Source organism: Argiope bruennichi, chromosome 7 (genome assembly GCF_947563725.1).
Source record: "Argiope bruennichi chromosome 7, qqArgBrue1.1, whole genome shotgun sequence".
NCBI classification, from domain to species: domain Eukaryota; kingdom Metazoa; phylum Arthropoda; class Arachnida; order Araneae; family Araneidae; genus Argiope; species Argiope bruennichi.
Genome location: NC_079157.1, coordinates 51728748 through 51794812, shown reverse-complemented (window position 1 = coordinate 51794812; position 66065 = coordinate 51728748). Strand labels below are relative to the sequence as shown.

Sequence of the window (66065 nt, the reverse complement as noted above, 5' to 3'; positions counted from 1 at the left end):
CCATGTAACCTCAAATCATCACGGAGTCACTATCATGTTTAACCGTAGGACGTAAATTTTTTGGATACAAATCAGTATTAGGCTTTCTCCATACAGTAAGGTGGTTGTCACTGCCAAAACTGTTGAGGTTTCTTTCATTACTAAATATAGATTTCTTCCAAAGGTTATTGGTCTTCAACTGATGAGTTTTTGCAAACTTCAAATGCTTTTCTGAATTCGCAAGCTGATGAACGGTTTCTCTCTAACAATGCTACCTTTATATCCAGCTTGTCTAATGGCATTCAGCACAGTTTTAGCACTTACACTTCTGCCTATGATTTGAAAAGTTTCTGCAACAAGTTGGATGAACCATATGGTAGCAGCAATCTAAAGGAAAGTGTTAAAAATTTGGGTTTAGATGGAAATTCCATTTTGAAGCAGGACAACGACCCTAAACAGAATGCACGTAACGTCAAAATATGATGTCTTTTTCATTGTAAACAACAGTTACACACACCACCACAGTACCCTGACATCAACGCCATTGAATATTCGTGGGCCATACCCGAAAAAGTGGTTCAAAAACACAAAATTAGAAACAAAACCCATTTAAAACAAGTGGTGCAAGAAGAATTGGGTAAAATATCTTCAAATACCACCAAAAATGGGTCAAATCGGTACCATGTCGTTTAGAGGCCATTATAAGAGCCAAAAGACATGCAATTTAATAGTGCCACTTCATTTTTATGCGTGATATAGCAAAAATTTCATTGGTGTATTCTCAATTTTTTGAGGCAAAATTCTGCGTATATTTATTTAAAATACTTCTGAAAATTTTCAGTTTAGAAATTTTTCGTTGATTTTTCTTTATTTTTACTCTCAATTAAACCATTTGTTATGTGTAAAAATAAAAACATGTTTGCACTTCCCTGTAATGTGTTATTTATATTGGAAGTCGGATTTATGAAGTAAAAGTAAGGTGTACTCTCAATTTTTTGAGCCACTGTATATATATATGGTAAAAGTGAATTATAGTGTACCCCCTGCTGCACCAACAATGCCAAGTCGTCAATAAAGATGGCGGACAAAATAAACAAATACTTCAGCGGAACACTTCCGGTTACTATTTCCCACCATATAATTAGGACTTTTTACTGATAAGTATTATTTTTTTCTTCCATAATGCCCGGTGCCTTCTACAGATGCCCTTTTTACAGATTTTTTTTATATGGATAAAGTGAAGAATAGTGTGCCCCCGAGTTTTACCAAAAAAACCAAAAGAATTACGAGAACTTCGAAGAATTCCATCATTGCAGCTGTCTTTTAAAGTGAGGATGCAGACGATTTTTCAAAGCGCATTCTGACAATTAAAAATTGCAAAAGAATAAATATTTTCTGTTCATATTCACATTAAAAAAATAAAGAAGAAAATAACTTTTAATTAAAGCTTAACTTTCTTTATTTAATAAAATTTTAATTATAATAAAGAACAAAATTAAAATCATTAATCGATATTTTTATTAAATATTTTTAATTTAACATTTTTCATAATATAGTTGTAGTTTATGTACAACTCAACCATTGCAAAAAATAGTAAACAAAACAGCATTAGGGTTGCTAGAAGAGCGTTCCGATGGGTTGCCAAATTGGCGATAAACTCGGGCGCACAATATTCTTCACTTTATCCATATATATATATATATATATATATATATATATATATAATTAATGTATACTGATCTTTCGTCCCAATGCTCTCACTTACCCAAACTCTCGCTTAGTACCCGCCATCTTGGATGGAAAGTTTTCTCCCAAAACTGAATTTTAGGTTTGAACGAAAATGAATTGGGTTACTACATAAGGCGTGTTATCACCGTAGAAATTTTTTTTTAAAAAGTTTGAAATACTTACTGCAGAGACACTGCATGATTTTCATTTCAACAGTGATTCGTTCATGGCCAGGAAATATCTTGAAAGTCATGAATAAGAAAACCAAAAGGGAAAACCATTTCCCATTACTTTGCATGGCCACTTTTTATAAATTTATCTACTCTACTCATTACAATTTTCATAAGATAAGCAAGTAATAAGGAACCAATAACCAAAGGTACAAGTCTATTTACCTACTATTAACAAAAGTTTATTGGGATCGTAAACATGGTACTTTTGGTAAGACCTAAAATTAGAGCCGGTTACCCACCAAGCTCGATTAAATCATGTAGTTCATGTTACGGCGAATAGCAGATTATTTCGAATTTTACGCCAATAAAAATTGTCAGATTTACCTCATTAGCGAAAAATCGCCAAAAAATTCAACTTTAGAGTTCGGATATTATTCATAAGTGAGTGAGTATTATTTACAAGTATGGAAGTGCATTCATAGCCCTCATTCAACATATGCCAAATGTTGGTTGATGATCAAATAGAGTTGATGTTGGCAGCAGGTTTTTGAGAATTACGTTTGGGTGAACCGGAGTTTAACCTCCTTCTTCGCCAAGTTCTGATAACGCGCCAAAGTTGGCAATCTTTATTATGCACTATGATTGGACATCTGCTCCCTTGCTTTCGAACATTTCGCAAGACCGTTGTTGGCGATTTTTGAAAATTGCGCCAAGCAGGGAGGTTAAACTCCGGTCGTACCTTGCGTTTTCACTTTCAACCACTTTGACTCGAATCCAAACATTGAGGAAGAAGAGTGCTCATTTCAAAACTCCTTGAAGATAACACACATGAACTAGAGCAATAGTTTGTGTTGGTTTTATTCGATTTGATTTATTTCATTAATTAATGTTGAGGAAAGGTGTTTGAGATGTCTGTTTGCCTCAAGTTGTGGACAGACCAACAGCACATTGCGAGAATCTGCCTCTTCAAAATTAACAAACAAAAGTGATATAATATAATCATGAGCATAATAACAGTTAGGATAGAAATAAGAATGAGACTTTATTTAAAAATTAAAGAAGATTTTTTTTGAAAAGAAACAGAGAGAAAGGAGAAAGAAAAGGAAGGATATGTTTAGTTTTTTAACATATTGGTTATCGACAATTTACATATCGGGTTTTCTAGCTTCTAGAAGGGCTAGGATAAAAATGTGGTGGACCTGCTTTCATCAAAATGACGTCACAGTTTAAGTTGCGTGATCCTGCAAGCGAATTTATACGTGCACGAGATATTATTATACTGCACCTGTATCTTTTTTCTTTTCTTCTTAATGTTTCCGTTAAATAAAGATGGCTATAGCTTTCGCTTACTTTGTTTTCAAAAGGACTTCTTTGTTTTTAGAAAGATGTTTTTAGCTAAATTTTATTTAATGAGCTGAAGACATCAGCTACTTCTTTTGGATTTTATACTTAGTTAGTGTTTACTATTGTTATTACTGGGGGTGTGTCATAGTAGCGATAAATTTATTTTCAGATTGTATTTCTTGAGAATATACGTAAACGAAATTTAATAAGGTTATAACTGTCGATAATCTTACAAATATGTATCAAGTATTTCATTGATTAGTTACGATAGTCAAGAACAGTTATCGAAGAGTCAATTAAATAAAATTGGAGTGATTCGCATGTTTTTCCATTCATATTTAGGGCAAGACAAAAGGATATGATCTCTTGCTCCACAATGATGGCAAGCGAATCGTAAGAAAAGTAAAGCAATGCTGCTTTGTCTGAACTATCATTTGAATCGAATATTCCTGCTCGTATACGAGCCAAGATAACAACTAATTCTCTATTTAACTAAAATAAACGATGTTTTGTTAAAAGAGAAGGAAGATGATTGAATTGTTGACTAAAAATACTTGAAGATCAATTCTTGATTATTTTTGCAAAGCGTGCTTTAGATGTAGGGAGTTAATACCATAGAGTGAAATCTGAAGTAAGGCTTAAGATTAAGGCCCGCTTTCTCACCAAGCATGACCAAATTATGCCAACATTCCAAGGCTGTGCCAAGAAATAAAGTGCAATCAGTTCGTAAAACCTGGTGTATTTATTTTAATTTGCATATCATTAAAATTTGATAAAATTATATATGTAGGACTCAGAAATCACTACTATTTTAGAACGCACATTTAATTACATTTAGGACGATTAGGACATTTAGGATATATATACATTAACGTAAAAGAATTGAACATTCAGTAGATTTCGTCGAATACGTCGCGTCTCGTCTTTCGTCCAGATCCGTCTGATCTGACACGTCTTTTCTCTCGTCCAGATCCGTCTGATCTGCCACGTCTTTTCTCTCGTCCAGATCCGTCTGATCTGACACGTCTTTTCTCTCATCCAGATCCGTCTGATCTGACACGTCTTTTCTCTCGTCCAGATCCGTCTGATCTGCCACGTCTTTTCTCTCGTCGAGATCCGTCTGATCTGCCCTCCGTCTAACCAGCGTCGACTCCGTCTAACAACCAGCAGATGGCGCTCGCCAACAGGCGCTCGTCACTACATTCGGCGATCCTGACGTCTCTTTCGTCCTCGAAAGTTATAGTAGAAAAATCTGAAAGAATAAAAAAAAAGAAAACAGTATCTGGATAAAACAATAAACATTTTTTTCTTCTTTTAGTCTGAAGACCATGCTTTCATGAAATCGGCTGCTGTGGAAGTTGTATTTGGTCCGTCATGACATCCAACTTTTTCCACGTCATAGCGATCCTTAGGTTTAACCTTAACAATCCGATATGGTCCATGAAACTTTGGTCTTAGTTTGAGTCCAGTTCCAAACTGCGTCCGTTGTATGGCCACTAATTCACCGAGTTTGTAGATGCGCGCCACTTTTCTTCGTTTGTTGAAACTTTTCCGATTCTCTTCTTGCATCTTCAAAATGTTTTCCCTTGCTTCTTCTCTCATATTATTTCGATCTTCCATCATTGCTTTTGTGTATTCTTCTTCCAATATTTCCTTTAAATGTAAATCAGTTGTATCTTTTAATTTTACACCAGTTAAAAGCTCAAACGGGGTAAACTTTGTACTCCTCGAAACAGTACTATTGATTATTTTTTGCACTGATGCAACATGTTTATACCATTTGGTAGGATCTGTTATTGAGAGTTTTGATAGAATGGGTATTAAAATTTTATGCATTATTTCAATTTGCCCATTTCCGCGAGGAATTCCAGTGCTAATTTTGAAATGTTCAATATTTTCATCCTGACAGTATGTTTCAAATTCTTTTGAGGTAAAAGCTGAACCTCTGTCTGTTATTATTCTCGTCGGATTTCCAAAAGTAGATTGTTGAAGCTTAAGTTTAGTTATTGCATCCTGAGTAGATGTTGATTTAACCGGGTACAACCAGACAAATTTTGTAAAAGCGTCGACTATTGAAAAAATATGCTGATAGTTCTTATTTGTAGAAGGCATAGGGTCAATGAAATCTATGTGATATGTACTTAAAGGCAAATTTTCTTTTGGGATGGGGTTAAGGAAACCTTCACCTTTCCCACGTTTCTTATTACAAAGAATACACTCCACGCAATTGGCAATCACACTTTCTATTTTTGACCTCAACTTTGGTATGTAAAATTCTTGCTTTAAAATTTCTTCCGTCTTAGCCACAGCGTAATGTCCTTTATTGTGAATTTCTCGAATAATTTCTCTTTGTAATGCTTCTGGGACTATGAGCAATTCTCTACCATTATCGTATTTGTATAAAACTCCATTTCTCACAATGTGTTCACCGTCTTCTTGTTTATCTATCAAAGCTTTCAATTTCTTAAGGAATTCGTCCTGATTTTGAGCATTGGCTATTTTAGTGGTCACTTCACTATATGAACGAGTAACAACAAGCACTGCGTTTCGACTAAGAGAATCTACGTGTGCCATTTGTTTTCCTGATATGTGAACAATTTGGTAATCAAATTCCTCTAATTGTAAAGCCCATCTTGCAACTTTTGGTGTAAGATCTCTTTTACTCATAGTTTGTTGAAAAGCGGAACAATCAGTCACAATTTTAAATTTAGAACCCAGTAAATAATGTCTAAATTTTTTTAACGCTTCGATTACAGCCAAAACTTCTAATTCATAGCTACTATATTTTTCTTGTTCTGGAGATGTTTTTCGACTAAAATAATGAATAGGATAAAACTTATTGTCGGTTCCCTGTTGCAGCAGCACTGCTCCGAACCCCTGACTGCTAGCATCTGTATGAAGTTCTAAAACTGATCCCTGTTGATAGAGATGCAAAATTGGCTCCTGAGTTAAAATATCTTTGAGTTTTTGAAAAGCTTCCTTTTGTTCAGATTCAAACTTAAATGCAATGTCTTTTCTTAGTAGATCACTAAGCGGTTTTGCGATTTTTGAATAGTGGGGTATGAATTTCCGAAAATAACTAGTAAGGCCTAAAAAGCTTTGTACTTGTTTAACAGTTTGTGGTTGTGGAAATTTTTGTACAGCTACCGTTTTAGATACAGAGGGTTGTATAGTTCCGTTTTGGATTCTATAGCCTAAAAATTCTATTTGTGGTTTTAAAAACTGACACTTCTTAAAATTAAACTCCAAATCGTACTCTGATGCAACCTTTAGAACACGTTGTAATTTTTCTAGCCCTTCTTCCTCGGTTTTGGATGGAATAATAATGTCATCCATATAAATCAGTACAGTTCCATCTAGCATCAAATTCCTGAATATCACATTAATGTAACGCTGAAATACACTCGGACTATTGGAAAGTCCAAATGGTACTTTAAGAAATTCCCACTGGCCATGATGTGTTACAAAAGACGTAAATTTTGTGCTATCTTTCTCTACGTCTACATGAAAAAATCCGTTTTTCAAGTCCAAAGTAGTAAATATTTTTGATTGCTCAAGTTTGTCTAGCAAATCTTCTATGAGGGGTAAAGGGTACCGATCTTTAATCATCTTTTTATTTAGCTTACGATAATCAATGCATAACCTATAACTGTCATCCTTCTTCTTGCACAAAACCACGGGTGAAGAAAAATTTGAACAACTGGGTTTTATTATCCCTTCCTGTAACCATTTATCAATCTGAGTTTCAACGAATTTTTGTTCTTTAAAAGGCAGCCTTCGAGGGTTATGACTAATCGGAATATCATCGCTCAATATTATTTTCATTTGCAAATCCGTACTTTCTGTTTTGTTTGGCGAATACTTATTTAAAAGACGATTTATTTCCTGTCTCAACGGTTTTTTTACATGACTCATGTCGATTTCATCATAGTTTATCGAATCCGTTAAATGAATGAAGTATGGGAGAGGATGTGTATTTATTTTATTGCCAGTCTCAGCAAAAATAGGTGCCTGACTGTCTCTTTTCAGCTCCGAGGAACGTAGTGATACGACCGTGACCTCGTTTCTCACCAGCCGGGTGTAATTTATTTGGGCTCTTTTTTCATGAATGATAATTTGATTTTCTTGAAATGAAAAGCTTAGATTATTTAATTAATCCATACCAATGATTATTTCGTTCGGCATTATTTCTAACACATACACATTAGTTGATATTACATATTCATCAATTAATATATCACAATAAAAAAAACCTAGAGGAGTAATGCTATCTCCACTTATACCAGCTAATTTCACATTATCAGTCATTAAATTAGGTTTACCAATTTTCAAATAAAAATCATAATTAATCATAGTAATATCACTTCCAGTATCAATTAATGCATCACAATTTACACCATTTATTTCGACATTTTTACTAAGCTTATTTACAGTTTTTGGAGAGTTACGAGTATATACTTTATTAGACAGAGACACTTTAAAATCTCTTTGCGGGCAGTTACTGGCTTTGTGGCCAAAGTTACCACATTGGAAACATTTCAATCCTTTGTTTTTAAACTTGCAATTAAATGATTTATGGCCAGTCTCATTACAATTAAAACATTTATTATTACTCTTGTTATAGTAATTATCATCAGCATAATTCTTTTGAGCACGAACGAACGGCAATGGTGAATTTTTAGCTTCTTTCGCGATATCAAATTTACTTCTGTTTTCGGAAACACGCCAATTTCTGTTTGTTTCCTTTTTAAGGTGACTTCGTGCAGCTTCATATTCGTCCAGTTTATTAACCAAATCTTCTACTTTCTTTATTTTGGACAAATCGTCGAGAAAATGATCGCGCACGTCATTTGGTATTTTACTCTTTAACTGGTCAACGACCATTAGCTGCTTTAAATCTTCAAAATCGGTTATTTCTAAACAATTTATCCATTCCTCAAAAAAGTTATTCAGTTCAAAACCGAAATCCCGCCATGATGAAGAAGAATCTCGTTTGTGAGTAAAGAACTTCTGCCTGAGTTGTTCGGAAGTTAATTTAAATCTTTTAAGCAACAGTTTTTTTAAGTAATCATAGTCATTAGCTGATGGATCAGGTTCGCGAGCAATTAAATTGACTATATCCAATGGTAATAACCCGAGTAAATAAGAAATCCAGTTTTCTTTTGCAATGTTAGCCCTACTTATTTGTTTCTCAAATAACGAAAGGTAAACACTTATGTCTCCGCTATTATCGTAATTCTTTAGCAATTTTAATATATCATACTTAGGCATATCGGATACAGTTAAAGTATTTTCTCTACTTTTTAACTCAAGTTCTAACTTTTTCAAAGTATATTCACGCTCATTCTTTTCGGCTTCGGCTTTTTCGGCATCTAACCTTTCGCGCTCCTGAGTGATAGTTAAAAGTAAATCTTTTACGAACTTTTCGTCATAGTCTTTCGACTTTGTTATCATTGTAACTAACTGTCGCACTTTGGCATCCTGTGGTGCCGTTAGTTCTAATTCGTCTACTAAAGTTAGTAAGTCGCTCTTTCGTGCTCGTGTAAGAAATGCCATACTTGAGAATAAATCAAAATTGTACTCACAATTTTATCAACGTCGATCCACACTGCGTCAGTCCACAAGGAGTTGGTATCCAAAAGGTTTATTGTAGCACGTCAAATTGCTCTACGTCAAATTTCACTCCTGTTTGGCTCTTCATTAATATCTCGGCCGAACCCCCATATTTGTAGGACTCAGAAATCACTACTATTTTAGAACGCACATTTAATTACATTTAGGACGATTAGGACATTTAGGATATATATACATTAACGTAAAAGAATTGAACATTCAGTAGATTTCGTCGAATACGTCGCGTCTCGTCTTTCGTCCAGATCCGTCTGATCTGACACGTCTTTTCTCTCGTCCAGATCCGTCTGATCTGCCACGTCTTTTCTCTCGTCCAGATCCGTCTGATCTGACACGTCTTTTCTCTCATCCAGATCCGTCTGATCTGACACGTCTTTTCTCTCGTCCAGATCCGTCTGATCTGCCACGTCTTTTCTCTCGTCGAGATCCGTCTGATCTGCCCTCCGTCTAACCAGCGTCAACTCCGTCTAACAACCAGCAGATGGCGCTCGTCACTACATATATTATTCGAAGATAAAATTATATAATATCGAAGTTTCAAAATATCGGTTAGATTTCCATGAAGCATATAATAAATTTATATTTTTCAGGGCAAATTATTTAATGGATAAAAAAAAAAACTAAATTAAGAATGGAGATTTAAAATATTATGCTTTTTATGATGCAAGTTCTTATGATGTACATGTTCTTATGAAAACTGAACTTTATAAATTTCAGAGATTTTTTGACTTGTAACTAATTAATCACTTTTTTACTCAACACATTCAAATACTTAGAATGAACCAGCGGGAGTGTTTTCCTTTTCACTTTTCTGTATCCTTAGATACTCAGATTTTTTTTTCTGCGCTCTATTTATCTTCATCTGTTTCTCCTGAATATATTGTTACGAATCTGTGATGCTGCTTCCCAGCATAGCTGGTTCCATAGGAGGTCCCAGAGCTTGGCGACAAACTTAGCGACGAATTTGGCGCCAAAATAGATTATACCCGAAACATCGAGAATTTTCCCGAGTTACGCCTCGAACGTTCCTGATTGGTTGAGAGGCTTCTAGCCCCGCCTCCTGAGACCTATAAAAGGAGCAGCCTGCAGCTGCCGGGTCGTCGTGAACCAGATCGGAGATAGTCGTGGACCAGTGGAGTCGAAGAGTAGTCGGGATCGACGGTAAGGAACTGGCCTTCCAGAGATAAGCGGAGCAGCGACGGAGTGAAGCTAGTGCTGAACTAAGCTGTGTGCTACTGTCTACAGTAGAGACTTGTTGTATGCTGCACGTCTCGGCTGAAGATAATCGTCTTCTGTGCTGTATATAGTGTTGTCCTTGTGCTGTTCTGTGTGTCTTCGTGTAAATAAACGTCGTTGTTTTATTTTCTACTGCCGCCTGCTGATTGAGCGTTCTCCACACCATATAACTCCCACTATCCAAACGAACCCGGAAATTTCGTAACAATATAGTGAAGTTGGGATAGTATAAAGAGTAAGGCAGCAATCCTCGAAGGTTATGGCAATCCTTAAATGTGAATTCTTCTCGGCTCTTTCCTGACTTCCATGTGTAGGGATGCAGTATGGCACATTTTGTGCTTCATATTATATTGCAGAAATATGAGTATGCATTTTAGATGCTTACCTTTCCACCGATTAAACGCAACATACTATTCTGGCTGATGCAGCGCATATTAAATTCTATTTAAATAAATCGTGTTTTTGAGTTATTGCGCTCACATATACGAGGATATTGTTACAAAATTTTTCTTCTGCTACAAATACCGTCAATTAGTCTTAATGACGCAGCTCATTTAATTGCTGTAGTTCAGCAGCTTTCTTGCTGTCTATTCCTCCAGTTTCTCTACGTGTCGGCGACTCCGACTCCTCTCACACCACTTGTGACGATACACACGACGACTCGGACGATCCACACAACAACAACAACGTAGCTTCTGAGTGCCCGTCTTTTATAGTTCCGGGAGGCGGGGCTAGAGTCTTCAGACCAATCAGGGCGTACCTGGCTGTATCTCGGATCTTAGTGGATGGATCGTGAAAGTTCTCGAACTTTCTGGTATTATCCATTTAGTCGCCAAACTCGCCAAATTTATCGCCAAGCCGCCAAATGCTCCCCAAGTCTGTCGCCAAGCTCTAAGTTCATTGATCTCAGCACGTACAGGACCGATCGTACAACGGTCTTTCTTGCGATGACTCTATTCGTGCCGGGTAGCAATATTATAGGTTCGTAACATTATGAAGATTAGCAAATGGCTCAACTTTAACAGTGATTGTAACAAAACAGATTTCTAATAGCATTTAATATTGATCTACGATTCTGATGATAAATCTGTGAACAAATTTCATCTATATAGCTCTTTGCATTTTTGAGTAATTACATTGACATGTATACAGAGAGACAAATTTTCTTCGATATGTTTAGCTCAAATTTTCATACATATCTATGAATTTAGGGTTAAGATTTCATACGAAATTTCCTCGCTCTAGCTCAACGTTTGTTTTTAAGTTGTCTTGTTCTTTGAAAGACAGGTATAATACTAAAAATGTGTTTTTTGAACTCGGAAGGTTTGAGAGTACAAATTCGCCAAAATCTCAAGGACTAGTTTTTCGACGATTATAATACTTTCTCTTTTTATATTTCGTATGAGAGAAAGTAAAAATTAATTATTTGATTTCGTATCACAATTCATGATAGTTTCAAGGTCAATTACACTATTATTAACAAAATAAATTTTTAAAAATCCGGTTGTAAAATCAACGAATTCACAAAAATAAGTGAGATAAATCCTATACCAATTTATTGAGCATTTTGGTAATTCTGTGTAGATTTCAATGGTTTTTTTAATATTTGCACTCGACATTTTTAAAAAATACATCATACAAATAAAAAAATTATTGGTGCATGCGTATTATAACGATCCCACATTCAATTACTAATCCAACAGAGATTCAACTACTAATCCAATAGCAACCGCCAAGATTGCTGCATTATGTATAATGGAGCTTGGCAAAAGGCGTAATCTTACGATCACCAAGTAAACCCGGAAGGAGTTCTAATATGTAAGTACCAAATTATTTCAATCAACAAAATAGCAGCAAATATATGAAAATATAATAATTATGAAAAATAACTTCACTTGCAGCAATGATAACAAAGATATATCGCGTAATGGCATCAACAAAATAAAAAAAAAACTCTTTTTAATTCATTAACTGCTTGTTAATTGCATTATAGTTTTACTTCAACATCAGCTTAAGGGTAATTGTAATACAGAACGTTCTTCTTTTCTCCAGCTTCGCTTGTATTTATTTTTGTTATTTGTGATATTTTGATGTATTTAATGTTTTTTGTCAATTGATTAAAATAAATATTTTTTAGTTAATACGACGGAAACGCAATTTTCTTAAACAAGCTTCTCATTATGGACTAAATTTTAATTATTAGTTGCTGCAGGATATAAATTTAGGCTTATGTCGATTCTTGCCATTCCTAATTGGGCACATGGTACTTTTCAGCTAACAAAATTCCAAATGTCGCCAAATTGATTAGTTTTGTTAGCGTTGTACTAACATTTATCACAAAAAAAAGCTATCCTTAAGATTCGGCGTTTCTTTGCATGAAGTTTGTTAACGGAAATGTACCGGAAAAATTATACAATATACCAACAAACAACGGAATTCACATTCTGAGATACAACTATCTTCTCAAAGTTAAAAAAAAAAATCTAATGCTGCTTTTTTTCCAGAATTAATTATTGCATTATAAGTAATATCTCGCACTACTGATCACAGCTAATTCGATTTTGAGGATAAATTGGTACTTATTAATTAACGACGAAAGAGCCAAAATTCGCCAAATGTAGCAGCGAAATCAAATTGGCATTGTAATCTTATGAGCGGGCTTCGAACTGGCTCGTTATTTGCTTGCTTTCGCCAACGAATCGCCAATTCTTCACCGTTTATTAATAAGTACCTACAAATTGTATACACTTAAAGTCACTTTTTAACAGAAAATTCATAAAATTATACTTGGCATCTCACTGTATAATTGCGTACATTTAAATATTAACGTTTTGAATTCTAAATATTATAATCCCTAATTAATTTATTTTCAATTTAATTTGTTACAAATGTCAACAAGATACGTAACAAGTAACAAAGTTTGGCTGCTCAGAAAAAAATTTCATTATATTTATCAACAAATACAGTGTAATTAGCCTACAATAGGGCCAGGACAAATCCAGCCACCGAATTCTCTCTCTAATTCTCTCGCTACTGCCATGTTCAAATGATCATTCCTCAGTCCTGCGATTACTTGGACTCCGACCGGCAATCCATTATCGTCCAGGCCAACAGGGCAACTTGTAGCTGGTAGTCCAAGAACATTGAACACTGCAACATACCCACAATTCTGGGCACGCAAGATATTGGCGTAATGAAAGGCTGCAGGCTCTGGCATGGTTGGCATAATGAAGACACAATCATCCTGAAGAAGATTCTGGAAGTCTTTCTCCATTTGTCTTTGAATGCGAATGAAGGGTTCAGCAACGGATTTATCCTTTGGAGCCAAGTACTTTTCAACAATAACGGTTACCACGACAGGGAAGGAGTAATCAGACCAGCCAAAGAGACTGAAAAACAATTCTTTCCAAACATTGACGTTGGGATCGTCGCCAAACACTCTAGATTCCACTGTGGCGACATTGGCAACTTTGGCGGATACGGCGTGAGCCCACACTTTGAAGCCATGCTTGAGACCATGTATTTGTACTCTTTGTGGAGGGACATCGCATATTTTGCGGAAATGAGAAACCACCTGAAATTGAAAATCATCATATGAAAAAGGCTGTTTATTCGTAAATTATCTTACCAAATAAATGGTTAACTTGTTCAAGATTGATTTGTATTCTGTTCTAGAGCAGAAAGTATTGTTTGAATCTTTTCTTCTTTTAGACTGTAAACAGGAAACAACATATTCTCTTTTCAGAACTATTATTTTAATTAAATATAGATTATATTGATATTCCTCTTTTATTTGACGTTGATCTATTTTAGATGAGGTAGGTAAAATACTCGTGACACAAGGATTATTTTGAGGAAGGCAGTATAATTTTGAACTGTTTTCAAACAAAGGTGACGAAGACGAGACTGGATTCTGCTCTTAATAATACGTACCAATGACTCTTCGAATGGTTCCACACCAATAAGAGAGCATTTAATACCTTAAATATTGCCGGCTTGTGTATACACCCAGAAGAATTTTATTTCAAATTCTTTAAAAAGTATGAATTTGATAGCTTATTTATTTAAAGTTGTTCACAATGTATTAATCTGCCAACAATCTAGCTAAAATTCCCTGTTCATTCTTTCATTTTTCACAGAAAACACAGGGGAAAAACTGTATAGTTACGGTATATATAAAAACTTTTGGATGGAGTGCAGTTTTATTGAATCATAATCTCATTTGGTTGTGTATGCACAGTAGTAATGGCTATTGGAAAGGGAAGATCTAGCAAATAAAATTTATAATAACCTTAATAAATGTTTTATCACAGTTGAAAAAATTTTTTCTCAAACACAAATTTTACAAATAACTAATTATTAATTAATTAATTTTATATAAACTACTCTGCTATGAAATATTTCTTGTAAATAAATACAGGTTTAATTTCCTTATATGCGTATTTATTTTACCATTACACTGCATAATTTTTTTGTACTATTGTGTGTATTGTTACAAATTTTTTTTCTTCTACAACAAATACCGCTAATCAATTGAAATAGCGCAGCACATTTAATTGCTATAGTTCAGCAGCTTTCTTGCTGTCTAATCCTCCAAGACCTCTACGTGTCGGCGGCTCCGACTCTCTCACACACAACTTCCGCCGATACACACACTCCTTCTGACGATATACACGACAACTCGGACGATCCACACAACAACAACAACTACGTAGCTTGATGGTTGGGTTGACGGGGCGCCTAGCCCCGGCAGGGGCTTATCCCCGGTAAGGAGAGACTTCACAGTGCTTTGCTGTCTATACTTTGCCGTGGCCGTCTTCGATGAAATTTGGAGATGACGAGTGTCAGGACTCATTGTGATTGTCTGATATTAGGGTGAGGGTGGGGGTGGGGGGTACGCTGCCGTTGGGCTTAGTAAGTTTTTACTGCTTGTGAGCTAGAATTGGCTATTGAGATACAGTATAATTTGAGTTTGAAAAAATATAAGTTAGGAAGAAAAACTAAGGGGCTGAGATAAATTAAAGTAGTATATTACGGGGTCTTCTAGAGTTTGTAGATGGTTTATATTTAGGGATTTTAGCTATTGCTTCATTTTCATTCTTATCCATGTTTTTAAAGAAGTTAGTGGCTAGATTTTTAATGAATTTTTTAAGAGGGGGATAGTCTAGGCATAAGTACATATTTGTATTGGGCATGTAGTATTTCATATTGCAGAAATTTCTAATTAAGTTATTTTGCTGGCGTTCAATAAGTCTAAGATTAGTCTTGGCAGCATATCCCCACACAGGGCAGGCATAAGTTAATACTGGACGCAAGTAGGCAGAGTAAATAAGCATTTTATTTTGTCTACTCATTTTGGAGTTTCGAGAAATTAAGGGATAAAATTTACGAGTTAGGTCTCGAAACTTTTTAGCTGTGTAAATAAAGTGGGGTTTCCAAGTTAATTTACTATCTAGAATAACACCTAAATATTTGCATTCCTTAGACCACGGGACAGTTTGATTTTTAATTTTAACTGGGGAGAAATTCTTTTTACAGTTATTTTTATTAAAAACTATAGCTTCTGTTTTACTAGCATTCATTTCAATTTTCCATTCGACGAACCAGTCCTCAAGAGATTTAATATGTCGGTTTAAAGCTATGGTAATGAAATTTTGATTTTTGTTTCTAGCTAGTATTGCAGTGTCATCAGCGTACATGCACAACATAGTGTTAAATTGCTTGGGGATATCATTAATAAACAAGGAAAATAAAATTGGCCCTAGTTTAGATCCTTGAGGTACACCTGCAAGAATAGGTTTTACTTCCGAAAATTCATTGTTTATCTTGATTTTAAAGGATCTGTAACTGAGGTAAGAAATTATAATTTTGATAAGGTGTGGGGGTATGTTGTAATTAATTAGCTTGTATATAAGACCATCTTGCCAAACTCTGTCAAAAGCTTTCTGAATGTCAAGGAAAACCGTTGCAGTTTTTTGTTTATTTTCAAAACCTTCCTCAATGAATTCTACTGCTCTAATTAATTGGTGGGTTGTAGATAGGTTACGGCGAAATCCAAATTGTTCAGGTGTTAGGATATTATGTTCTTCTAGGTAATTATTTAATCTATTGAGAATTATCTGTTCAGCAATTTTGCTGACAGAAGAGAGTAGGGATATGGGTCTATAACTGCAGGGATCAGTTGGGTCTTTTCCTGGTAACAACTACGTAGCTTCTGAGTGCCCGTCTTTTATAGTTCCGGGAGGCGGGGATAGAATCTTCTGACCAATCAGGGCGTACCTGGCTGCATCTCGGTTGTTAGTGGATGGATCTTGAAAGTTCTCGAACTTTCCGGTACTATCCATTTAGTCGCCAAACTCGCCAAATTTATCGCCAAGCCGCCAAATGCTCGCCAAGTCTGTCGCCAAGCTCTAAGTTCATTGATCTCAGCACGTACAGGACCGATCGTACAACGGTCTTTCTTACGATGGCTCTATTCGTGCCGGGTAGCAATATTATAGGTTCGTAACAGTATCAAGGCTTTTTTTTTGAACTGAAAATCTGTTTATCTTCATAACCAAAAATAATAAATTCAATTAAAATAACCAAAAACATATAAATGAAATTTCCGATTAAAATCAATAAAAAATTAACAATTGCTTAGATCAGGGGGCGGCAACCTGCGGCTCTTTTGATGTAAAGTTGCGGCTCTCCAGTTCCATACGAAAAATTAATAATTTATTATTAAAGCCCTTAAAAAATAAGAAAATATATTTTTAAGTACCTAATCTCTCAACAGCTTCTATCAACATAATCGTTAATTACAAACCGCATCGCTTAACATGAACCTAATGAGATAAATTTGAACTATTGTTTTGTTCTTAGAGATGAGACTCTATGGCCATGTTTATCTTTCAGCCAATTGCATTTCATTTCTGTCTCACCTAAACAGCCACCGTCAAGAGTCTAGACAACATGTCTAGACTCTAGACGTGTTGTTAGTCAGTTGTTCTCGGATAACGCGGTCGACCTTACATTACATGTGTGTTAATTTAATCGCCATATTTAAATATTTTTGGTTCCCATTCTACGCCTTGCTTAAAGAAGTAGTTTGTTCCGACAAAAAACTTGCTTCTTTTTGTTGAAGACATGGAGAGCAGCAAATTACTAAATTTTAAAAATTTGAAGCAATATCGCGATGAGACCAATGCAACTATTGACACGAATTACTTCAGCATAACTTTAAAAAAAACATGAAGGATCGATTCGCTGAGAGATTCGAACAATTCAAAACAAACAAAAGTACTCTCGCGTTCATAGTAAATCCTCTCAACACAAATACAAATGAGATCAACATTGAGCCATTTGGAATTGATGCTGGATTTGCTAGATTTGAAAACCAAAGACTTGTGGTGTGGCAAGTTCACAGAACTCAAGAGCAAGTTGGAAGATTGGAGGTCTAGAAATGCATGCACATCGCGCAGCAGAAGCGGTTAACTTCCAGAATTCTACAGTGAGGGGAAGAAGTTGGCATATGGAGTGCTGACGATCTTCGGGTCGACATATTCGTGTGAGCAAGCGTTCTCTTGTATGGTTATAGTAAAAAGTAAATTTAAAAGTCACTAACAAATAAAAATCTAAAGTCATGCTTGAAACTTAAAACAACAAGCTATAAGCCAGATTTAATCAAACTTTCAAAAGGCTTGCAAAGCCAATGCTCCCATTTTTGTAACTATCTATATTTGTGTTTTTATATGAATAAAGATTATTCCGTATTTAAAGCCGTTTATTTTAAATCAAATATATATAAGCAAATACTATAATATTAAATCGAAAATTTTTAGTGGCTCTTTAAAAACTGGAAAATCTTGTAAATTGTTGCTTTTGGCTTTTCTGTTTCAATAGGTTGCCGACCCCTGGCTTAGACGAAATTTCTTTGTTAAAATTTACCTACAATAAGTAAAAATATCTATTCATTAATTTTTTAATAAATAATTATCAAAGTAATGAAAAATGACAATAATTAACTCATTTTTAAAGCATCACTGCGCACTGATACTACATCACATCTGCGGAGTATAGTATAAAAGATACAGTAATGCATTCATTATTGATGAGAACATACAACCCGTCACTGCCCTCGAATGGAAGTAGTTAGTACCGATATAATTACAATTGCTACACTTACGAAAGTTAGAAATTTCTATCGAAAACATATAACAGAAAGTCATAATATTTTTGTAATAAATTCAAAGATAGATCATATTTGCTTTTAGAATATGCTATTAAAATCCATTAAAATGTATCTTTTATCTATACTTATAATAAAGCTCAATGTGTGTGTGTGTGTGTGTGTGTTGGCGCTCTACAGGCCAGGTCATTTGACATACAGCTATCAAATTTGGTACATGTATACCTTAGAGGTCGGGAATGTGCACCTGGGGTCCCTTTTTTTGAATTTTTAATTAGAATTTTAATTATTAATTAAAAACTAACTTTCCCGCCAAAAAAATCTTCCATTTTCCCCACCGCCAACTTTTCCGCCAAAAAAATCTTCCATTTTCGAAACCGCCAAATCCGCCATTGTTCCGGGTTTTTTTTCTCCCAACAGTAATGAGGCTAGGGTTAGTATTTTTCGGCGGATTATTTCAAACGATTCTGTTTATTTTCTTAATGTTTGATGCATTTAAAATTAAACATTGTTAATGAATCGATCGTTCAGATTCATTCTGAAGTACTTTTGAATGAAAATAAAACAGAATAAAGGAAATTAAAAATTTCTAATCCGCATAGCGTTACCCCAACTGGCGTAGAAAAAAAAATCACGTATTTGCGTTATGTAACTGGCGTTGAAAATTCACCCATGCGCTTTGTGTTCTGAATTCCGCATTGTGTTGACGAATTACTATCAACGGATGCGGACTGGATTTAAATTTTTTTTAGGTTCGTTGCATGTTTTTATAATTAAAATGTATTTATGTTAGTTATATATTTTTTGTATATGCTTATAGTTTTAAGTGCATCGTTTTTTAAGTAGTTTTTTTAAAACCTGTTTTCAACCGTTTATTTTAAACGATTCGTTTTATTTTCTTAGTATTTGATGCATTTAAATTTAAACATTGTTAATTAATCGATCTGCTCATGATGAATCTAAGAAAATTTTGTTGACAAATTCTTGAGATAATACGTAAATTGAAAAAGATATTCTTTAGTGCCCATAAAGTTTAAACGCTGAGTGACTCTATTTTCATTAATCAGATTATAAAAAAATGCTTTGTTTCAGTAAAAAATATTATTATATTAATTGCAGATTAATTCTTTCCACTTTAATTTAAAACATAAATTCTACGGGTGCTAACAGAAAATGAGAGAGATACATATTACGTTATGACTGAAGTTCTTTATAATATTATGAGTGAATTATATGACTATCAAAATTTGAAGTTTTAAAATATTTTGATGAAGAAGCTATTAAAGTAGGAATTGCATAAAATATTTAAATATAAAAATTTTAACGAACATTAAGATTGGCGAACCGGTTGGTCGTCAAATTCTTGAGATATTACATAAATTAAGAAAGATATTTTTTAGTTCCCATAAGGTTTAAATGCTCAGTGACTCTGTTTTCGTTAATCATGTTATTAAAAAAATTAACATTTACTGACGGACACGAACACACTGATATTCACCGTTACTCTGATTAGATGTTATAAAATCTGAATAGATAAACATAAACGTGTAAACAGCTGTGCGCCGGTTTCTATGGCAACACAGCTGGAAAGGGAAAAGAAGTTTCCAAAGAAAATTCACGCATGCGCATTGTTCTGATTGTTGTCATGACAACCACTTTCAACAGATGATTTAAATTATTTTTAGGTTAGTTGCATGCTTTTGTAATTAAATTGTATTTATGTTAGTTATATATATTTTTTGTATATGCTTATAGTTTTAAGTACATCATTTTTTAAGTAGTTTTTTTTAACCTGTTTTAGACCGATTATTTTAAACGATTCTGTTTATTTTCTTAGTGTTTAATGCATTTAAAATGAAACATTGTTCATTAATCGATCTGTTCATGATGAATCTGAGAAAATTTTGTTGACAAATTCTTGAGATATTACATAAATTAAGAAAGATATTCTTTAGTGCCCATAAAGTTTAAACGCTCAGTGATTCTATTATCAGTAATCATATTATTAAAAAAATGCTTTGTTTCAGTAAAAAATATTATTATATTAATTGCAGATGAATCATTTACACTTTAATTTAAAGCATAAATTCTACGAGGGGTAACAGAAAATTAGAGATACATATTACGTTATGACTGAAGGCCTTTATAATATTATGAATGAATTATATGACTATCAAAATTTGAAGTTTTAAAATATTTTGCTGAAGAATCTATTGAAGTTGGAATTGCATAAAATATTTAATTATTATAATTTTAACGAACATTAAGATTGGGGAACCGGCTGGTCGCCAAAGGCGGCTAGTATTATATAAATTTAAGCACTTTTTATTTTGATGACTGCCGCAATACATCACCAAAAGATGTAAACACCCGTCAACGTTCTATGCGAAATCTTGGCATCTTATATATAATGGAACTTGATGATCTTAGCGTGATCTGAAAATCGTCAAGGAAACAACCATCATACAGGACCATAAAATAAAACAACCATTAGAAAAACAGGAAGCAAACATACAACCATCTTGGCATTTTATAACGGATCATAGTAATTTTGGCGAAATCTGAGAATGCAAACATTTTTGAGGAAATTTTACCATTTTATCTGTAATGAAGTCTGCGAATCTTGGCGTAATTTGAAAATTACCATATAAACATTGACGACAGTAAAAATAAACAGGTACAATTCGTTTTTAAAGGCGACCAGAAAGCGCCAAGAAAAATGTTCGCAAGTTATAAAAATATACTCAAGTGCATTATCATTTATTATAAAAATTTTTGAATATGCGAATTACATGCCATATAATTTGACGATTAAAATCGCCAAATTGGCGAAATTTTTTCTTGGCGCATTTTGGTTGTCATTACAACCGACAACTACTGAAATTTATTTTATGTATATTCCTCGCATCATTTAAAGTTTTCTACATGTATCTATTATATGGATTAGATTTCTTTATCAAATTCGTTGCAGTCGGTTCATAACGTCCAATAAAGAAAAATCGGATAATGAAATGTCAATCTGAGAACCTAAACAGGCCAAGAAGCGAAATTGGCGTCAGCATTTTGGACTGATATGACGCATGAATTTGAATATATATATATATATATATATATATAAGGTATTTTTATTTAATCAGGTTTAAGAAAGTTAAATTAAAATTTCCCACCAAACATGACAAAATTGTGCCAATTACCCAAAGAATGCCCGCCATCTTAATAAATAAAAAAAATTGCAATAAATAATTTAGGGTTGCAATAATTGTCAAGATTACAATATTAAGCAAAATTTGGTACTTTTCCATTATACCGGCGCAGGCGATAAAGTCGCCAATAATGATGCAATAAACACCAAACGGAATATCACCACTGGTAACCTTAAATAAGTTTGTTTGGTGTGATTTGTTCCGGCGATTGTGTGCTTCGCCAAAAAGTCTGTTTGGCGAGATTTGCCGGTATTATGAAAAAGTACCCAAAATTTGATTTACTTACTTTTCTTACGCCGTTTTTCACTCCAGTAGCTGCGGGAAGAGTAAAATTTCCATCTCCGTCGCATTCCATATAGAAAACCTTTAGATTTTTCATAGCTACCTGTTTCAGAAATCAAAAGTTAATAATTGAATTTATGACTCATTTCATGGAGAATGCTTAGAACGTTCAAAATATTTTTTCGAAATAACCGTGTAAGAAATTTTTGGATCTCTTCAAAAAATTCATTTTTTAAAGCTAGGAATAAGAAATAAAAAACACCGAATCCGTATTTCTATAGCAAGCCATAGTGGCTAATTTCAGTACAATCAATCCACCGCGATCAAACGTTTATTGGCCTTTTTTCAAATTGCTTATTAATAGACATGGAGCATTTAGTTAATTCATCGTATCATAGGCTGATATATATTATTTTATGTACCTCTTTCAGATTATTAGCAAAGGGTACTTATCGGTTGTAACGGCGACCAAAAAAAAAAAAAAAAAAAGGCAAGAAAAATTTCGTTAATTTGGCGATTTTTATCGTCAAACTATATAGCATGTGATTCACACGTTCAAAATTTTTCATAATAAATAATAATGCAATTGAGTATATTTTCATAATTTGACGCAAATTTTTCTTGGCGCTTTTTGGTAGCCGCTAAAACTTACAAGTACCCAGCAAAGGAACAATATAAAACTCCTTGGATATTAAATCTCAAAAATCTGATTTAAAAATCTTAGAAACTTGGACTAAAAATTAGCCTAGAAATAACAAAATTAGATAATGTTATTTATGGTTTAAGATAATATTCAATGATTTAGATAAAATTAACTAACACCACAACTTGGTAAGTAACTTGTAACTCAAAAGGTGTAACAAAGTAATAAATGAAAATAATATTCTGAATTCATAAAATATTGCATAGTTAATTTTAGGAAATTCGAGTTTAATAACTTTTATATTTCCTTAATTGGTACTTGTGTATTAAACACATGTCAGTGTCGAACTTTAATATTAATTGCAAGCCATTCATGAACATAGTCGAATTTCAATCACGAAAGACCTTATGTGCTTGCGATCTTTGGCGATTAATCATTGGATGGATGGATATTGGAATTTATTGGGGAAAGAGTCAAATTTATCTACATTGAGACGATTAATCATGACATGCGATTAATACTGTTACAAAATTTTTCTCTTCTACTACAAATACCGCCAATAAATCGTAATAACTCTCGCTAGTTCAGCAGCTTCCTTGCTGTCTAATCCTCCAAAATCTTTTTACTCGTCGGCGACTCTGACTACTCTCGCACACACGACCGACGATACACACGACTTCTCTGAACTGTTGAGAGGGATTACGGCTCATTGGGGCCACAGGCCCTACCATCCGTAAATCTAAAAATGGTTAGCTTTGGAGTGATATGAAACTGACCTTAGTAATTACAATGCATCATATATGGTTTATTTTAGTTTGGAAGTATTGTTTTCTTGTGTGTGGAAAAAAAAAAAAAGAAAGGGTTATGTATTATTTCGACTTCTCTGCAGCTTGAGAGTGCCCGTCTTTTATAGTTCCGGGAGGCGGGGATAAAATCTTCAGACCAATCAGGGCGTATCTGAGTGTGTCTTGGTTGCTACTGGATGGATCGTGAAACTTCTCGAACTTTCCAGTATGATCCATTTAGTCGCCAAACTCGCCGCCAAGTCGCCAAATGGTCACCAATCTCAGCACGCACAGATCTTAAACGGTTTTTCCCACGATGACAATATTCGTTCCGTGTAGTAAAATTACAGATTTGTAACAATACACAAGTATCTTTTAATCTGATGATAATATGCTTTGGTTCTTTTTGTTACATACTACAATTTCAATTTTTAACACAATAAGAATTTCGTTTTCAAAAGATAATACCTTCTTGTCCAGTTGCAAGAGATTGACATTGGGTCCTGCCATGACTCTGAGCATCGTTTTAAGATCTGTTGCGTATCTACACATGGGTCCTGTCCCGATATACTGCTGCAGAACGTGTTCTGTAGGAGGGAAATGACCTCTGTTTGGCACAATACCTGTTTTGATTAAAGACAGAATCGAATGAAAAATTGAATACAAAACATTTTCACAAAGTATTTGATTAATTAATGAAAATTTTAGAATCAATTTAAAAAAACTTCTGATCTTCTTAATGCTATACGCACAATCAATGTTATGGATCAATGTTATCAATACCAGTGGATATTAAACATTTCTACAAAACTCTTCTGCTATCTATATAGACTTAAACCGTTTTATTTTTGGGCCTTCTTATTCTTTGAGCTCGCAGATTTGGCGCAGAGTAAATTGATCTCTGTCTTTGCTAATAATAAAGGAGAGAGTGCGTGTATATGTTGGCGCTTCATATGACAAATCATTAGATCTAGGTTTAACAAACTTAGCAAAATATACTATAGAAGGGGAAAAATGTGCAACTCAGAGCCATTTTTAAATTTCTTTAATTAATAAAAAATTAAACAAAATTTACAGATTTTTCGTCGTACTTATAAAAATAAAATTTCACAAAAATGTTTTTTTGCTCTATTTTAAAATTCAAAAAAAAAAAAAAAATCTCTATTTTACTAATACCAATTTATTGCTGTTTATTTTTTTCTCAAAACTTTGACAATTTTTAAAAAATAATTTTTTGGCTAAATTTTCAGAAATAGTTTTCAATACTGCAATGAAATTTAAGCTATTTCCATTTTTTTTCCGTATGATTTTTTTCCATTCTTGAAAGTAAGGATGAAAGATGCTGTTTATTATTTGAGTGAAAGAATTTGAAAAATAAGAAAGTGGAATGATATTGCCACAAAAGACAATGTGCAATTTGAAGTAGACGACCAAAGAATTACGTTTATAAAAGCGCAATGTTGTCATTGAACTTGACTCTATAAGAAATGTTCATGGACACAATTAATAGAGAATGTTTAAGGCTTTGAAAATAACAAGACTTTATAGTCTACCACAATTTGGTGCTTAAAAGTATTTTGTTGGACGAATCCTGAATATCAAATATGCATAAAAGATTCAACTGAAACTATTCAACGGATATCTCTGTGATTCACCTGTTCGCCAAGAGTGCTTAATAGATGAATAAAAAAGAATATAAAAGCAAAAAAATCGGAATATTTAAACCCGAGGAACTGCATCATTTATTTATAGTCATGTTTTAACTTTTTTTTCAAATTTATAATCCAAAAAAGAATCTCTATTTCCCAACTGGCAATGTTTCAGCTCACATGTATATAAAAAAATCATTGAAACTTGGTTTTGATTTAAAATTTTCTTTCAGTTTCATGTTTTTTTCAAACTTTGTCTGTAAATAAATTGCTACTATTATTAAAATATTAAAATCAAAATAAAAAGCTTTCGTTATTATTGAAAAGTTATTTTTGTTTGCTGACACTAAGCTTATTTAAAATTTAACGTAAAACATCGATCCTTTCCATGTCAAGTTTTTACTTTTACGTAGTCTTCATCTGTCTTACCTCTAGATGGCTTGTGACCGAAAACGCCATTGAAAAAGGAAGGCATTCGAATGCTTCCACCAATGTCATTGCCGACTCCTATGACTGATCCTGCAGATGCCAGAAGAGCCCCTTCGCCACCTAGAATGAAAAAAAAGTTAATTGCTTTCTAGATAAAAAAAATATATATAAAAAAAACATTTATGTAATAACACCATTAAATTGCATCGCCGACATATTTTCAAATTTCTAAACGGAGTAATAAGGAAGGAAGATTATGTTCATATCTTATAAAGCATTGTGAAAGGAACCCTTGCTTATGGGCATCTGTTATTTTTTTTTAATGCAAATTAGATATTCATTTTCAGTCAGTTAGCATGAAACCAAAAGTGTATCAATAATCAATGAATAAAAAATTCAAAGTCTTTCCACCCATTTTCTCAACCACAAATTAACCCTTTAAATGGCTATTTTTTTCTAGTCATATTATGTTAAAATATTTTTAGGCTTGAAATTAGAATAAGAAAAGGGATTCATTTAGCTTATTAGAACACTTTAATTTGATTAATTAATTAATTTGGTTAATTAATAATTAAGTAACAAATCAAGACACATCATTTTGTCTGAGATAAAGAACTGAAGCCTCTAAGTTTCTGACTTACTAAAAAAAATTTGTCAGAACTTATGCCAACCTACATAACTTCATACAAAGATTGATAAATTTCGTGGGAAGCATACTTCCCACGGCCATAGAAAGGGTTAAAAGATATGTCAGATATATTACATAAATATAACGGAATCCAAATTTATAATAGCACAACAACTCAATTATATGAATCAATGCATCTCTATTAGGACAGGGTATCAACAACTTAACTTTGGCAAAGCATAATGTAAGTGCTCAATAATAAGTAATAAGTGAAGCTATATAAACTTCGTACATTTCATTGTACTTTTATAGTTATCGTACTTTTTCGTATATTTCATTTGGTGTATTTTTTTTTATATTCTTTGTCAAAAAACTCGATTAATGGTCATTCTTCTCATTTGCGACTCAATATTCTATTGTAAAAATGATTTGTTTCTTTATGTATGGTTTATGTTAAAGTTTGTAAGTGATCTTTAGAGACACCTTCTACAGATCAACTACATTGGAGTAAAAAGAAATTTACAATGCCAAGAAGAAACCAGTTTAGTGAAAAAAAATTTAGGCAAAGTGTTTGTCTATTATTTATATTTTTATGCTATTATTTATTATATTTAAGTTTTAAAAGCATAGGTTCAAAAATGCACAGGAAGAGAGATTTCAGAATGGTGATATATTAATAACCGCTATATTGGCTCCTACTTTATGTATACAAGTATGTAAATCATTACGCATTGTTTCTAGGGATTGCAATACCGGACCAAAATTTCAATACCGGTATTCGGTATTTTTGAAATCTTAATACCGGGATACCGGTTTTAATACCGGTATTAGAAATTTTAGAAAAAGAATGAAAACACAGGTGTTTCTTTGTTTTTACTTTGTTTTTTCTGGCAGTTATGTTAGAGAGTGTAAATATCACAAAAAATAATTTGTAACTTATAAACTTATAACTTATTTTATTCTTAACTTATAACTTATTTTATTTATCGCTAATTCTAATTTTTGTTGAAGAGCCAATTCCTTTTCACTATCGACAGTAGTGACATCATAATCTTCGATAATTGAACCAAATTCTTCTGAATGTGGATAGGTTTGTGGGTTAAAAAATTTTAAGAAAATTTAATCTAAACTTAATCAGATTTGAATTGGTTCTTTTCTTCTTTTTCATTTTCATTTTTAAAATCACTATAATTATGTAAATACCATAAGACATTTTCTATTTCGGTATGCCTTTCTTCTTTGCGATTTTTCAATGTAATATATAATTCTTCAGATAGTGATGTGTGCTGTTCTTTCAATGACTGCAACATGAAATTTATTGTTGCATTAGCTGTTAATAAATTATAATCTCTCCCACATAATGCCTCAATAGTCAGTTTTATTGGAAGTAGAGCTTATACAGTTCTGGATATTAAATCGGATTCACTATTTGAAAAATTAATTTACAGGTTTAAGTCGATTATTGCTTTTTGGATTGGATTTCTCAGTTTCCAAAACCGTTCCATCATTAGACGTAAACTGTTCCAACGTGTTTTAGAATCTAATATTAACATATATTCTGTTTTATTTTCAGTTAGTATATATTTAAGTAATATATCCTTTTTATAGGGGAACGTTTAAATATCTTAACAATTTTTCGAACTTTATAAATTATAGGAAGCAATTCTTGATAGATTAATATTTCATCCTCATTAGCAATATCTTCTTCAACAATTACATTGTCATAGTCTTCAGTGTTAATATCACTCTCACTCTCTTTTCAAAGTTGGAATCCGAAGTTTCAATATCCACAGTATTTGGATGTTCTTTATTTTATTGGTATAATACTCCTAATTACTCCTAATTGAATTCCATGTGCATAGCACAACTGCTGATTTGCACCAATCAACTTTCCAACTTTTTTCATAATTGTTGCTCCATCAGTCGTCATGGATACAATATTTTCTTTCAGGGATAATCCATGTTTCGCTAATTTAGATTTAAGCAATTAATTAAGCCATTAATTTCTCCCGTTAGGGAGACATAAAAACAAAAACGTATACTATTTTGCTATGTTCGCTATACCTGAACATATAATGGAGACAATTTTAAAAATTTCCAGCAAATACCGAAAAACCGGTATTTAAACTTGTGAATACCGGTATTACAAAATTGTACAAATGGCTTAAAATACCGGTATTCGGTATCCCGGTATACCGGTATTGCAATCCCTAATTGTTTCATATAGACATCGTATGCATTTTTGTGATATGGATTTATATGCTTGTTGCACTTGATGTCTAAAATCAGCAACAGTCCATGCTGATTTAGATATGCTGTATTATTCATCTAATACTTTGCCATACCGGCTGAATAGAAGAAATATTTGATGATCTCTTAGGTTAAAATAACCAATTCCATATTCCACTGAGTACATTGAATGACAAAACCTGCTATGGAAATGTGCATTAACCTGCTTGAATCAGCCCTTTTGTTTGGAATAATGTCAAAAATGACCACACAGAGGTTTAATCACCGATCTGACACACAGGTTGCTTGAAATAATGGCGAGAATGCTCCTACCATCTTAGGAAATTGCTTCCAAAACCATAATTCCTGGTGTAGATGAGGTGTGTCTACGTCATTGATGGTTTGGTTCCAAACTCTCATCTAGTTCCCTCCTAACCAACATACGTTTATCATTGGCACCGAAGCAGAAATGGCTTTCATCTAAAGGCACAAAAATTTACTTCCTATCCTCTAATGACATCTAGCTAGACACCATTGAAATCGTAAATGATTAGGATTTGGAACTAAAGATACAAGCATAACAAATCACTCTGATGGAAAGAGAAGTTTGAATCTTTGCTGCAGACGTAATAAGATGCGTTTCAACTATATGACAGACATGATTGTCTTCCCTCTCAATAGTGATCCGTGTATGGCCGAAGTTCGGTCTTCTGGAGATGATATCTTTCAATGAACACTCTTGATAAAAATCATGTACGATGGATGCATTCTTACCAAGTCTTTCTATAATATTGCCCGAATGTTGTTGTTCTTTCTATAATGTTTATGTAATGTCGAAGCTTTATTACAAAGTAGAATTAAAATTCAGTAAGCTGATGATACTGCCATTTTTGTTTCCTTAAAGGTATTCTTGACTCAAATTTAACACACAACACCCAATCTAACCGCCATGAAATTTGCATTGCTTATTTAAAGAAAACGTGTTTTGTTATTTCTCACGGCACTTGTCATAAACAAGCCCACTGACTTTAGAAGTCAGTGATTTTAAGCCAAGGGTGCGTCTCTTATTTTTCAATAGCGCCATCTAGGGCCAAGAATACGACTTAGCTACACACACGTCACAACCCTTTTTACGGGGAGGGCTTCCTTCATGCATTTCATTCACTCATCTACAGATCGTAATTTAGACCTAAATCAGAGAACGATTACCCTTGATCCAGTACCCCCAGTGGTATTACTCTCGACATGGAGGACTTTGTGACCACGACATATTTGTACGTGCGCCAGCCAGCACACACACGGAGAGTCCTCGGCCTTCGGGGTTCGAACTCGCAACCCAAGGGACGCGAATCCAAAGCCTACCAACTAGGCTATCCCGGTCCCAAACGTGCTTTACACATTCATTGTAGCTTCACTCTTATTCATCTAACAGGAAATTTGATTAGATATCATTTGACAGATGTGTAATCATAACTTCCAAATTTTATTTATCTAGACGAAATTTTTGGTGTTAAGATTTTATTTCCGTTAGTATAACGTGCAACCTTTTATATTGAAAGATTTCCGATGGGTGCAATTGCTTAGCAGCGAGGATTTGAAATCTGATTTTCAATCCACGTCTTCTATTACTTCTTAACTAGGATTGTAATTTATAGTTGGAAAACTCTCATCACTTGAATTCTCTTCCATTTTCATTTGGGGATAATAACTGTTTTTCTTAGATCTCCGAATAAAAGCATCTAGTCCTTTAATTTTCAGAAAAATAATAAGAATGATAGGATCTTAAATATATGACTAAAAGCAGATAAATATAACAATCTAGCGAAAAAATATTGATTTTTATCCCAATATTAAAAACGTAATGTTCTGGTAGAATTGATCGGTATCATAATATTACAAAGCTTTACAAAAAGCTTTCTCCCAGTCAACTTACCACTACTTCCTCCTGCCGTCCGTCTTAGGTCGTACGGATTATTGGTCCTGCCATACAGATTATTAAAGGTCTCCATCCAGAAGCATTGCTCGCTAGTGTTAGTGACGGCGATCGGAATGGCCCCAGCCTTTCTCAGTAGTCGAATGACCTCAGCATCTTCGGTTGCGCGCATGCCTCGACGACTTACAACTCCAGTGGTAAATAACAAACCTACGAAACGAAAGAATAGTCAAAAAGATAAAAGATCAGAGCTAAAGTTTTGGAAAAGAGAACTGGCTTCTAGTACTAATTTTAATTTAAATTCAAATTGAGCATTGAAAATGCAATCATGCATGAAGAGTTACCACAATATTACCACCAATAATTTGAAATATCTTGTAGCATCTAATCTTTGATAGCATATAAATAATATTCCGAACGACACTTGCGCCAGCACCCCCTCTCCAAACTTCCACACCACATCAGCTTGACGACGTTCAGCTCCGAGGGATTTAGCTTGTACCAGCCCCGCTTACATTATGGTTCCTGGGCGGAATCGAGCCTCGAACCTGAAACCCTCCAATTCCGAGACCCAGACTTTACCGCTCAGCCACTGCAGCCCTAATTTGAAGTGGCAGCTCACAAATAAGGCCGCAATTAGAAACATGGGGTCCCGAGACAACTTACTATAATAGTATGCCTTTTTATTTTATCTTTAAATTTTAATCACTCATTTATTTTGATTCTTATTTATTCCAGTTCAGTTAAATGAAAATGGTTCGTTATTTTACGCCATACAGAACGTAATATGAAACATATCCAACATAAATATGGTGCAACGCTTGGTTATAAACTATTTAATATAATTTATTTTTACATTTGGGTTACAAAAATATTTGTTGATAATTAATAAGAAAGTGAATTCAGTAAATATTTTTTCAAAATTAATCTTTTCAGTTTTAATTTACATTTTTATTTAATTAGAAATAAATTTTATTTCAAATAAGATAAATTATTTCTCGAATAAAAAGTGAAAATATTAATATCGTTAGCAAAGTCGAACTTTGGAATTTTTTAAAATAAAATTTGTTACATAAAACGAATTTATATTTTTTTTCCTCCTCAATGGGTGTTCTTCCTGTGTTACTGCCTAGATTACAACTATGATCCTACTAACAGAGCAGTTCAGATCATCTGATGAGATAAACTAAAAAGATAATTTCTATATAAATTACTTGTATAAATTGCTATCATTAGATTAGCAGAAATATTCGATCCATGTAACTTAGACTAATGTAGTTTTTATTAACTCAGAATGAAATTTTAGCAATCCTGAACCCGATACATACGGTATATGAAGCAAGCAAATAAGTTCCTGATATGAGATATAAAATGGCAAAGTACATAGCTGTTTATTCCAAGTCAATGCTAGGTTTATATAAATAATTTATAAATAATAAGATTAAGGTATTTAAATAGTTTAAAATCGTCATTTTCGATTAAATTATCGAATTTTTTTTATGATTTAATTTTGCAGCTTGCTCTATAAGATTTCTAAAATTGTCTTATGTTTTGAATTACAAATGAAGTTACAACAGTTTTTTTTATCGAGTCACAAGCATTATTTAATATTGTATTAAAATATTCAACGCGTTTTCTAGAAAGGAAGAAAGCATCGACATTAACAATGATATCTCAAAAAATTATTCAAATATTGATATGAAAGCTCCTGTAACCGTTCTCTGAAGTTTGTTTCATATTTTTCTCCAAAAAATTAAGGTCAATATTAAACATAAATAACATTTTTAAGCGTTCAAATGTAAATAAAAAAAAACATTTTTTATGAAAAATTACTTGTAATTTTGTTCAGCTATATCTCATAATAATTTTGAATAACAAGAAATATTTTACACTATAATACATGATTGTCATAAAAATGTACTCCTGAGAGGATTTATGCATATTTAGAACATAATTTTGTCTATTGCTGTGAGCATAAGGCTAATTTTTTAATTATTTTCTTCACATTTCACAATTTTTTTTTTAAATAATTGTCGAAAAGTTTAATTTTACAATATTTTTATAGTTTTAAAACATAAAAAAAAATTTTCTTTAAAAAATATCTCCAAACACAGTCGGATACTTTAAAACACTGAAACAAAATTTTTAAGACTTGCATTGAATTGCAGCAAGTGCCGGTGGCCATCTTTCACACCCAAACACTGCAGATAATACTTAACAATCCATTATGTGCAGCATTGGCAATGGAACTATTGCACTGATGTTTGTCTTCGGGCATCAATGGCTTTTGATTTATGAAAGTCTGTCGCCATAAATTAAAATCGGCACATCGAATGATCACAGGAGTCAAACCATTAAAAATGAAATGGCTGCCAAAAATACTGAATATACCTATTAATTAATTCTGAACTATTAATTAATATACCATCTTCCTGGAAGTCGTCAATGATGAATTCTTTGTCATCTAATAATTGGTTAATTAATTGATTAACAACTTTTCAGATGTCCATGTACACATTAGTTGGTTAGTTTCGAGAAACAAAGTTAGGTTAATCCTGATCTGATCGAAAACAAGTCAACTAAATAATATATTTTTTTCCAAATAAAAGAACTGTCATCGGTGGATTGAAAAGTGGTAAGCACCTTGATGGTGAAGAAGCGAAATAATCGAGAGCAAATCCATCATAGATGCTGTTCACGAGCGTTTCACAAAATGCAAATCAAGAGAATCTCTCTCTCTCTCTCTCTCTCTCTCTCTTTTCTTTTCAAAACCCCTAAAATCTTTGAACATTAGCGAGTGAAAAATGATCACGTAAGCAAACTTATAATATAATATTTTACACATAACAAGATGAATTAATATAGAATTTCGTTACAATGTCTCCATGATTAATGAAATCATTAATGAAATTCAGGGTAGCTTGAATGGAGACACTTTGAATGAAAACTCACCGGCCACGCTGATGGCCTCCTTGACAGTGAAGGGGACGCCCAACAGAGGCATCTCCCGTTCCAGCTCCTTTTCACTTTTCTCACCAGATGCGATGAGTTCGTCAATGGAACTGGCCTCCGCCAGAGCCTCTGCTCCCCGCTGGTCGACGACGGCATTGATGAGCGGGTTCACTTGCTCGATTCGATGAAGATAGGCTTTCACAACGCTTGCAGAGCTCACCTACAAAAGGAAAGTTCAGATATCTCTTGATAAACGCAGTTAATTTTAGATCGTAGGTAGGTGAGATATGAAACATTCGATTTAAAACGGAAATTTCAGTCGATAAGCAGGAAAATCCTTTTCCCTCATTTTAACTCACTGGAAGAAAAAAGAATATTACTTTCTTTCGATTAAGAGAGGAGTCCCTTTACTTGTTCTCCTTAATAAATAAAAGTCATTGTAGTTATGTATGCAGGACAGCTTTCAGCTGATTGTACCGATTGCTTCCAATAGGGCTCTATGCTAGTGAGTTACAAAAAATTATTCGAATTTTCTCAAAATAAAATCAAGTATTTCCATTTATTTTTTAACATTAATTTTACGATTTTTTTTTTTTTATGTTTTAAATTCGCTAACTAACATATACATTCCAATTTTTTTCAGCCATTAGTTTTATGCTAAAACATATGTTCAAAAAAGAAAAGAAAGGAAAAAACTTATCGTTTAATTACATCATAAAGACCGCTACTTTCTGCAAAGAGGGATATTTATTCTTCAATCTTGCCTCTAGCCTCTGTAGCTATAAAAAATCAGTAGCCTTTGCGGGCAGACCTTGAACTGAAGAGGTTATGTGTTCGTAGCATAAAATTTATGCTACTTTGTTTATTCATTTGAGAAAAGGGGCGGGTAGCTCAAGCAATTATCTGCTTAAAGATATTTTATCCTTTCTCTCCTTTTCTCTAAAACATACAGGGAGAGGGGCTTACTGTCTTCAGTTTAAGGGAACTCACTCGTCGTCAGTAAGCCAGAGAAATTCGCTGATGCCTTTCGTTTGCATATTTATGAAAAAGGGAGTTAAAGTAGATGGATGTAATAGATTTCTGGCCATAGAATGCAACTCAAGAACAATGAAATTCTTATGGTACAAATGTTTCGAACTGCTAACAATATTAGGGTAGGGGATTAGAAAAAAAGCATTTCCGTTTCAATACAGAAAGTGATTTGAACCTGACGAAGAATTCTATGACATACATATATAGGAACATTTACACTAAATCTATCTCAAAAAAGGTGAAATAAATCTTTATATTTGCTATGTAACTTGGCTAATTTGAACAATTTTGATTCGAAATCGTCAGCAATTCGAATTTTGTTCCAGCCCCTTGAATTGCTTATTATTATTATGTAAAAATATCATCAGTGTAAGAAGAATTTATTTCATTTAGTTTAAAGTCAAAATTACAAATTTAATTTGTTTTATATATTGAATTGTTTTCTTTAGTTACATACAGACGTCCTTTATGCCCACAGTGATAATGAATAAATAATTTCTCAACGCCTTTAATTCCCTAGCGCATTTGACTGCTACTCAATGTATTCAATAAAAGAAATCAATGATTTTTTTTAAAATTCTGAATTTTTTGGAAATGCGATAGCAATAAATATTACATTATTATTTAAAATTTCATAGTTTATTTATTCATTACGTATTATTTATTAAAATTGTTAAATATTATAAATGAGTCATTCTTGCCAATTTTAATGGAAAATTCGTCGTTTGCTCTCGTCATTTTTTAAAGACGTTTTCTCTTTAATTATTATTCACTCATAGTTTTCGATAACCGAGTTTTATAGCTGCTACGATTTAATCGTTCCGCTCTTTTCAATATTTTGCATTGCCTTTTCATTATATTGCATTGTTTTTCATTATTTTCATTATTTGCTTATAAAAACATTATTTAAATAAATAAATAATTAAAGAAAATAAATCTAAAATAGTTCCTTAAATATATATAAATATGAGCAGCCATTATACGTTCATGGTAAAACATATAAAGAAAAAATGGAAGATTTTTCAAATAGCGGATCAGAAATAAAGAGTCTTCCTTCCTTTGATTTTCATAGACATAATAATGATGAATAGAAATTTAGATTAAGATGAATTTTGAAGCAGTTAAAAAAAATCATAATTATCTTTTGTGATTGAGATCATTATCTTTTGTCTTTTATAGCAATTTTGATAGTCTAAAACAATATGATTTTTTATGATTATTTTCCAGAATGTCATTTAAATAAAAAAAAAAATTGATTTGAATCTAGAAATTATTTTTTTCATCAATCATGCATCATCTCTTTTTAATGAACTTTGTAATGGAATTTCTCAATAGTTCAAATATACAATTTTACCAAATATTCATGGAATACTTATCTTTGTAATGAAATTTTCTTTCATTTCTTAATGTAATAGAATTCCGAAATTTCACATTCCATTTTTATTTTCTATGACTATACACAATATTAATTTTTTTTAGAAATTTACTTATGATGTGTTCCATCAATTTTACTCCAATATTAATTCTAAATGAGCGGTATTACTTAATAAAGAATGTAAGAAAAAAATTTCAAACTTTCATAATACATATAACAATAATTTAAAGTTGAGATGTTATAAATAAATAAAAAAATACAATAAAATAAAATAATTTCCATTTCTTAGTTTATTACTTAATATTTCTTAATGCGCTTAAAAAGAGAGAGAGAGAGAGAGAGATTTCATTAAATTTATTTTACATTCTGGCTGAAAGTTTTTTGAATTATTCTATTGCTAATTTTTTTAAAAAATCTTTTTTAATATAAAACGTATATTTTTTTATAAGTTTTAAAGTAGGGATTTAGCCATTCTAAAAGCTTAACTTAAATGAATCTTTAAAACGAAAACAACCTTTTTTGTATTTTAGATTTCAAAACCAAATTATTATTTATTAAGGAAATAAACTAGCTATCGATAATTTTTAAAAAGTCGTCAGCATCAGACGATATTCTAATTTTAAATAAAAACAGATAATAAAAGGATTTTGCATGGGACATTAAACAAAAATAGTTTGTTTTTGTGTTAAAAATAGTGTACGTGATAGGGTTTTAATCCTGTGCAACATCGAGAATATAAATAAGTTGCTAATAAAACTAGCTGTTACAAATTATTTCATACATTAAAACTGTACAGATCATGGCTATATAAAAGATAAATTAATTCCAATGGTCACCCTCAACTTTTTGATATCCAAAAGTTAATTAACCCATTAATCGCCACATGAAGCAAATATGCCTCACAGACAATGTATTTGCTTGGTTCGTGTAGAATCACACATACTTTATGTGAAATCGTTTGCTATCTTATCTTCTACTCGCTGATCATATAAATATTTAACAACTGATAAAGCGCAACCTATCGGACAAAATACGTTTCTTAGCCTTTCCGAATGTTTTCTTATATTTTTCATAATTGCCAATACTTTAAAATTTATATAAAATTATATATTTAACTTGTATTTCTAGTAGGAACAATTCCATACTGTATTACTTTAATCTTTATTATGCCGCTAGCAGAATGAATTACCAATAAACATTTAGAAATAATAATAACTTTTGGAGAAAATTAACTATCGGTGTTTTTAAATATTATCTGATTCAAGTTATATTCATTCGTTCATTTTAATTACAAGCAGACGATAAAGTGTTTGACGAAATTCGAGTTTCGTTTCGCCCAGTCTGTTTAACTGTTTTGGTCTAGGCATCCGCGCAAAATATCCTCGCTTCATGTTCGAAAACATTATTTTTGGTAGCTTTGATCACAAATAATTTATCAATATTTTTTATGATTTTGATACATAAAAACTCAGCAAATTCAAACAATATTTTGCGTTGAGGCAATTAATGTGCTAAATTATGTTAATTAAAAATTAAGTAAGTTTTATATGTTTTTCAGCTATATATATTCTTCTGAGAATATCATCTCGCAAGAATAATATTTATGTCACCTTAAGACTCAAAAACGTTTATCATAATAATTTTTCATTTTCGTACAAACCGCCACATGACGTTTTCTTTTATAGAATCAAATTTTTATCAAAATAAATTACTTTTGTGATAAATTAAATTCGAAAAATATTAATAAAATTTTAATATTAATACTGAAATATTATACTGTCAGAGAGAACACAATTGTACAAAATCTGAAAAGAAGTGAGAGAAAACAAATCCATTGAAAAATACCATCTTTAGAAATACTAAATTTTACAGCATGAAATAAGTTCAGATGAATAAAAGCATTCAAGAAAGAAAGTGAACTTGACGTGATTTATTATTATTACTATTACTGGATTGAATGGAGACTCAGTCTGATGAAACAGAAATTTTTGCACCGTGCGTGAAAAATCTTCCTGCTCTTTCTCATCTTATAGATATCACCATAATTTTCAAAGTATTTACAGAATATTGCTAAATTATATACGACATTGTTTAAAAGTTTTTAGAAATTTGTCTAGTTTGTTTCAAAATATTTTATACAGAGCGTACAATGTAGTGGAGAAATAAAATTATAATTTTAATGAACAGTCAGAGAAAATATAGAAAAGCAAAATGATTTTACAAAATAAAAATAAAAGTTCTTAAAATAAAATCTTTGAAAAATCTCAGACGAAAATTATTGGCATGCTATTCTAGGAAATACATTTCGTACTTTCTCTGGAAAACAGTGGGCACATTTTAATCATACTTAATACAGATTACATCTAATTATCTAATTACATCTCTCTCTCTATATATATATATATATATCATAACAATCAAGGTATGCGCTCATGATTCCAGTATGGCTCATAAACACGGAAGTGCCGCCCAAAATCTACATTTCAAGATTGAATAGTTAATTACAATATTATAAAGTTCTCTCAATCTTGCTATTCTATCTTACAGCTACCACAGAGCAATTGAAACTTCGATATTTCATAAAAAAAAAATAAAATAAAAAAAAAAATACAATTCAGTTCCGCTTTTTATAGTTTGCAATACTTTAGTAGAATGCAATAACTAGTCTAACTATCGGAAGGGGATTAGTTAGCTGCATCTGCCTGAAAGCATCTTTGGCATGTTGAATTAGGTTTAGACTTTGAGATCTGATTGGCCAATGCATTCAATGAATATTCTCGATATTAAGATATCGTCCATTAAGGAGTTCTATGCTTAAAAAAAGTTGGTGCCCTTGAATATGAAATAAGGGCCAACTGCACCCTTCAAAAATCAAATATATATGAATGTAAGATCTCATCCCTATATCTCTATGCACTTTGAAATCTCCGTTATATAAAGATCATCCGACATGTTACTTGATATTTCTTTAGTACAAATGCTAAAAATGACTTGATTTTTAAAAATAAACAAAGCAGACCCGAAAAGAGAAGGGAAAAAAAAAAAAAATGAAAGGACATTGACCAACTCAAATTCAGGCCTATTTAATTTTGAAATGTAATTTTTGTTAAAAACTTTGAATCAGAGAAACATCATTCCCTTCCACTTCATTGTTTCTAATTTTATCCAGGCGTATTAAAAAATAAGCATTCGAAGAAGCACAAATATTGCAGGAATTTAGCTTACATTTACGTTGATGGTTTATTATTTTTTTCGTAAAAACAGAATCGCCTTTTACACTTGAATCGTAGTTACAAGAAGTTACCAAGAAATAATTTGGCCCTTGTTTTAGATCATCAAACTCTCTATAGAATCAAAATGATAAAAATTAAAAAAAGAAAATATAATTTTTAGTTTATGAATAATTCAAGATAACAATACAAAGAATTGTTCTAATTTAAGATTAAAGCAAATAAAATAAGATTAATATCAGCGATTCTTACGAGTATTTTTCATTAGAGTTTTTGAGAAATACATCATTATTTTAAACAGTAAATTAATAATCAATCACCTTTTATCATTTCAAATCGAAACTTTTTATATCATTGAAAATGTAAAACTTCTTAACAAAGCTAATTTTTTTTCTGCTCACAAACACTACAAAGCGAAAAGTTTATAGCAAAATTTTGATTTTTAGATTTATTAGAACTTTATTGGCTATTTTTTAGGAAAAAAAAATATCTTCTGGTTAAAACTCCTCTATTAACCCTCATGCTCATTTTGTATAGTATACCATACATACAACTTTATAAAATATACTACCACTATAAAATAAAAATATATATAAAATATAAAAAGATATATATAAAATATAAAAAGATATATATAAAATATAAAAATATATATATAAAATATAAAATAAGCTACCTATATACATTTTTTTTTCCTTCAAAAAAGCAATCTTGCCACGATAAGGGTAAAATATCTCATCGTAGAATTTTACATAGTTCAATCCGAGATTTTAACTTATTGTTTAAACATTTAACCCAATCTTTTCCCCTTTGACAATATGCTTTTTGTAAAATAACATAATCTTTCAACAGAAACTGTAGATTCTATCAGAGAAAAAATTTAATTTCACCATGTTTCAAAATTCTTGAAAATCTAAATTTATTTAACTTTTTCCAGAATTTTTTTATATATTTATGGGATATGGGTAAACACTTTTTATTCCATATATATGAGAGGTAATTAAATTTATTCCATTTGAGCTATTGATCACTAAGGCAATATTAGAACATTCAAGAAAAACAGAACACTTCTGTTAAACTGATGAACAATCGAAGACATAGAAATTTGTTTTCTCCAAGCCAAAACTGTACATTTTGTCACATGTACATAATTTACAAATGTGTTGTATAATAAAACAAACATGTCTTTACTTTTTAAAAATTGTTGGTCGGGAATGTTAAGAATAATCAGAATGTGTTCTTAAAAGAATAATACAACAATAACAGTCAGTCAAAAAACAGTAGTTTACGAATTTGTTTAAGAATGATCACAAGGTTGCTAGAACAATTCATTCATATTATTCTTATTTCAAAAAGAAAAAAAAAACTATAAAGAAAGATCACTCCAGAAAAGTGAAGGCATTATTTATACTCAAATGTAAAAAAATAATAAATAAACAAAAGAACTTACCTGTTTCTTTCTAATTTTGGCTGCTAGACTTAATGCCGAATCTAGCAGCAACGGATTCTGTACTGGCGGTAATGCAGACGATTTTCGGCCGAACATATTCACGATCCCGAACAGCCGATCTGTCAGATAACCGGTAAACCAACGGTAGAAATACATGACGATGGAAATCAGCCATTTCTTAGGAGATCTGACGTTCTTCACGATTTTGGAAAGATAATAGGACATAACAAATAAATAATAAGGATCTATGTTTAATATTGTTTTCGATGACATGCGGAATCAGACGGTGAAGCAAAAGAAAAAATTTTTTAAACGAAAGCTTGTTTTGATCACGTGGACGTGGCAGCACGCCTGACGGCTTTAGGGCAAAGGACCGTGAAATAGAAACTCGTTTAGGGGTATTCTGTACACTGCAGGCGGATTTTGCTCGGCTCAGGTATTTAGTAAAAATAATTGGATTATATAGAACAAAGTTAAATCGCTTCAATCAGGTAAAGAAAACTAATGAAAGAACAAATATGAGAAGTATGTGTAAAAGATATCAAATAATTGATAAAGTTAGCCAGCTTTAAGTAAGCATATTCGATTTATCTTTGATTAGATTGGAGTTTTGTTTGTACCTCTTTTGATGGTTAGATTTTCTACTATTGGATTCAGAAACGCCCTAATCTCAACAACTTACCACTGACCAAGACAGTATCAATTTCTAAAGAAAGGATTTTGTATTTATCTTAAAAGTTTTCAGATGTTGTATCTATTGTAAGGACTTCCTTTCTTATTAATGCATGTTTACTAAAAAACTTCCATTTTATTCATATATATGTAGAAGTAATGTATAGCAGATGAAAAGCTGGAAAAGGCACAAAAAATGCAGGGAAAGCTTCCTCAGAATCCAAAAGTCCAGAAAGAAGAAATAAAATCTCAATGGAAATATTAAAAAGCATTTGCGACGCCACATCAAATCTATACTTATAAAAAGAAGTGTTTTTGCGCTTATCAATGCTTGACATTACACACCACTGGGTTAGAGATACCACATTTCGCACAGATATACTCTAGAAGGTGAAAATGAGCATCTTGGATTTTTTATTTTTTATTTTTTTTTAAATATTAACAAAGTTTTAAACATTAGCTTATTCGAAATATTAAACGATGTTTTTCCATGACTTTCGAAAATATTAGAGCAAAATTTTAATTTTTACATTATTTTCAAATTTAAGCAATTGTCTTTTTAAAGAAACCAGTTTAATTGTCGAGTGATATTTTTCCAAAATTAAAAAAATAAGAAAATATTTTTCTTATTTAATTTTCAATAATTAGCTCGAAAGCGGTTTGCATTTCCTTCCAATAATAGATTTCATTTTTGCGACTAAAACCCAATTGTTTTGTTTCACAAAATATTTAACCACGTAATTTTTTTTCCATCGTTGAAATATAAGAGAGGAATATTCTATTATTTATACATGGGGGATCAAAAAGCGAAATTACATTATCGCAAAAGACTATGTGCGTAACATTTAAACTTTTAATGACGCAATAATGTTATGGGACTCGACTTCGATAGGAGAAATTCTCCTTTGGCGAAAGAATAGTGAACGTCAATATATGATTACGAGATTTAAATTAAAAACAATCATTATTCCTGGCGAACCAGTTGGTGATTAAAAGCAATTGGACATCTAGGATTAGCTGACACTGTCGCTTTCTTGTCAAATAATGAAAATAATTTCCCGGATTTAAATTATATGTTCCATATTGTCCAGATTTTGAATTATAAGTAAAGATATCAAATTCAAAATTTGGAATAGTTATGAATATATAAATTATTAACTTTTTTATTGATCTTCTTTTAAAACTATTTCCAGATTGATGACTTAATGAATCGGTTTGACAGAAAAATGATACAAATAATTTAATAATTTATTAATTATGCTTCTTTATCTCATTTTGCTTTCTATTTTTTTTACTAATCTGATTTTTTTTTGTAAGCTTATTTTTTGTAACCGCTTGTTCGCTTTTGCCCCTATTTATGCTCTCGGATTCTCATTGAGACAAGGGAATTCTCAATTCATTGATTAGCGGTAGTGATATCTTGAAATTATTGCATTCTATCAAATAAAAATATTATCCCATCTCTTTCCCGTGTAAAATTGTGGACATTGTGCATGTCAGGAGCAGCACGAGTGATGAAATTTTTATTTTTAGAGTCCCATACATGAAAGTCATGTGTTTCTCAGTATTGTAAAGAAAACCAACCGTCCACAGCAAATATTTATTTTGGACGCCTTTTATCCCTGATAAATTGAAATGAAAATTTGGCATAGAATAAATGTGTTTTTCAAATTCAGAGAAATCTGGAACTTGAAGATTATTCAAAATCTCGAGTTCGAATCTTCTAGCGATTATAATAGATTGTATACATCATTCACGAGGAAGTAAAAAAGCTTTCAATTTAACACGGGAGTATATAATTGCTTTGTAAGGAAAACAAAATTTGATAATAAAAGCGAGATTCTTGAAGAAATCTACTCAGAAACATACTGCTAGATAATCTGTATAAAAACTGATGTAGGCAGTGAAAGAGACGCATTTAAGATCATCCTATTGGTCATAGTTTGTTTATAAAACTTTAAAACATATGTACTCATTCCTACATCTAGGTTCTTTCGAGTGATGCAATTTTCAGACAATCCCTTTCTGTTCGGGAAGTTCAAGGCCAACATGAATGGACTCGACAGTGTATCTTTCTCGACCGCTGGAACAGAGGAGAATTTTCAGAATCCTAATGCCAGGTTTGGTAGCTTTTCCGCCATAAAACTGAGACTAAACAATCAGAATTCTAATTTATTTTTTCAACACAAATGTATTAGGTGGTTGTAAACATTTAATATTTAGGATTCTTCTCGCATACCAATCATATTTGCGCCACTCCATTCACAGAATAATGATAAAACTAGCGCCTTATCTCATGATATTAGGAATTTTTATTAATGAATATTGCTTTCGTTTAATTTTGACTCTCCGAATTCCGTCTTCCATTCAAATTAGAAAAGGGTGAAGTTAATTCTGGAAAAAATTGTTTTCAATAATATACTTTGCATCTTTTAAGTATTTGTGGTATAAGACTGGTTATCAAATAGTCAAAGTATTTAATTTCCAGGGCTCTGAGGTCACCAGAATTTTTTTCTTCTGCAGTCTTTATTGAGTTATTTAATTTTATGCTTTTAATTTATTTATAAGAGACGTGAACTTGAATTTATAAATTGAAATCAAACGTTGGTTCAATTTTAGAACATTATTAGAAATCGCGCACAGGTCTTACTAAATTTTTTCTTATGATCCTTAATAATAATAATAATAAAATCAGGCATTAAACAGTATTTTCGTAAAATGTTTCTTCTCGCCCTAAAATTTCTAATTGGGTGAAGCCTTTTTTTATTTATTCATTTTTGCTTTTTTATATATATCTATCAAAAATTATGATATTTATGCGTTAATGTATACCAGCGACTGAGCGGCAAAAAATTGCCAACGTTAATAAGTTCTTTCGTAAGTAAAATTTGGTTATATTTGACGATTGGATGCGATTCATACATAGTATCAAATTATGAAATAATTTATCATTTTTGTTTTAAAACATCTATTGTTTTCTTAATCTCAGTCAATTGGTTTTCAGCAACAATCACCTATAATAATTAAGATAGATAATCCTATTAATGTGCAATGCTAAGCTTACCGAATGACCTGGATTATAAACATCGTTTCAAAATTCAGACCGATTTTAGATTTGGTTTTGATCACTGTATAAAAATGCATTCTTTTAATAGAAAAGAAGAAAAAAAATATCCTGACATGCTTTGATGAATTTATTATTTGAACACCGACTCTCTTGGATAAACAGTATTTTGAACATAGTAGAGTTTAAGGTAAATACCTAGTTTAGTGTGCCCTATACCTCGCCAAGGTTGCCAGCAGTGCCAAGTTGCCATTCAAGATGGCGGACCAGACAAGCAAATTTGTGAAATAATTACAGTTAGCTATTATTGAGTTGTATTGATCACTATTGTTTTATGTAAGAAGACTTCTTTTGAAATTTTATAAGTCATTAAAGATGAATATCCTTTCAATCTTGAAATAAAAAAAAATTGCAAATTGGCTACACCAGTCTGTGATTTAGAGAATAAAATTAGAACATTGGCAATTGAAATTAGTCATATAAAGAAGGCGCTGGGCAGAATTTTCAACTTAAAAAAAAAAAAAATCCTACGGCTTCGCTAATAGCGGGAGCTGAAACCTAGTAGCTTTGATAGCACATTCAATATAAGGATTTTGAAGATAATAAAAACAGTACGGAATAATAATAATAAACAAGCAGTTAAACGGACTTAATAAACAAATCCGTCTCTATTAGCTTCACTACTAGAGACGGACGTTTTTCAGAAGAAATTTTAAGCAATTAATGCACTTACTTCATTCAATTAATCGCTGATCTCCAGAGGAAATGCATTAGTTATTTCTATAGAAATGACGAATTATCAAAGGAAACGTTAATTCAAGAAAAGAATTTGAAAAAGTGCAAAGAATTCCGTTGCAGAGTAGAAAAAAATTCTTCATAGAAATACCAGATTATAAGATTTTATATAAATGCAAACGATTTCAAAAAGCATATGCAGACTTTTTAATTAAAATAGTAAATTCCTTTTTTAAAACTATCAAAGAAAAAAAAATATCTTAATCCCTTAATTGTTTTTCTAATTTTTTGCTTAAAAAATTTTAATTATGCGAAATTAGAAGCAGATTTTAATAAAATTCTTTATATCATTAATTAATTAATTACTTTTTACTTCCATTTCTGATATAATTCCAATTAATATTATCTGCTCGTAATTCACATTAAAAATAACACTAGAAAGTTTTATTAGCAATGAAACTTTAAAAAATTTTAATACACAAACTAAATTAAATTTTTTAAATTCATATTTATTTGTGGATTATTTTTTATTCAACATTCTTCATAAAGCAGCTTCAGTTCATGTACAACTCAACAAGCATTAAAAAAATAAACAAATCAGCTTTGGGGCTTGCTAGAAGATTGTTTGTTTGGGTTACCATATTGGCGACAAACTCGGGGGCACACTAAACTAAGATTCAACCGAGTTTAAGATGATTTTACCGTTTATTTCAAGCAAATGCTTTTTCTCAAGACGTGGATTTCAAGAATTAAAAATCAATTGAAAACATATTTTTTTGTTTTGGGAAAAGAATTTTATATTATTTGTCCGACTGAACAACATATTTTCTTTTACATGTAAAATGTAAATAGCCTTAACTTAACATTAAAAAATGTAAAATATATTAAATGCACAATAATACAAAAGGGATATGTTAGTTAATTCTGTTTGAACTCTTTATAAAAAAATAAGAAAAATATACTTTTATTAGACACTAATTAATCTTAAACTTTCTACTTCTAATAAGAAACTACGTACGTGATTAAACTTTTATTATAACTTAATTGCATGTTATTAATATCGTTGAATTCACGAGAAATTACATTTAGCGTCTGCTTTTTTTGAGAAAATTTATTTCAGTTTTTAAAGATAAATTCGAAATATGACTCAGACACATTTTTATTAATATTCTCGGAAAAATAACTGTACAATTAGTTATGCATTTTTTTTTTTTCGTCCTTTGATCTCTTTTTTTGTGAACTATCATATTTGCATTTAATCAATTCAATTAGTAGACAATCCGTTTTACTTTCTCATACAGAAATTATACAGAGAGGATATTGCAATAATAAAAGTTTTTAACAATTTTCGATGTTTTTTGGGGACATTTTTAGTTCTTCATCTCCAGGCCTTCTTTTACTTACCTGTATACAATGAAAACAAAAAGAATACATTATAATCGAGAAATTCGAGTTTGACATTGGAATAAATCTCTATTATTTCAATTTTTCAAGGTTTTTTTTTTCTTTTTTTTTTCTGAGAATATGATCCAGTTTTTTATCAATTTTTGCTACAAAAAAAAATGCCTTATTTCCAGTGGTCTTATATTTTCCATGCACAATTTACGTTTATTTCGTAAGAAATGTAGTTACATTTTGCATCACATTTACGTGTTTACATTAATTTACGTTTATTCATGACGAGAATTCCGTTGAATAACATGGGAGGACGCTATCCCTCCATACTTATTGGATTGTGCTACGAAGCTGTGAATTCTTTTGGCAATATGTCAGACTGTAGTGTCATCACAATACAAATGATTCAATAGTGAATAACCCAGACCTTATGTCGGAAAGATCTCCCCCCCGGGGGGGGCGAATTGTAATGAGGATGAGATGCTTCCGGCATGGTTGTTGGATTTCACCACCCTGGAAGGAACCCGGAAAGGTGGGGGTCTGCTCCTCCCACCGATGACGGGACGTACTTCCTTGGGCAAGGATTGTACCGTGGCCGATGATGACCCTTAGGACACAATTACATATCCGTCAGTGTTGCTGTTGCGGCAAACCGGTCATTCAGTATTTATTAACCGTGGGTCTTCGGGCGGGTCGGAGAGTCAGTGATATGACTTATGTCGGAAAGAAATTTGCAAAATATTCCTTCCTGGGTATAATTTCTAAAATAAAGCACAACCCCCCTTCTATCACCAAAATACAATAATGATGGTGTTTTCCAGGCCTATTGCCAAAGACAGGTGTATTTCTATAAAAAGGGTCGAGAAATGTGCCATTTGTAATGGGAACTATTATACGCCGACAACCGTATCCAATTTAACTTGCTGTCGGTTATACATTTCATACTTTTAATCCGGACACTAAAGCAGGGAAGGGGCTTAAGACAGTGTGAAAGCACTTGCATGAGGAAAGGGGGGGGGGGTCACCTCAGATATGGAGAGAAGAAGATTCTGGTGTAGTAATTGGTTCTCGGTTCCAAAGTGGATGCATTAAGGTTGCAGATCCAAGTTGCTTCTACTCTTATGAAGAGACATAGCACATTTTTACCACAGATTTGTTTTACATGTGATGTTGGATTTAAAATAGAATAAATTTTATTATTTATAAAAATATATGTATATAATGTGGATATATTTGTTTTTAGTTATTTATCAGTTATTCAGTTTATCAGTTTCAGTTATTTAGTTTATTATTCAGTTATTTGAACAAATTTTTCAGTGTTTATACTAGATTAAAGATTTTTATCTAATTTTTCATCAATCTAGTCTTTGTCTTTTTCATTACTGCCTCCTTGCTTTTAACTATACCATGGCCATCAAGGTTCAACTGTAATTTCAGAATTCTTGATGTGGCGACGATGGTCATTCAACAGCACCGGGCGCTACTTAACAGATAAGGATAAACACCAAGTGAGGTGAATTTAAAAAAATGCTACGAGATTGGTGGAAGAATTTTAATGTATATGCTCTAAGAAAAAAAGTGTAAATTTAGACATGATTTTATATTTAAATATCAACGGATGAATGTCATCCTTTCTCCAACATTTTTTTTTTTTTTTTTTTTTGCACTCAGGGAGATCTAAAATGTTTTGAGTTATCAAACTCTGGAGGTTGAATTTTTTGACTTAACAATATTTTCTTTTCATATACTTCTTATTCGAGAAAGTAAAAGAGTATTGCCTAACTTTATTACATTAATTTATTCAACAATATTTCATTAAATGCTAAATAAAGTAATTTAGATTAAAGATTCAGAAGGAAAGAGAGAGAGAGAGAGACTATTTACTTGAAAATGTTACTCTAAAAAGTGGAAATTTAATCACTTCCAATATATAATTTCAGTTTTTAAAATATGTTATTACATTTCGGATATGTTTTTTGGAATACACTGCTAAATAGCCATATTTTTTAATTTTTGCATAAAATAGATTAACTAGGAGGAATGATCTTCCCAAAATTTCTTGCGTATTCTCTAATAACGGTGTATACAAAAGAACGTTTTGCATGGCATTGGCGTTATAACGTTTAGCATGTCTGCAGAATTTTATCCATTTCTCACTGTTTTGCAGTTATCGTGTTAACTTATATTATAACAGCGGGACACATAGACATCCAACGCACAGATTTTGATAGAAATCTACAAATTTGGTATAAAAACCATATACAAAATTTCATCCCTCTAGCTCAAAATGTTTTTGAGTTATTTTTGTTACAGAGAGATGGTTATATCCCAAAAATGTGTTTTTCGAATTTAGGGAAGTCTAAAAAATGGAAATTCGTCAAAATCTATGTCGGATTTTTCAGCTATTATAATATCTTCTTTTTGTGCACTGAGTACATGAGAAAGTTCACAATGATGAGGCTAAATTCACAAATCCAAAGCAAAACAATGTTTGAAATCAAGTGAGATATCTATCCCCATAATCCCTATGAATGCTTTTTCATAGAAAATTCATAGAATATGATTAAAAGGCAATAAATGGGGCATTATCTGAAAATAAATTATTCTCTTAAAATTCTAAATAATATTGGAGATATATATTAATAGACAATACAAACATCTCCAATTAAGACTAATAATATTGATTAATTTGGCATTTAACAGCTTGCTTTATGCAATTATCCCATTCAAAACGTTTCTTTAACAGAAATATTCTATATTCAGAAAATGAAATTCAAATTTTTGTAACTAAAAGAATTACGGAACTCATATATTGCTTCAATTAAAACACAGTTTGCTTGTTTTTATTTACAAAAATCTTATATACAAATTTAAATATGTACAAACAATTTTTCAATCAAAAATCAAGGTACAGGTTCTTTTTTAACCACAGACTTCATCTTCAGAGATTCCTTTAAGGCTTGTATACGTTTTTGGATATCATCAACATTCCAATTCTAAAATAAAAAAAATAAAAAAATTTATCAGTAGAAATAATCATAATATATTTTTTTAATTGCATTGTGAAATTATAATGATTTATAGTAGAGTTATATCAGTAAATCTTACCGAATAAACTTTTTCTTTTTCAGATATGCTTTTTTTATTTGCTGATGAATAATTAGGAGCCTGAAAAATAGAACAACAAAAAACAATTATAAAAGTGAATAAAAAAACATTTAATTTCAACACTATAAATTCAATATTAATATAACTCAATATCCCAGTTTTCTTATTTCAACTATGTGTTACAAATATCTGATACATTTTTAAAAAAAAACTTGGTGTTGGAAATTAACTGCATCATAAAACAATAAAATAGATATCTGTTATTTCTGATCACAAGATAACCTTATTTTTCAGCTTACCAAATAACATTGCTTAATTCTTTCAAATATATATTAATACAACAACTTACTAAAATACACTACATCCTCCATATGTATAAGAAATCAGTTTTTGATGCCACACATAGTATTAAAACATCTATTTTTACTAATTTCCCATCAATGTTTCTTATTATAAGTTAAAACTTTTTAGAAGTATCACTAATTAACTTCTAAATATATATATGGAGAACATATAAATAATAGTATTCAATTGCGCATTTTTCCAATGGTCAATGCATTACACTTTTATAACCGATTTTGTGTATCTTTTCTATGATATTAATTTCAGCAATTACTTATTTTCTCACATATTTTTATAAGATTAATGCTTTCAAATTAATTAAAGATATACTCATAGAATATTACATGCAGTTAACAGAACATATAATCAGTTGTCAGGTTGCTAGTTTATTTGCATTATATACTGTATATATTTTAGAAATGAAATATATATATAAACTCAAAGAAAAAGAATTCAGATTTATAATCAGTACTGAAGTTCAATAATATCAATATTTCTTTTTGAAAACTGTTTCATTATTCTACAGTAAAAATTTTATTTTATTTAATTGTAATCCTTATTTATATATTTACAAATCAATAAAAATTGATGAATAATTAAAGTAATCTTATATAAAATATTTTGCATGTTGACTACTCTAAAAATGAAAATATTTAACCAAAAATTTTTTCTACCTCACTAATCATTAAATGATAAAAGTAAGGAGTAATGGCAACAAAATGTCAAAAGCTAATGATGCCACAATTTAACAACAAGGCACTTTATATATAAAAAGTGTTGATTTATTTTGTCTTAACATTCATTAAAGTTTATTGCTGAGATCTATACTTAGCCTTGTTAGCTTTTCTGAAATGCATAAGGTTTTTTCACATAATCTTAGCCATTTTTTTTATCTTTAAAGTTGCTTGAATTACTTTTAGATTATAGTTATAATATTAATGCTCATTTAAGAAACAACTGTACAAATCTTACAAATGGAATGCTTACTCTACATCACAATAAGATTAAAAAAAAAAAAAAAAAAAAAGATAGACATTATAATTCAGCTTGCAACTGGTAGCAAAGTCTTTTTATTTTCTCAACACATTTATAATATGTTATCTAAGTACAGTTAATCAAATTTCATTTTCTGTTACGACAGTAAATATTTTTTACATATATTATTATTATTTCTTTCAAAGCTTAATGATAAGTCTACTTTTATTTTTATTTATTTGATTCTGATTAAAGACATTTTATAGTGAATGCATTGACAATTAACACTAGAGAGTAAATGGAGTCAGTTAATATACCACAGTACACAGGCATATATAAATGCACGAGCCATCTAAGGTGTAAGTGCACAAATCTTACACTATGCTGAGATACCATGTTCTTTTTCCTTCTGCAAGATATGCACTGGGTGCTGAAGCTGTATATGTTTGATGAATTAAGATGTGTACAATAACAACAGAAATTAATTTCATATGCTGTTGTAGTTAAATGGAGTTCTTCATTCCGGATAAGTGACCAACTAAAGTAGTTAATATGGTTTGATACCAAGAAGTTGGGATTGATTTACTTTGTAAGCTTAAAATCATACTAAGATACAACTAAATGATTTTCATTAAAATTTATTTATATTTATTATAATTATTATTTTAAAAGGTAAACTGTAAAAAAATCTTTAAAAACCAAAAAGAAATTAGAAAGGACAAAAATAGTAGCCACAAGTGGGATAATTAATTGGAAAAAAAAAATAAATAGAGCATAAAACATAAAAATAATGCATTCATTGAACATAAAAATAATCCAGAAAACAGAAAATACCAATTCCAAAAACATCAATAAGCAATAAGACATTAAAAAAAAAAAAAAAACATTGAACAAAAATAAGTAAAACTTATCAAACTAAATCACACACACACAAAAAAAATCAAATCAACAAGATAGTTACAAAAAGCATCTATAATTTTGATTACTTGTAATTCTTCAAATTAAATACTAATAATTTTACACTATTTTTGTCTTAACTAATAGAAATTGCTATAATCAGTGATTGAAAAGCATGACAAAACTCCAAATGTTCTAATTCCTTTTGAGGGGAATACAAGCAAAACTTTTCTGAGTTAAAGACACTGAAATAATGCTGGTATGTTCAAGAAGTGATATTTTAATTCAATATGGAAAGATACAAAATGTAAACAACATTAATTTTGCAGTCATTAAACAAATCAAATATTATAAGAAAATTTCCTATTTCCCCCCTAAGAAATAACCTTTATTTTTGTCAATTATAAAAATTATCTGGATATTCAAACATCCACATCTGACCTGGATCCAATTAATCCAGATAATTGCAGTTCTATGAAAAGCAGAAACTTGTAATTCATCATACCTCATAATTCATACTTTTACAAGATTTTGAGTAGTAGAAATCAATCCATGAAATTTCTCATATTTCATTCTACATATATTTTTATTTCACAAAATCCTAACCATTTATGACTGAACAAAATCCTGTTCAAATATGTGAATGTATTAGGATAATAGTCTGCACTAGTTTCATTATCATAACACTTCAAAGTATAATGTTAAATTATAAACAAACTTAAACTGTCTATGATTATAGTACAATTATAACATTTACTTTTATGTAAATTTATACTTACAGATAAATGAAAATAATCCGGTGATATTCCTTCCAAAAACAGAATTCTATCTTCCAGTTTCTTTATTCTTTGAAAAATGCTATTTCTCATAGAACTATCTAAAATATAAAAAAAAGGAAAGATTACAAATTTTGTTAGAGAGAATATGTAACAAGAATTTATAAATAGGAAATAATACTTTAAATATTAAAAAAAATTATTAATAAAACAGTTTATAAAGGAATATTATTAACAGTGGATCTTTACTAATAATAAATTTAAATGTGTATGCATTGCAGCTCTTAAGTGCAGACCATTTGAACTTGGCACATATTACTTTAGATGATGGTATTATACAAAATCATTTTTAAAAATTATTAATTAATTAAAAATTAAGAAATTTTTAGAATTTTTTAAACAATAACTTACATATTTTACACTAACAATATTTTATATCAACAATGAAATACATTTTATTACAATATATTTGGTTGTTGAAATGAAACTCAAATTATTTTCATTGTTACTACTGATATTTCATTTTGACATATTTTTTTCCCCATTGCTGATGATAAAGACATAGCTTATATTCCATTTTGTGCTGGTTTCTATATATACTTCTAATAAAATTTTTGAAATTTTATTGTTCTAGCAATTAAAGTTAATTTTCAGTACCAGTCATTAATAAGAATTTTTTACAATGCATCCATATTTAAATACTAGTGTTCTTTCTAGTGAAATAATTGGATGTATATAAATATGCACAGAACAATAAACAGAATAGTGTAAGGCTTCTAAAATAATATACATTATATGATGATCAAAATTTGAAGTTTAAAAATATTTTGCTGAGGAAACTATATTAATATTTATATATTTATAATTATTAAGACACAGTTATCTAAAATAATGAATTAAAATTTTAAACAATTATAAATTTCATGAACAAATTGGCCACCAAAGGCAACTAGTTCAAAATAAAAACATAATAAAATGAAAGTTCAAAATAAAAACCTAATAAAATGAAAAGCTTTTAAGTAAGTAAGTTTTTTAAGAAAGTGAAAATTTATAACTAATTATCTCTTACTTAAAAATAATATAATTAGCAAATGACATAAATTTCACACTAAATGTGTATTAATAAAATAAATTTTACTTGGTGAAAATAGAATCATCACAAAAATTGCTTTCACACAATTTTAAGATCTTTCCATAAAGCTTTATATAATTTTTTAAATAAATTTATAACCTTTGAAACAAAATTTCTACCAATTTAATTAATTTGATTATCCTTTAAAATAATACAATAAGGATACAAAATATGATTTATAAGAAACTATCAATCCATAAGTAAATAATGTGCAAAATCACCTATATAAAATTTCCTGAATCTATATAATAAAATATAAAATATACATTGTATTTAGAGAGCAATAATGCTGCTACAACTAAAACACAAATGAACCTAACCAAATTAAAATATACTCCTGACTCAATCAACAATAATTCAATAATTAAAAACAATATTTATCTGATACTATTCTTAGAAGCTGCTAAAATCAAAATAGACATTTTTTTTTTTTAATTTTGCAAAGAGCTTCACACTGATTGATTAGGTTTCATTTTAATTCTATGTAATTTTCAATTGTACAAAAAAAAAAAAAAAAAAAAAAAAAGACAATGAATTTTTTTATGTCAAATAAATAATAAGGTATCCCTTTTCTCAAGAGTTTTGCAGACTTCTACAAATATATATATATATATATAACTTTTGATTTAAATTAATTTTTCATAAGCGTCATGCAGCTATATATTGATAATTCTCATTTGTAAGATTCTCTTTAAAGCACACCAAACTATCTTTTCATCCAATGGTTCAACACATTTTATGTTAAAATTTGGACGTTATCTAACAATATTTTAGGTAACTATTATCAGGCAAAAATATTACAGTGCAAAAAAAAAAAAAAAAAAAAAGAGAAGCCTATTAATAGGTACAGTCTGATTAAAAATTTTATTTTCTTCTCTTTAATTCCCACAATCTTTTTGCTGGTATGTGTTAATAACTACAATTATTAAAATAATGTTTATAAAATTTTTGTTCAATGTGAATATTAATATGCATATTAAAAAAAAAATCCTTGACTCAGCAGCTATTCCCCCCCCCCCACACTTCTAAAAAGTGAAGGAAATAGAGAATATCCCTTTTTCAGCAAGTGGATTTGGTCATTTTATTTCACACATCCTTGATTTATTATGCTTACATACAAACAGACAGAGGCATGAACAATTTTCTGAAAAAGTTTGTTTCGGGCTCAATAATAGGTTAAATCAAAAGCATCAGAATTGCTGAAGACCTCCAAGATTGAAGCTTTTGGTGACTTAAAATTTTCTTTATGGAATATTTCATGCATAAGAAAGTAAAAAAAACATAGCACAAATAAGTTAATAATATAGATTGAATATAATTAAAATAGACTCACCTGATTTTAATTTTAAATGAGATTCCATTATTCGTAGTCTCTCCTGTATGGTTTCAAAAGTTACATCATTTGTTTCAGTTTCAGATTCTAAGCCAGGTTCAGTTTTAATCCGTTTGGCTGGCTCATTTCTAAACTGAGTTTGAGGACCCCATCGATTTTCAACTTTAGAAACTAAAGTACAGATTTTAAGTTATTATTAAATTTAAAACAATAATTAAAATCTAATTATTAAAATTTTCATGTGTAAAAAACAATAACATCATGCATTATTTAGAAATTATTTCACAGCTTTTTATGTCGTATATGAGTGAAAAATCTCAGAAAGCAGATTTTAACACTTAGATAAACTTTATTACCTTTTTATAAAGAACATTAATATTTTAACTTAACTATGAAACTAACCTTAAATTAATGAAGACAAATGTTTAACATGCCCCAAAAGATATAAAATCTTCCAATTAAAAATCCAAATAGGAAATAAATAAAAAAGCTATCAAAATATTTATTTGATAGCTTAGAAACAAAAATGAATTTTTATTACTATTACTTTAATTCCGAGTAATAATAATAGTTTGGAGTAATTCTATTATTATTACACCAATTTGAAATTTTTTATGAATTCCTCTCTGACAAAAAAGATTAAAAACAGCAGATAAGAAATAGCAATTGAAATTATTATGCCCATTTTAAAAATAATTCAACATACATTTTTCAGAATTGCATTAAAAATACAAAACTTGAGTTCAGTTTGCAGCCAAGATTTAATGTTTTTTGTAAAGTTAATTGCTGTAGATGATGATGACAGATATTAAACATGAGCTGTGATTTACAAGAAATATAAAGTGATTTATAATAAATATCATGTATTTTAAATTTTTATTATAAAAAATATTTACAATGATTTATGAAACTTCTACACAATATTCCAACCATACCTTTTACATGACTTTTACTACCAAATCTAGGTATGAAAACGGCATCAACACGAGCACAGCTATCAACTTGTTCTGAAAGCAAAAGTAATTTTGATAAATTTAATTTAATAACAAACATTACAAAGAATTTAATCCTACCTAGACAATTACATAGGAAAAAAATTGATATATTTTATTATTAACCCTCTCACTACTAACTGCCATGCAAGTTCTATACTGGTTGGCCAGTTCTGCAACAGTTCCTTTTCAAATGAGTAATGTAAGAAGTAAAGCCAGTTATCACTGAAAGTGGCTAGATAGAGCGGTGCACCTTACATCCCCAAAAACTTACTTGACATTCAGAGTCAAACTAGCATAGTAGAATTGGGAAAGAAACAACATCTATCATTGTTTTGTTTAATAGAAAATTTTCATTAGATAAGTATTTTAAAGAAATTTTTTTTTTATTTTTTTTATTTATCAGAATTTGTTGATTTTTACATCCATTAGTCATTTCAGTTCTCTTACTAATGACCCTTTAATATTTTAGTTTAAATCTTACCATATTTCAAAAATTTATTATTGATTAATTCTATAAGTGAGTCATAAAAGCATCGAAAGATTTTCGTGCAATCAAAATAAATGTTTGATACTCAACATTTAATTTTATTTCAAATTAATTGCTCATAAATACATCATTTTAGCTATTATTTTAATTTGAATACTTTTTAAATTCAATTTTAAATTGAAATGCTATATTGCACTTATTCTATAAAAAAGATGTAACATTTCATCTAATTAAAACAATTCTTTATTGCTTTGGAGGAGTTTTTATTGATATTATAAAAGATAGAAGACTATCAGTTGATATATGCATTCAAATTTTTAAAACTGAAATTTGTGTGGCTTAGCTACAGAAATTGTTTTTCAGTACACAAAGAATTAAACAGTAGTAACACTAATTATCTTATTTAATCAATAGTTTTGAAATGATTTAATGTGATATTTAGCTTTAAGATTATTTTTCTATAATATTTAAGTTTTTTTAAGTAAATGTTTCAAAATCGTTTTTATATCAATATTAACACTAGTTTTATAACTGAATAGAGTTTCCAGGATAAAATGATAATTTATAGCTTAATATCCTATAGAAATTAGTTTACAATGTCTAGAGTTTACCTTTAAGATTTTTTTTTTTTTTTTGTCAGAACAGAAAGCACAGAAGTGCTAATATAGACTCCCAGGAGACCTCATAATTAACTGGAAGAGTTCTAATTCTTATTTGCAACTCTTAACATTCTTGTGGAACATAATATACAGGTTGTGGATATCCTGAAACACTTTCTAGTTCTGGTTGCTCCATTGTATCCTATATACAAGCATATATATATATAAATTTTGTCCAGTATTTTAAATGTATTTGAAAAACATAAAATAGTTTTCCTTTTAATGTATTAGTTTTTTTTTAATTAAACAGCTCTGTATTAAGAAAAATAAACAGTGCATTCAGTGCCTGAAAAATTATGATTGGCATAAAAAAATATTAGTCACAGCTAAAACATCAGATATTTGCCTGCTTTCTGCTCAGTATTATCATGCTTTACCATTATTGATTTCAGCTTTCAAAGAATAGAATGCATAATTTTTGTAAATTCATAAATGGTATTTATGAAACAATTGATTTGTTTCTATTTTCATCAAATAGATTATCTGGGGAAAATTTTAAGTAACAATGCATGCTATTCTATTTATATTAAGATATAATACTATCAATGTTTGTGACTTTTTAAAACGTTTATAAAAGTTTCCTAAATATAATACCTGTTACCATCTTTAATGTGTTACTTTAAAGTTGAAAAGGGAAAGCAAGCATTTAAATAAATTTAAAGTAATAATTATTCATTTTTAGCTATATAAGTTAAACATAAATTTAAGAAAATACAAATTGAAAACAATAATAAAAAAAAAAAAATGTGCAGTTTTCACTTTCATAACTTTATTACTTTTAAGATTTGGAGAATGGACAGTTTATAAATTGAATATGAAAGTTATAAAGTGAGGATTAAAAAAAAAAATACTATACAAGTAATACAAAAATTTGCTAAATACAGATTTGGATTAATTTACAACCCATATGATTACTTTAAAAAATATTTTAGTTAATTTTTGAGCTATTTTTTAATAATGTTTTTGATTAAATAAGTTATACAATTTTGTAGTGCGATCAGCATGTGTTTCAGACAAATGTCTCTCAACATATTCTCCAATTAACTCCTTCTTAATCCTTTTTACTGTGACCCCATCAAGTTTTCCATGCTTTTTTTTTTTTTTTGCTTTTCAGTTTTCTTTTAGTTGAATGTATTTCCTTATTGACAGAATATTAGTATTACTTAACTTTTTTGCTTTGCTAACTAACAGCATGTCTGGCTCCTTGGAATGCAAATATAATAATTTAGAAACTTTCACCAATTCTGAATTATGTTTGTCTAACAGTGATTCACTGTCACAGCTTTTAATACCATTGTGGATTATGTTAAGGTACATTTCAGCCTTTTGCTTTTTGGACGTTATGGTTTCTTCATTGTTTCTTCATCTGTCTTCTTCAAACAAGTTAAAATTTCTAGTATACATAATTCCTTTCCATCAATTTCCTTTCCCCTTAAAACAGGGTCAATATTTTCTCATTCATATTATTTTGTTCAAATAACTGTGGAAAGAAAGCTCTCAATGTTAGATGTATGTGCTTGCACAAAACCCCTTTTAGAGTATAATCTGGACATGAGCATTTAGAATTATGAATGCATACTTCACAAATTGTTTTGCTTTAATTATTTCAAAAAAATTCTTTAGAATACTTTCAGTTTCATCCACTACCATTACATAACTAGAGTAAAATTATAACTATTTATTTCATATGTGGAATCAACACATACCAAATGCTCTCCAAATTTTTTAAGCATACAGAACAATAAAAATATCATCTTTCTGGATATTATTTAAATTTGAAGGAGCTTCTTCACCTTGCAATTTACAGATAAGAAAAGGATTTCCCTCTAAATCTTCATATTCTTTATGCAATAAATGCATACTGATTACATCATCAAAATGCCTTTCAATTCCTTTAAGGTCAAAACTCACTTAGATATTATTAACCTTTAACCTTCAGCAACCCAAACTCGAAAAAGTTACTTTGAATGTGGCCATTCAATGAGAGAAATTAGAAGATGCTTTCCCCTTCTTTTAAAGGCATTTGTTGAAAATGGTAATGGGACAGATGTGTACAGGTCATAAAAGGCCTATAGTATTAAAAAGCATGAAATTGTATTAATGAACGTATCGTTAAGTATTCAATATTGTGTCAAACATCATGCTAACTCTTGCCAAATATGACACTTTTAGATAACATTTAAAATGTTGTAACCTCTTCTAGAACTGACCCTTATCAGTGACACAACCGCATTGTAAACAAGGCTATTGAGTGACAGTTTTATGACTGGTACGCAAAATTCATACAACCGAATTTTAAGACCACATCCCCCGGTTTTTTCTTTGAAGAAACTAATTCTTTCGAAATTTTTTTTCTGTTTTGTCGAACAGTTCCGCAGGAATTAATTTTCTTATATTTTAGAAGATCTCTAAGCAATTCTGGGGATGAAAAGTAATTTTCCATAAACAGTTTATGGTCCTTATTTTTTATGCATTCTGCCATTGTATAGACTAGGTTGTAAGAAGCAGAAAGATTTTGCTGGACATTTTCTTTACCTAAATAAACTTTTATGTCATAGGTGTAACCTGTCATATCAGCAATTTTATATATTTTCATATCCCACTGTTTTTGTTTCTTTGGAATATATTGCTTAAACTGCACCCTCCCTTTGTATTTGACAATGATTTTGTCAATAGATAAATTTTCGGTTGGATTATATATATTTTTAAATACTTTACTTAAGTATTCAAAAATGTGATTTTCCAAAGGCGATCATAATCGGGAGCTTCTTTCTTCATTCTTTTGCTGTTGTCAGCAAAAGGAAGGAATTTAAGAATATGTATAAATCTGTCACGAGGCATGATCTTCCGAACAAATGGAACTTCAGTTGGCTCAAATGTTGACGAGAATTGCAATATATTATCCTCTATGTCCCATTAAAAGGAGTAATCCAAAAAATTTTAACATTTCATCTATATCCGTTGGTTTCCATGAAGAAATGTGCTTTCTTTTTGTTGCTAAATCAGCTGGTTTTAGTTCTAATATCTGCTGGGCGTATCTGTTAGTTTCTTCAACTATCAATGTTAATAATTCTTCGTTGAAGAAAATTTTAAATATGTCAACTTTACTTGAAGAGCAGTTGACATTTACATTCAAACCAACATTTCTAACAAATGGCAAAATATTTACAGATTCTCTGTTGGAGTTATTCAATCAAATGTGTCTTCCCTTTCGGTATCTCTATCCCCTGCAATTAAACTCTCGTCTAATTCCTCCAACTTGAGATCTGAGTCACTATCAGCGAAATTTTCATTATCTCTGTCTTCCATTAATTTAACAATTTCTTCTTGTGTAAGCCCTCTGCTGCATCGAGCCATTTCTAATACTACAAAATTATGGAACAGAGGAAAAGAAGAACGTTTTCAATCGAGTACTACTCACAAGGGAAATTATGCTAACTCAATCCATACCCCCTAGGAACTTTAAAAAGAAATGTCGCCAAAACACGGGTCACAAAATTTACTATCGCCAACAGTGATTACAAAAAGTGAAGGGCGAAGTTTCCTGACACTAAGGGGTATAACACAATAGAGAGGGAATTTTATGAGGCAATTACGGTTCAGCTGGAAAGTTGAAGTGGAAGAACGAAATCCAAATTCGTTGCTGGTACAGCAGTTGTACCAAGCCGTAAGCAAAGGTAAAAAAAATCTTGGTACAACAGTTGCACCGCCCGTAAGCTAGAGGTTAATATCTTTTCTAGTTAAAAGATGGACTCAGTTGTGTTCGTCAAGCTTTTTTTTGTGCATTTTCCAAAATTTCTTGAGGATTTATCCCATCTTTAACTAGTAACTAGCTAATTGTGCTTTTAAAGACGGAGGCAATTGCACAAATTTCAATTCTTGAGAATGGCTGAAATGAGTATTCATCAGTAGTACATGAACTCAATTTGTATTATGGCATACTGATGCCCTTAAAATATGCTGTTCATATTGCCCTAATCTTACAAGATTCTACAGGTACTCATTTTCCCAAATTTTTACTGTTGCAATAGCCAGATGTATTACAAACATAATACATTGTAGTATTTCATTTGTTATTTTTCAACCGCTCTTGATTTAAAAAAAAAAAAAAAAACTTTACTTTTCTTTTTAAAATTTTCCTTCTATTTCTTAAATTCATTGATATTATAAAATTTTTTTGCTTCTTCAGAAAATTTCAGTTTATAATTTTTAATCAAACAGCGTTTGGATCTCCTGAATTGTTGATCTTCGAGTAATGCAGTTACTGAAGGGACAAAAGTGAACATTTTTCTTTTCAACATTCTCCAATAACATGATGAATATTTTTTTAAATATCTGTTTAAAACGAACTTAATGGAAAAAACGTTTTTCACAAAAATTTATAATAATGACGAACGTGCTCGGATATCTTTCATGCGAATATGCAAACAAACAAAACTTTCAAGTTCTGAAAGGAGTCCACAGATGATGGTTTGACTCTGAATGCTGATTGGCTAATAACATTTTGGGCTTATAAGGTGCACTGCTCCATCTAGCTGCTCATGTTATCACCAAGGATGTCTTCACTTCACATCCAGCACCTCTCCTTTAAAATAGAAATCATCCCACCAGTATAAAATTTGAATGGCAGAGTAAATAGTCAGAGGATAATTATACTATTTAAATTTTTTTTTTTAATAAAATGCTTTTATAAGAAGCGATTAATTTTAAAACCATATTTTGAAATGAAATAACTTAAAAATATATTCAGTTAAAATAATTTATTAAACATAATATTTTTCCAAGCATAATATGATATGCAGCAATTAAATTTTGAAATAAATTATAAGTTTTCATACTAAACAGGGCTTTTTGTCAGTTTTAATATAAAAAACAATCAAACATGTTACAAATTAAAAAATTAATTAATAAGAACAATTTTTAATTGGTGCCTAACTTAGCATTTAGGAAATAAATGTTACGTTTATGTTACTTTGATGTAAAATATTCAATAATATTAATATTTTTAAATATTTATATGTTGAAATAAATATATTTACCCCATAAAGGATTCTCTTCTTCAACATACGGGCGACTACAAAATTCCTGCACATTCCATTCATCTACTTCTTTTCGTTTCCTTGACAGAAAAGCATTTATTCGTCGTTTGATCTATTAAATATGGAAAGAAAAATATTTAGTGATATGTGGTATATGAACTAAAAAACAGCTCTTGAAATAATAATTTTTACTTTAATTCCTATTTCTTTATAATACATCATATACAGTAAAGCATTATTTATACATTTTTTAAGAGACTGACGGATTAAAGATAGATAATCTTAATGTATTAATCTCTTTAAAGAAATATAGTGTAAATAAAAATATGTCATCCTTTCTTTTAAGAAGGTAATTGATATAATTAGGGAAGATAAATATGGAAAAGACATTAAAATTTTAATAAACCATCCTGATTATTAGACGCTGCATACTGCTAATATAATATCATTTAAAAATAATAAAAAATTTTAAGATAATGCTAGCATATTGTCACACAGTATTGAAAATAGTAATTCAATTTAAAAATTTGTCATAAAAGGGAGAAAAATATATTTATTGCAGTCTTGAATACACTTTATGCAATTAAATTAATTAAAATTATAATGGTGTAATTCACATTTCATATATTTTTCATAAATTAATATACTACAATAAGCAATATATTATTCTGGAACAAAAAAGTTATAGTGCTCTCATTTTAGACGCCCCTTAGATCTGAATTTAAAATACGGAATAAATCTGTATATTGGTGGCAATTTTAAACAATTTTTTTTTTATTTGCGTTATTTTACTTTAATTTTTCAAATTTTATATGATTTATGTACATGCACGAGTTTAATAATAATAATTTAATCATCATCTAATGTGCTGACTGCCTGAGAATATTTGTAATAAAGACAACATAATGAATTGAATTAATTTCATTCAATATTTTTCTCCACTGTTTTGATAAAGGCAATAATCTGACCTTTTTATTGCAATTGATTATAATTTTAAAGGAAGACAGAACTTGTTCATCAACATTTTTCAAATTTTCAAATTAGAGTTTAATAAATTGTCATCTATTAATTCATCAAATACAAATAATTTCAATATCATGATATCAGTATCATAGTTCAAGTACTCTTCAAAAATGATAATTGCTCTCAATAAATTGTTATCTTCAATAACTAAAAATTTGCATCATTTGAGTTGCATACAAAAATATTTTACTATTAAAGTGATGACATGAAATATAAGTGGTAAACATTAAATATAAGTCATGAATGTGAAATACAAATGGTGCTTTACTATATTTACAAGATATGTTCAAGAGAAAAATTTCTGGAATTCATAACATATTTATACAAACTAAATAGTAGATAAAAATAGTAAATTTTGCCTTTTTTCAAAAAATTACACATAGCACAAAAACTATTTCATTAACAGAAAAGTTATTTTTCAATTTTGAAAATATATAATTTTATTATCTTCAATACATTCATAAACTGGTGTATTTCAACCCTTTATGGGCTTTTATTAAATATTTATTTCAAGTATTAGGAAAGAAAATTTTTTATGGCATTACTTTATACAAATAATTATTTTAGTACAGATTTAGTATGCAAATTAAAAAAACCAGAGAATTTTTTTTGTCAGTTCAGTAATAGATAAAATATTAACTAAAAAAGCAACTTTATATAGCAGTTTTGTACCAAAATAACTTCAGATAGATTAACTATATTTGTGAAATCATTTTCTATAAAACTGAGCTCTAAAGAATTAAGCCACCATGAAAGTAGTTATGGGAAATTAGGTCTCAAATATAACTATAAATAAATATAAAGTAAAACCAAAATAGAGGGTTTTTTTTTTTTTTTTTGATTTTCATTAAATTAAGCCAAAACAACAAGAAAATCGATAAATATCAATTAAAGAATAGGACTTGGAATACTTGGCAATTTATCACTTTAAAATAATTACAGTTTGACATACTATATTCTTTAGTTTATTAAATAATAAACTTAAAACGGCTGAAAGTCAAAGAACTTAATACTTTTTAAAAATATGTTAAATCTGATTAACTCTTAATTTGATATTTGAATAGTTGTAATGAAAAATATGAAAAATTATAAAATAAATACAGAAAACTATTAGAAATACCTACATTACATTTATTTTTTTAAATAATTCAGGACTGAAAATAAGATATAATAAGTTTTTTTTATAATAGAATTATATAATCATTAAAAAACTATTCTTACTTCAGTTTCATCTACTTGTAACTGTTGCAAATTTTTTGAATTAGAAATATTTTTATTGTCCTCTATTTGGACTGGTTGATGTTCAGAATTTATCTCGGACACATTTGATACTTCGATATCAGGATTTTCTGTGGTTTTATTATGGAGGATCTGAAAAGGTATATATAATATAACAAAAAGAAAAGATTCTTTAAAGAATATTTAAAATAAGCACAAATTTACATTCAGTACTTACTAATGTTTCATTAACTTTCTGAGAAAACTTCAAAAATGCAGATTGAAATTCATTCACTTTGCTAGAACCGAGTTCTGCTGCTTGTAAGCTGTATTCTTTAATAATACCAATATTCTGTAACTGAAAATAAAAACATAACTTGCTTCACAAATTTTAATTAAAATATATGACTTATTTAACATGAAAAGAACAATAGAATTATTATTATTATTCAACTAAGTCACAATCAAAAGAAAACAAAAATGAAGTAATAGGTTATTCAAGTCTTTCAGCTGATGGAAACTTTTGAATGAATTACGAATCTTATAAATTATGCCTGACATAGAAGTGAAAATTCACTATTTTCCGATTTGAACAATTTTAGCAAAAAAGACGAAAAATAATAAAATAAACACAGGAAAATAATTCTACTATTAGAAACATAGGCATTTTATTTATATACAATTAACCCAACAGTTCTAAATGGATGCAATAGAGAATTTTTACCTCTTTTAGAAAAGATTCCACAGCTGGGATTATTGGATGAAGTGGATTAGTATTTTGCATTGCGAAAATTTTATCAAGAAAATCTTAACTATTTCGTATCGAATGACTATGCTAACAATTTATGTCCGCTATCTAAATGCAAAATATATTTTTCAATTCAGAGATTATTAAATGACAGGAAGTTATGTGTTTTTCAATGGGAAAAGAGCCGGCACCACCAATAATAAAACAAGCCGACGGTATTTAGTTTGATTGATTGATTGATTGAAATGGGATGAGAATGGGATTTTTTGGCAACAGAGGCCGTTATTCCCTAATTCCAAAAGAGTTCATTCAATAAATGTTAAAAAAAACTTCAGAGATTGGAGTAGAATCCGGAGATAATGCTTATTTGAAACAGCTTTTTGAATAAACGTTTTGAAAGAAGAACAAGAATGAAGATCAATGACGGCGGTAAGGATTATTATGGACAGAAAATTTTTCTATTCCAGATCATGTAACTTTTCTTCCCATCAAGCGCAATATTCGCATATAACCTAACAATGCCAAATTTGTATACGTTGTGGCAGATTTTTGAGATTTAATTTGAACAATCCAACTCAACGATTTCGGTAAGAACGCAAACGATAATTCAAAAACCCCATTTCCATCATATTCAATCAATCAATCATTTCTTCTTGGAAAATACTAGTTTAATTAAAATTCTTTTCTAACAACTGTGAGCATTATTTTGTTGCACATGTAATTTGCTTAGTTAGATATTAATTTTTGTGGATTAAAGGAATCTGATGTTTCAGCATTTTAGTAATTACAGATGTTTTATTTTTTGTTTTACTGTTCTAAATTCAGATACAGCAAATAAAATTACAAGCTGTTTTTACGGTGAATAAAAATTAGCAAACTACTCATAAATTGCATCATATTAAATGTGACATACATGATAAAAAAAATCGCTCAAAACATTCGTCATGACTAGAGCTATTAAATTCAGCACATAATTACTTTTTATAATATATATTCAATACAGGAAATTTTTAAATTTTAATTAGATTTTTAATCAAAAATTATAAGCATTTTAAAGTTTTCCTTATATATTATTACATATTACTTCAAATCCCACTCACTTTTAAAGAATTTTTCAATTCAACTTTTAAGTTTTTCAATAATTAAATCAATGAAATTATTTATAATTAAAAATCTTAAATTTCGGAAAGCTTAAAAATTTTTCGAAACACAGGTTGATTTTTAAAAAAAACCTAATTTCAATAAATTTTTATAGATGTTATGTTATTTAAAATTTGTCCTCGCAATATTTATGATTGTTTTAATTTTTTGATAATTTATTTGTTTCAATATTCTGGTGACTTCGATGATATCAAGTATATATTTTTTCTTATGCGTGCTATTTCT

General features: G+C 30.3%; 2 protein-coding genes across 2 annotated transcripts; both read right to left on the bottom strand.

Moving 5' to 3' along the window:
* Positions 1-12936: 12936 nt before the first annotated feature.
* Positions 12937-40439, bottom strand: LOC129975832 (fatty-acid amide hydrolase 2-like). Its single transcript, XM_056089068.1, has 7 exons — positions 40082-40439; positions 32995-33214; positions 30043-30252; positions 25253-25372; positions 23643-23797; positions 21751-21849; positions 12937-13665 (listed from the first exon to the last, which is right to left on the bottom strand). The coding sequence occupies exons 1-7, from the start codon at positions 40352-40354 to the stop codon at positions 13063-13065; spliced, it is 1680 nt and encodes a 559-aa protein (XP_055945043.1). The 5' UTR covers positions 40355-40439; the 3' UTR covers positions 12937-13062.
* An 8320-nt stretch (positions 40440-48759) lies between these two features.
* LOC129976020 (MAP3K12-binding inhibitory protein 1-like) lies at positions 48760-64895 on the bottom strand. The gene is made up of 9 exons (XM_056089352.1): positions 64656-64895; positions 64170-64289; positions 63935-64084; positions 61691-61802; positions 55446-55517; positions 54511-54681; positions 52049-52146; positions 49056-49115; positions 48760-48943 (listed from the first exon to the last, which is right to left on the bottom strand). Exons 1-9 carry the CDS (start codon positions 64713-64715, stop codon positions 48851-48853), a joined length of 936 nt encoding a protein of 311 aa, XP_055945327.1. The 5' UTR covers positions 64716-64895; the 3' UTR covers positions 48760-48850.
* Between the last annotated feature and the right edge of the window lie 1170 nt (positions 64896-66065).

What these genes read in the sequence shown, in the direction of transcription:
- LOC129976020 (XM_056089352.1), bottom strand. Translation starts at nt 64,715, where the DNA reads ATGCAAAATACTAATCCACTTCATCCAATAATCCCAGCTGTGGAATCT. An exon ending in AGAAGAGAATCCTTTATGGG is followed by an intron (nt 55,518 to 61,690) that starts GTAAATATATTT and finishes TTTTGCTTTCAG; the next exon opens with AACAAGTTGATAGCTGTGCT. An exon ending in TCATTTAAAATTAAAATCAG is followed by an intron (nt 52,147 to 54,510) that starts GTGAGTCTATTT and finishes TTTATATTTTAG; the next exon opens with ATAGTTCTATGAGAAATAGC.
- LOC129975832 (XM_056089068.1), bottom strand. Translation starts at nt 40,354, where the DNA reads ATGTCATCGAAAACAATATTAAACATAGATCCTTATTATTTATTTGTT. An exon ending in CCAAAATTAGAAAGAAACAG is followed by an intron (nt 33,215 to 40,081) that starts GTAAGTTCTTTT and finishes TTCCTTTTGTAG; the next exon opens with GTGAGCTCTGCAAGCGTTGT. An exon ending in GACGGCAGGAGGAAGTAGTG is followed by an intron (nt 25,373 to 30,042) that starts GTAAGTTGACTG and finishes TTTTCATTCTAG; the next exon opens with GTGGCGAAGGGGCTCTTCTG.